We start from the raw sequence: 64805 nt of genomic DNA on the forward strand, positions 1-64805 counted from the left end.
TGCGTAAAAGGTCTTAAGAGCTGTTGTACGAGGTATGTACATTTGCCGATACATTAAATTACCTGATTTTTGAATCGTGTTTGGCGTGACTAACTCTCCATACAAGACAGAACGGACTTACTGGCAGTAGCGGAGCTGTTCCTGCAGGGTCATAAATCTGGAATAAATTGTTGAGAACTGAGAGGCATCTGTCCTTCTCCCTGCAGAGGAAGAAGTCACCTCGCCTGGCCGTTTTCCTTCTCAGACCACAGAGTGTCTGGAGCCGCAGCAGAAGCAGCAGCAGTCATGGTGCTGAAGATCTTCTTCCCTCAGTGCTGTAACCGGGCAGACAGCGGGCTGCTGGTGGGCCGCTGGATCGCCGGCCACGACTCGGCCGTGGTGCTGGCCGTCATCCACTACCCCTTCATCCCCGGACAGGTCAAGCAGTACATCCAGCAGGTCGGTGGAGCACAGACAGGAGAGGTGCTGTCCTCTCTGTGTGTCTGGACCAGGGTTCCACTGATACAGGGGTTTACCAATATATCTGGCCGAAATTGGTCTTTTATTAAAAATTGGATATCAGTCGATCAGTGTGGTCCACCTCTGAAAATATATACAGTATATGATTACATATTTTTGTGTATTCAAACACAGGGTGTCCCCGTGACCTAAACTGATTATAATGCAGCATCAATCAGATTCCACACAGGCATACATGAATATGTCTTCTTCTTCGTCTTTTTTTTCTTTCTTCTTTTCCTTCTTTTTCTTTTTCTTTTTCTACTTCTTCTTCTTCTTCTTTTTTCTTTCTTCTTCTTTTTTTTCTTCTTCTTTTTATTAATATTATTATTATTATGGAGAGTTTTAGTCACCATGGTGTGTTTTCAAGGCTTTTCCAGCCTGACAAGAATACAATTCTGGCAGAGACACAAGATACTTTTTTTTTTGTTTTTTAATTTCTGGCATGAAAATGTTTGAATTTTAATATATTGAATATCGGCACAAAATATCAGCAATCTAAAAATATCAATATTGGTAATGGCCTTCAAAAACCCATATTGGTCGAACCCTAGTGTCAGTGTCTGTCTATGTAGCTGTGCATTCTTGTGCATGTATTCCTACAACATATCAAATGTTTCATTTCAAAAACACTGCAGTACTTTAGTTAGTTGGACCTCAACTCGCAGCCTGTTTCAACGGATCTGTCTCACCCCCCCCCTCTCACCCTCCCCTCCCCTGACCCAGATGCAGGCCCAGAGCCGGGTGGAGCTGTCGGTGCTGGGATCGTGGAGTTTACCCAAAGAGGGCCAGGAGGGCATGGAGAGCTTCCTCAGGGACCTCAGCACCATCTTCCCCCAGGGACGCTGGCTCCAGATCAGCCGCCAGATCGGCAAGACGGGCTTCACCTGCCAAGTCCTCAACCGGGACCAGAGTAAGGCGCTGGCACTGGGGAGAGCAGCTCAAATGTTCTTCTTTGACTAGTTGGGTTTATGGTAATGAGGTTTTCAGGTGGGGGAGTGTAGGGCCGGACAAGAATAACATTCTGGGAGAAACACTGAATACTTATCATTTTTAAAAATATTTTGGTATGAAACTGGTCAAATTTAAAACTCAAACCCAAATCTGTGTAAAGCCTTTTTACCATTACATGTTAGGCTTTAGGTGGGTTTGGGTGTTCGTTACTAGATACTAGATATTGAATATTGGCACAAAATCACAGTTTCAATCCAAAAATAACGGTTGCAGAATTCAAAAACCGGTATCGGTCGAACCCTAGAGGAGACTAATGTGTTTTCCTGGTTCCTCTTTGTATGGTTTTTATACACAGTAGTGTTACCACCAGCTGCACCACAACCAGTGCTGCCACCACTTCTCCATTTCTCTCCTTTGTCTCATGTTTAATTATGCTGTTTATTATCTGAGATGAATCATTAAGAAAAAACAAGGAAGATGGACTGTTGACTTCTCTTTTTAGTGAAGAAGAAGGTATTGAGTTGATGATGCGTTTTTGTGTCACTGCCAGATGGGAAAGCAGTTCAGAAAGAAGTGAAGAAGAAGGAGGGTGAGGAGGGTGGAGGTGAGAAAGAGGAGGAGGAGGAGGAGGAGGAGAAGGTGATCTTCGTCCACTACGAGCAGAGGAAGGCGATGCTGTCACAGCTTCACCCCGAAGAGAACGGAGTTCCTGACGCCGCGGCCGACCCCCCGTCCGAGCTGAGACAGGTAGAGGAAGACGAAGACTGTCTCCACAATCATATACAGACTTAACTGTGGCATGCACAGTGTTTTTTCTTCTGTTTTTCTATCTAAAAAGAAGCTCGCTTCGTTTCTTCTGTGGTGTTTTGGGTTTAACTGTAGCCTCATGTCATGATAACCCCTGATCCGCTCGCCTCTCCCCCGGTCCAGGTGTTCCAGACGGTGGCCCACAGCGAGCCTCTGTTCTTCCTGGACCGGTACGACGACGGGCCGCTGAAGTCGACCCACTGGCAGTCGGAGGGGCGCGAGGCCAGCATCGTGGTGGAGCTGCTCAAACAAGCCTCCGTCCCGCTCTGCCTGCTGGTCAGCTGGCTGCTCTCTGTGTGGGCCTGGATCTGTAGCATACGGTGAGGGGGAAGACACCTCGGAAATAATGAACAACTAATCCATTCATCTTTTAAAAACAAACAAAATGTAGCTCATGACATAGAAAATGCAACACACCCTTCGTTCCTCACGTTTTCCTAACAGAGTTGGATAAGATAAGATAAGATAAAATATACTTTAATTGTCCCCCTCAGGGAATTTTGTCTTGGACTCTGCTGTAGTTTCACAGTATGAATGCAACATAGCAGCATCATAAACCAGTGATTCTCAACCTTTTTCATATCAAGGACCCCTAAGTTAGTACACATTAGGGCCATGGACCCCTATTTGTCTCTCGGACCCAAATCTGAGAATATTTTTATTGTTAGATATGATTATGTCCAGAATTCCATGACTATCTGTATTGTAGGCAAAGAGATAACAGTGAAACTATGATCAAAACAGTCATTCTTCTACATTCTGTAATTGTGTTAACTTCTTGTAAATGCTATAATGGTGAAGTTTAACAATTCATCAATTTGCTGGGGCCCCCCTGGAACCTCCTTAAGGACCCCTGGTGGTCCCCGGATCCCACGTTGAGAACCACTGTCATAAACAACAACAACATAGTGACAGTAGCATCATCAATGGCACAATGTCAAATACCAACACAGCACAACAACAAATATAGCGTCAAAAACACATCAGCCGGCTTTTTAGGTGGCACATCACTGTTGTTGTACTTGTGTTGTACTTCAGCTGTGTGGCAAAGCTTGCAGTGAACATTATCATCTTTTCAGGTGAAATGGTCCCACACTGGACTGCGTTTCTCCCGCTTCATTTTGCATGTTGCTCTGTGTTGGCCAGGCTGTAGACCTGTGAGCCTGGTCTGTTTCATCACAGTTACTTAGCGCCCCCTTGTGTTGAATTTAAAATAACGATTTTACTAAAAACTCCCGCCGGTGCAGTTTAAGACGAGGCCGCACATCGGTCAGTTTGATCGTTTAATTCAGTGGTTCTCAACCTTTTTGGCTCATGACCCCTTAAAACAAAGTGATGTCTACTCGCAATCCCGGTCACAAGCATATAGAGGTTAAACCAACGAATGATTTTCCCTTTTCAGGTTGTTTCATTTGATTCATTATCAGAGGAGGCACAGAGGCTAAAAACAATTCAGTATTTTACAAGAAAAAAAGCAAAAAATTAAGGAAAAATCAGAAAAAATTGACATGATAAAACATTTGTATAGTAGAAATATGTTTTTTTCCTATTCCATAAATCACCCCGCGACCCCCCCAAAATTATCTTGCGACCCACTGGGGGTTCCCGACCCCCAGGTTGAGAACCGCTGGTTTAATTCATAAGCTTGTTCGATCATTCTGTTCTTGCCAGGAAGGAAAAGCCTCAGAAGCAGCATTTACACCACGATGGGACAGTAAAACTCTCAATTCGACAATTGTCATCAAACTGCATCATGCCCATCATATCAGAGGTGGACGACACTGACTGACCCATATCTGATCTTTAAGAAGTCAAAATTGGACCCATGCATCAGTCTGACCTAAGTCCTGACACTGTAAGCCAGTAATCTTCCTTCTTCTCATCAAACAGTATCATCTGCTCTCTTGTCTCCTCCTGTGATCGTGTGTCCCAGGATCCTCAGTGTTTACCCGGTGCGTTTCCTGTCCAGCAAGCTGTCGACCTGCGTCCAGCTCAGCTACAGGACCGAACACATGAAGACACTCAGCTCACCGAAACCAGCCGCCACACACACACACTTCATGAGGTGAGTGTGGGACCACCGAGCTAGAAGCACTGAGGACCGGTCTGGACTTTGTCTCTACACATTATTCCTACATTGCACTAGAGACAACCTCCTGCATGACTGTTTTTGCAGCTATATGTAGTTGAACTATGGATTATATGTATTATAGATATGTATTTATGTATTATAAAACCATCTCAGGAACAAGTGCATCAGTTGTGTTTATTTATTTGATCAAACTAAGCACTGAATAACAATCCTCAATCAAATAAAAAACAAGATAAGTGATTATAATAAAATGCAAAATAGGCTCCATGACGTATCTTAGAGGATGTAGAGGCTTATTTATTTACACTGGTGAAAAAGTTTATTGACAGACTCTCAGAAACAGCTAATACAGAATAGGTTAACAGATAAAAACATCTTATTCAGAACATATTAACAGATAAAGAACAGTAGGTTTGGCCTAATAAAACAGAATGGTATTTACAGTAGCTGCATAACCAAGGTTCCTCTTCTAAACAATAGCTGCTCTGCTTATGAACTTCACAAACAGCAACATTTCAGCATTTTCACGTCAGGAAAGCTAGAAAAGTTTTATATTGTACCAAATCTTTCATTAATTTTTAAGTCTTTCTTAAGTATTTGGCAGATGGATTAGCGCTGGTACAGATACTATTGATAGTAGACTCGTTATCAGTGCTCCTCTATTTGTTCTTTTCCCCTCTGTCTGTCTCTCCGTCTGACAGGAAAGCCAACATCCTGGTGTCCTTCATGGTGGATGTGGCGCTCGGCCTGCTGCTCATCTCCTGGCTCTACAGAGAGAACCGCATCACTGTTCTAGCCAATACACTGGTGCCTGCTGCTGATGTAAGTGTGTGTGTGTGTGTGTGTGTGACAATTAAGTATACACACAAGCACATTCTACCATCTTTTTCAAATTGTACCCAAACGTCACATAGACAGAAATAAAACACCGTCTTTTTCATCTCTGTAAATTGAAGTATTGAAGTATCATAGGTTCAGATGTCAGTTGAAACCCTCAGATTCAGAGTTTATATCTATAAACTCAGCAGAAATGCGATGGATTTATTCTTGAAAGATTTACATATGGCTGGTGTCCCGTGAATTTAATGATCTTTGCGAGAAGTTAAGGTTTAGGAATTAATTTGACAACAAGAATCAAGTCAATTTTATTTATTACTCTTAACATATATAATTTGGAGGCCATTACGGTGGCTAATACGTCTACTTTTACTTAGATAAACCTTTGAATGCAGAACTTTTACTTTTAATAAAGTATTTTCCATTGCTATATTTCTATTGCTACTTTTCCTTAAGTAAAGGATTTGAGGACTTTTTCCACTGCTGGTCCTGACCTTGTCTCATGTGGTTTTTCCGCAGCATGTGGCTAAAGAGCTGGAGGAGCTGCTGCAGTGGCTGATGGGAGCTCCGGCAGGGCTGAAGATGAACCGGGCTCTGGACCAGGTCCTGGGCCGCTTCTTCCTCTACCACATCCACCTCTGGATCAGTGAGAGACACACACACACACACACACACACACACACACTCAACCCGTCTAAACCCTATCAAAACACATACAGCATAACATATCTATCTTTTTTTGAAGTCCAATACCAATATTTTTGGATTGAAGCTGCCAACTGAATGTTCAATATCTTTAAATTTGACCATTTTCATGCCCAGAAAATGATAAAAACATTCCATGTATTCAGTGTTTCCCCCAGAATTGTATTCTTGTCAGGGTGGAAAAGCCGCTGAATCAGCATTCAGCAGGTTCCTGCACAGGTCTGGAAAGATGTATGTATGGAAAAAGAATTTGGAAATTTCCAGGTCTTGGAAAGTTTATAAATTGCGCAAAAACCTAGGAAAACTATGGAAAAATAATGTTGTACTCTCCCAGTATACATACAGCTACACATCTTCTGTGGTTTTAGTCTCCCATCATCACACATATTGTTTTGTATGAAGAGTCATCTTCATGGTGTAGAAATGGCGTAGTCAGTAGGAGCAAGATGACTGAAAAATTCAAGTCTGGAAAAAGTATGGGATTTTGAAATTGAGAGGAGCGTAGGAGTGTAGGAGCCCTGATTTAGACCGTCATGGAACACAAAGGGTGTTTTCTAACTTATAGTCTGTTTGGCAAGGCAAGTTTACAGTATTAATATAGCACATTTCATACACATCGGCAATTCAAAGTGCTTTACATAAATAAAAGAAAAATAAAGACATAGGTGTAGAAAGTGAAAGTGCATTAAAATCACATTTAAAAAGATAAAAAAGAAAATATAAAAGATAAAAGAATGAATATTCCAGTGCAGATGAGTGTTGCCCTAAATTTCTTAAAAAGTTTTAAGCCCTGATTTAAAAGATTGTAAAGTGGAGGCAGACCTCAGATGTTCTGGAAGTTTGTTCCAGGCATGAGGAGCATACAAACTAAAAGCTGCTCCTCCATGCTTTGTTCTGACTCTGGGAACAGTAAGCAGACCAGCACCTGAAGACCTGAGGGGTCTGGCGGCTTCGTAACACTGAAGGAGATCAGAAATGTATTTTGGTCCGAAACCATTTAGTTCTTCAGTACAGAAATATTGATCTCGGCATCTGCCTTCTCAAACTCATTCCCCCTCTTGACACACACTGTCCCGTTCTCCAGGCTACATCCACCTGATGTCTCCCTTCATCGAGCGGATCCTGTGGTACGGAGGCCTGTCCGCCTGCCTGGGCCTGACCTTTGCCCTCTCCCTGCTGTCTGACATGGTGGCCCTGCTCACCTTCCACATCTACTGCTTCTACGTCTACGGAGCCAGGTGAGGCCTCGGCACCTCACACCATGTACAGTGTTCCCACCACCAGAAACAAAGAACCGGAGCTTTTCCCTGGCTTGTGTCTCCCTTACAATAATGTAGCTACTGCTGAAACGATTAGTCGATTCATTGATTAGTCAGTTAGAAAATTAATCGACTATTATTTTCATAATCGATTAATCGTTTTAGTCATGTATCAAGTAAAAATACCAAACATTTTCTGGTTACAGCTTCACAAATGCTAAGATTTGCTGCTTTTCTTCGTTTCATATCATTATGAATACTTGGGTTATTTTAGCTGCTGGTCAGGCATTTGCCTTATAGACTAAATGATTAATCGATTAATTGAAAATATAATCAGTAGATTAATCGATAGAGAAAATAACCGTTAGTTTGCAGCCCTAAGTGTAGCGGTGGGAGTGAAGGGATGGGACTCCACCTCTAACCCTCGGCCCTGTCCCATCTCCAGTCCTGGTTGCTGTGTTCTGGGAGCCTGTCAACCCAGCAGGTTGCAGATTTTGGGGGAGTCAAAACTAATCTGATTCCCGTCCCGGTGACTTTAGCTGGGCATGATCTCTTCTGAGATCTGTGCTGTAATTTATCTTCTGTGGCGTTCCTACCAGCTAAGAACACATGGAGAAACAGCTGAATATGAGCATCAGTCCAGACTTCATTTTGTTCTGCGAGGCTTTCCATGCATGAGGAGCTGCTGGCTATCAGATGTCAACATCTGCCTCCTTCTACCCATAATCCCTTGTGTTTTGGGGTCGTTTCCAGCAGTTGGTGCAGAATACGCTCTCACTTCTAACAAACCGCATTGCAGTTCTCTTGTTAGAGGACTGAGACTCGCATTTCAAGGCCGTTATTTGGTGCCTACCGAGTTTGAATGACATTATTCTGACCTGGCAAACAAATCGAACTAAAGGAGGAAACGCAGAGTTCAAATAAACTGCTCCAAACATGCTTGGTGTGAACGCGCCCTAAAACTCTCCATTGAAAGCCATACTAATGTAGTCTTTATACATCAGCACTATATAGAGGTACATTAAGATCTGGGTTGGATGTGTTTGATAGTTTGAAATGGCTTCATCTAACTAGATAAAATGAATCATGGATGTCATTTTCCAAGTTTGTTTTTCAGAATTTGTGTGCCCGGTGTATTTGGGTTGTTTCATTTTGTCTTGTCCTGACCACACACCTGAGGAAAGACTTACAGATCGTGATATTAAGTTCACAGCACATGGTCTGGATGGGAAAAGGCTTGAACAGTCTGTAAAGGCTGCTGCTGGGCACTTTCTGTGGTTAAGAGATGTTAGTTTTTATTACCATGTCTTACCTCCAGGGGGCAGTCTGTCCCAACTGTTTGCTTCCTCAACTGCTCTTTTGAAGACACTTTATTTAACTATTTACAGAGTTCATCATTCGCTCCTATTTTAGCATCTAAGTTTAACCTTTCTGAATATCATTTAAAAGGTTTTTACAACTGATTTCATTTTCTCTGTCTGAAAGAAATACATTTGTATGGTGTTATTTTTTTAATGACCAGGACGATGGCCTCATTTGGGCCAGAAAAATACACAGTCTTTGTTTTCTACCAAGACAGATGTTAAAGGAAAATATCAGTGTTACTGAATCTTATTTCTCACCCACTTAGATCATTTTTCAGTTCAGTTCAGCTGTCAGTAATTCAGTCGCATTCAATTCCACTGCTTCTAGACTTTGTTCAGTATGATATTCTAATATCCTGTTGACACATACAGTATCTTCATCAATATGAAGTCAAAATCCAAACTGACAGGGAGCCATTTTTATCAATGCTGGTGTTATTACTTTCGGGCAATAACTTTGACAACTGGCAGCGGGTTTCCGGATAAGTTGTAGACTTGAAACAGGATGTTGGGGCGGCACGTAACGCAGGGAGGGATCATTCAAAAGTCTAAACCAATGGAATATCAGTCAGGGAGAGTTTTATTTGATGGGAGGGGCGGGACTTTTCAAAAATCTGTGATGTTTTTATTGGTTGGAGTTTTTATTTACGCCTCCTGGTGCAGCATGATGTCACCGTTAAAGATACTCTGATTTCCATTAAGTAAAAGTAATGGGAGTATATTTCATGGGGACTTTAACTCAAAATAACTGATGTAGCCAGTTCCCAGTTCGGCCATCTGCTAAACTCAGAAACTTCCCAGTCCCCGGAGGTGTCACTGAACACAGCATCTCTAAACCTCTGACCTGAACAGGAACTGACATTTAAGATAAGATGAAACTTTAATGATCCCTGTGGGGAGACTGGGACAACGCAGCAGCACACAGTAATAGACACAGCAAAAAAATTGAATATAAAGAAGAATAGAGCAAACGGGGTTAAGTAGAAATACAAGAATGAAAAGTAAGTAGTTATATGATGAATAGTTTCAAACTATGTCCATCAATTTTCACCCTAAAATATACAGTGTTTCCATGTATTGGGAAATGGAGAGTGATAGAAAATAGAGGTGTGATTTAAGGAATGAGGCAAAAAATAAACACCAGTAATTTCCAGCACTGCAGCCATTGTGATTCAAATGCGTAAGACATCCATATAATAAGTAGCCTTGTTGTGTGTTTTCACCACAGAGTAGAAGGCATTAGATTACAGCACACAGTTATTATCAGGCCTGTAGGTAGAACAACGTACAGATCACCTGCATCAGCCTCCATTTACTTCACTGTTCCATAACTGGGTCAGATGGCTGTGGAAAAATAGTTTAGTGCTTTGATTGTTTATTCTAGTCTGTCTGAAGTGACGGGCCTGATGCTCTTCTGTTTATCTGTGTTAATCCAGGGAAGGCTTCCTGAACACACTTGCTCTTCTGGTCTTTTTAACTGTTTTATCCAGAGAAAGTTCACCAGACACTTTAGCGCTTTCTGGGCTCTTTGGGGTCTCAGGTGGAAAAAATGATATTACTATTATTAATATTACTATTATTTTATATATTGCACTTTTCAAAACACAGCAAAGTGATTTACAGTGGCGTTAAAAAATGATAAAAATAAAGAGCAAAAACAATGAAAGCAAAGCAAGAAAAATAAAAGCAAGGAAAGGAACACATAAGAAAACCATACAGGTGAGGTGAAAAACAAGTAAAGATCATTACATTAAAGCAAGTCTATAAAATGGGTTTTAATAAATGATTTAACAGATGATACAGATTTAGCAGCCTGAACCCCTCAGGCAGGTCGATCCAAAGTCCAGGAGCGCTGATGACAAAGAACTGAACACCTCTTGTTTTAATCTAGACTGTGGAACAGCCAATAGGAGCCTCTTGTTTTAATATGGACCATCGAACAGCCAATAGGAACCTCTTGTTTTAATCTGGACCATCGAACAGCCAATAGGAGCCTCTTGTTTTAATATGGACCATCGAACAGCCAATAGGAACCTCTTGTTTTAATCTGGACCATCGAACAGCCAATAGGAACCTCTTGTTTTAATCTGGACCATCGAACAGCCAATAGGAACCTCTTGTTTTTAATCTGGACCTTCGAACAGCCAATAGGAACCTCTTGTTTTTAATCTGGACCTTCAAACAGCCAATCTGAACCTCTTGTTTTAATCTAGATTTTCGAACAGCCAATTGGAAACTCTTGTTTTTAGACTAGACTTTGGAGCAGCCAATAGGAACTTCTGTTTTTTAATCTAGACCTTGGAACAGCCAATAGGAACCTATCTAGACTTTGGAACAGCCAATATGAACCTTTTGTTTTTAATCTAGACTGTGGAACAGCCAATAGGAACCTCTTGTATTTAAAAGCACGGTGAGTTAGATGTGTTACTGGGAGAACCCAAGGTTGGTGTGCAAGCTATCTATGTTCAGCTGGTCCAGACGGTATAATGAGCTGCCTCAGTGTGTTGATTATTTCCATAAATATTCCTGACAATAAGGGAGTTTACAAACCATGGAGGAGTTTACATCTCGTGAACTGTTGACGTGTGCAGTTTACGTGCTTCCAAAATAGAAATACAAACATTTCCACGGGTTGATAATGCTGCTACATGCATCTTGTTTTGGTTTTCTTTTCAGTCGGTTCCATTGAACAGGGTGCGTAATGCATTTAGACTTCTCTGTAAGCCTAAACACTGTGAAGCTGGCTCTGATAATAGTCCTGGATGTTGGAGAGAGGATTGACTAAATTATGTAGTTGCTCTAAAGATAGCTTAGCTCCCTCGCCCATGGTACATAATGAAATATTACCCACTCTCCCTGTTACATATTTATGCTCGAACAGCTCTTTGGAATATGGGCGTGTGTGTGTGTGTGTGTGTGTGTGTGTGTGTGTGTGTGTGTGTGTGCTGCTCTTTCTGTCTGCATTTGTGTGAATTCATGTGTGTTCAAGAACCTGTTTCAGAGTGACTTATTAAATCTGCATGCCTGTGCCTAAAAATATCTCACGGTAGGTACTATTATAATATTGAGTCTCTCTCTGCTGTCACCATTCTCTTAAGTTTGAGAAGACGCACTATAAGCACAAGTTGTACGTTTTCCCAAATTAGCTTATTACCTCCTTATCAGTGAATTGTATCGTATTGTCAGGGTGGAAAAGCATCTAGACCATGGGACACTAAGGACGTTTTCAAATCTATAGTGTGTTTTCTTTGGTCCGAATCGGAGACTGAGTTGTTTCTTTGTTGCCTTTGCTTTGTTTATCCCTTTTCAATCATCCTTCCCTCTCTTGGTGTTTTCCCACTTCTTCGGCCTCTTCCCCTTTTCCTCTTCCCTCTCTTCCTTCTTTCCCTGAATTTCCCCCCAGGGGATCAATAAAGTGCAATCTCATCTTTCCGTTTACATCTATCCTGAAGCTGGTAAATTGGTAAATCTCTGCGTCTCTCTCCATCAGGCTGTACTGTCTGAAGATCTATGGGCTGTCGTCCCTCTGGAGGCTCTTCAGAGGGAAGAAGTGGAACGTTCTGAGGCAGAGGGTGGACTCCTGCTCCTACGACCTGGACCAGGTAACGCACACACACACACACACACACACACACACACACACACGTCAGCCAGAAACAACAGACATGCCTCTTAGGACTTTTCCCTAGGGTTTGACCGATATGGGTTTTTGAAGATCGATACAGATATATTTGGATTGTTAAATTTGACCATTTTCATGCCAAACATTTCCATAAAATTACATGTATTCAGTTCTTCCCCCCCATTCTTGTCAGGGTGGAAAAGCCTCTGAAACAACATGTAGACCATGGGACACTAAAACTCTCCATTGAAACCCATGCTAGTGGTACACCTGCTTGGTCTGATAGTACGCTGACTCAGTGTCTCTTTATCAGCGTGTGTTCTTGTGTCCTCCATGGCTCGTTTTACATAATATCTAAATGCTGAAGCACGATTCCAAAACAACAGAAGGAAACGATGGTGGACGGATAAAGATCCAGGAAGTTTACTTTCCAGCTGAGGAAACATTGGATGGAGACTTGACTGGCGAGAATGAATTGAAAACCCCAAGATTCATTAGGAGAAGGACGCATCACATCCAAGCAGTGTTGTAGTTTACAGAGCCATTTGAAATAGCTAGGAAAATGAGCAGCTGTGTGTCTTAATTAATCAAACACGCTACATCAAGCACACAGTCCATCTCAAGCTGTAAGGAAGCGTCTCTGTTCACTTTCATGAGAAGATCGTTCTCCTCAAGACGACTTGGGAAGAACTTTCTCCATAAGGACACAAGCATCGACTTGGCCTTCTTTGATAATCGGCTAGTGAGTAAAAACCACAAGAGCACAATGAGCTGATCCAGGTACAGACATGTCCAGACATGCAGCGGCAAGGTGGCAGGTGTAGTCGTGAGGCAACAGTTTGCCAGAGATTTGCTAAACAACGTGCCAGACTAGAGAGATCTGTTAGCCGCCTGAGGCAAAACACCAGCAGAGCAGGAACCTGCTGCCTGTGCCGTGACAGGTGACGTCTCACTAGGGCCGGGAGTCGACTCCAAAAAGAATCGGATTCGATCCCAGGCATTTGGGAATCAAGAGCCGACTCAAAAGCTGTGGAGTCGATTCCACACAGTACAGAAAATGTAGATTCCTCGCAACAAAGAGAGGAATCTACTTTTTTTTTGCATACGAGTGAATGCCAGAGACAAATTCCTCTCTGCCGATTCTGATTCTGAAGTATACAGGTGGCTCAAGTTTGCCCGGCAACAGAGTGAGAGAGCGGGAGAGGGAGAGATTAGACCAGGTATTAGACACTGTCACTGATGGTTGAAAATGGCAAATTCTACACCACACACACATCCGTATTGTGGCGATATTTTGTCTGAAATCGACTCTTGGAAACTCCATCGATTCCCAATACTTGGTTTCAGAATAGGAGTCGATTCCAAAAATTTCTGGAATTGAACAGCCCTACTTCTCACTCTGTCAGTTTAATATTTCTGCTGTGTGGAATGTGTGCAATAGAATCAATTCAGGTTAAAGGTTTCCCATAGGCAACCAGTGCAGTCTACTCTACAGTAAATATGTAATCAGACTAACTGCATGATTGCCATCGTATCAGAGGTGGACGACACTGACTGGCTCATATCTGATTTTTGCATTAAAATAAAGAGGAGAGTTTTTTTTATTCCATGCTCTTGATGTTTGCAAGGAATCATGGGTAGTGCTACGAAGAGAAACTCCTTGGGACTGGACTCTCGCATTCCTGTTCCTAGCAGTAGTTGTAGTTGAGACAGTGAGAATGTGTTTTGGATTTTGGATTTTTGTGTATTTTCTGGATTGTACATTTGGTTGACTGTCGGAGTAGCTAAGCACTTGGATATGGGAGCCATGTTGTGTTTATTTTCTGTTTCTTCAATAGGTAGCAATAGCCATTAGTCAAAAATAGTAAATAAAAAGGCCTAAGTATAAAATAAGTAACTAATGACATATAACATAATTTCTGCTCCAAACCCTTTGTCGTTTTGATAAAACGTGTTGCTGCAGTTGTCTCTAACCATGATACAGACAATACTGATACTGACTTAGTTTTAATTTGTTTGACTAGGAATAATAACAGTAGTATCAGTGGTGTTACATTCTATTGAGAATTCATAGGGATTGACTGGCAGTGTGTTGTCTGGTGTTTCAGCTCTTCATAGGAACGCTGCTGTTCACCATCCTGCTGTTCCTGCTGCCCACCACAGCGCTCTACTACCTGGTCTTCACTCTGGTAAGAGCATCCATCAGGTGGAGAAACCAACACCAGCCACATGCTAGAAAATCTCCACTGTCACTTGTATATTTCTCTGCTCCACCTGTCACTTCTGTGATTACCAGACTATTATTTAGGGATGGGACGATATATCGAAATTCAACATATCGCAATACAAACATGTGACCATGCGTATTGTTGGGCAGAGAAATGTATCTATTTATTTATTTATAGTTTACATTCTGGCAATTCTGTGCACTAAGCAGAATAAATCAAGTGCACCCCGTAGTAATCCCTGGATATCGATTAGGGTTTGACCGATATGGGTTTTTGAAGGCTGATAACTGATACCTTTTTTTGGTTTCTTTGTTTTTTATTGAAGCTGCTGATAGCCAATATTTTATGCCAGTATTCAGTATCTTTAAATTTGACCATTTCCATGCCAATTTTTTTTTAATGGCAAGTATTCAGTGTTTCCCCTAGAATTGTATTCTTGTCAGGGTGGAAAAGCCTCTGAAATAGACTATGGGACACTAAAACTCTTTGAAACTAAAACTCACTGAAAACCAGGATAATACAACTACTATTACTCCTAATAACAATAATAATAACAATCATATTCATACATACCTGTGTTGAAACACCTCATTAGAATCAATTCAGGTTAAGGTCTTCCCATAGACATCCAGTGTAGTATTGATCAATTCTACAATAAATATGTAATCAATCAAGCTGCATCATATCCATCATATCAGAGGTGGACCACAACTGACTGGACCAGATCCAAGTTTTAATAAAGGTCAATGCCCGCCCGATATATCAGTTTAATTCTAATCTAGATAATATCAGTAGGATAGGTTTGTTTTTCACCCCTGTGTGTCCCTGTGTTGTCCAGTTGCGGCTGGTGGTGGTGCTGTTCCAAGGCATTCTCCACCTCAGCGTGGATTTCATCAACTCCTTCCCGCTGTTCGCCATGGGCCTCCGCATCTGCCGGCCCTACAGACTGGCAGGTATACACTTCATTATGCATCGACGTCTGTCTGTGTGTGTGTGTGTGTGTGTGTGTGTGTGTGTGTGTGTGTGTGTAGAAACATCCTTGTGAACACAGTAACTCCAGAACAATACATGATAGAAACTGATAGAAACCCCTCTGTGGAGTAGATGATCTGATTAGATTTTGGAGCACCTTGCTGCATAAAAATCTGCATATTAAAAAAAATCTGCATATTAATGAGCAAAAACTTGGAACTACTTTAACTCTTTAAAATATATACATATACTCCATAATATTTTAAATATCACACTATTCACAAAATATCGCAGTATTCCACGTTATCGAATATCGGCCCAAGCCTAGTTAGTAGTACAGTCTGCATCCTATCTGCTTTTAAACACAGTTGGACTTCGTGTCCATTAACAATTCATTTCCTGGTGTCTTTTTTCTTATTCTGTACATGTATAATTTTAAAACTTTTATCAGCTATGTTCAGTCAGAAATATGCTGGTTTTCCAGCTTTGCTTCTTTATTTTGGCTTTTAAATTGGCCTTACATTGGCTTTGGAAATCTGCAGAAAGGAAGTGTTTCTGAATGAGAGGCAAGAGGGAAGAGCTGGTAGGATGGATGGATGAAAGGATGAAAGATCAGCTTTGGTATGAGCATTGACTCATCCTGTAATGTGTGTGTGTGTGTGTCATGCTTCCTGCAGAGGGGGTGAAGTTCAGGGTGCTGTGTGAGGAGCCTGGGACGGCCCTTCATCTGCTGATGGAGGTAAGAAGTGACACTTTCTCTCTGTTTAGCACACACACTTGGGATGGATGATATATTAGTCTAATACACAAACCACTGAACATTTCAGGTTTTTAAAGGATTTCGGGTTTCTGGATGAAACACTCTTACTTCATTTCTGCCTGCTTTTCTACCCATTTTTATGTTACTTCAAGCTCTTTTTGTGTTGTTCTCATCATGTCCCTGACACACACACACACACACACACACACACACACACACACACACACACACACAGTCACACACACACGTTCACACACTCACCACCTCTCCCTCCTCCTCCACAGATTAACCCTCTGAAGTGCAGCACGGTGGTTCAGACCTACCGCACCCCGACTTACAGCTGCTACCCCAAAGACTCGTGGGCCGCGCTGGTCAAGAAGCTGTTTGTTGGGGAGCTGATTTACCCCTGGAGACACAAAACCTCCAAGATTGACTGAGAGACACAGGCCAGCAATATGAGAGAGAGAGTGAGAGTGTAAGAGAGAGTGAGTGAGTGTTCAGGGGACTGAGGAAAGGGAAGAGACAGAATAATAAAAAGAGAGGGAAACGGACAGATGCAGGGAAAGAAGAAATGGAAAATCAAAGGGGGAAACGAGTACAAAGAGTTCATGTCATATGGGAATAACATCAGAACGACTTGACGGTTCAAAGTAACAACTTGTGATGGAAATAATTCATTTTGTTGGTTTTATTGGCTGCAGGTATTTCCTGGTTGGTGACATGAGAATTCAGGAAGTCAGACAAATCAGGGTTCATTGCCAAACCCCGAGTTCCCAAGTAGTATTGACCACCTGAAAGTAGAGGTGAACAGTATTTTCATAAGCGGGAAGCTCACATCTACTGTCTTTCCCATAGGACATGGAGAGTGAGAGAGAGAGAGAGCGAGAGAGAGAGAGAGAGAGAGAGAGAATGAGTTGACTTTGTAAGCGTTTCAAATCAGCGGATAAGATTTGGAGATGAAGTTACGCCTCAGAGGGATTCTTAAAGGAACAGTTCACCACAAAATGAAAATTCTGTCAATATCAACTCACCTCATGTCAGTAGAAACTCCATTCTGAAGTTCTGATTGTGTTTGCAACTGGCGAGCCAGCAGAGGAGGTTGGGAGCGGTGCGCTTTGGGACTCGGTGCAATCGTTCGGCGATAAAACACTTGGATTATGCTGCTGTTTAGAGGAATTTGATGGTAATTTTATGCCCTTTTTGAATTTTAAACAACCAGAAAAACCCCATTCACTTCAATTGGTTTGGAGAAGGCTGAGATGGAGCTGTAGTGGCTAACTCACTGTGTGTTTGGCAGAGGTGTGACCGAAAGTCAACTTTGCTCGAGTCCCAAGTCAGTCTCAAGTCTTGAGGCGCAAGTCTCAAATCAAGTCCCAAGTCTAAATATAGATTACCAAGTCAGGTCAGAACAAATCAAGAGTCCAGTATCAATTTAATATCTTAAAGAAAACTAAATATCTAGGACTTTTCAATGCAATATGGTTTTAATAGGATAAAAACTTGGTAAGAGCATCATGAGTTTGATTTCTATAATCAGTTTCAACTTCAATAAATTCAATCATTCCATACAAATTCAGAAAACAGAATTTAAATTCAGTCGTCTGCTGGAACAAATCTCATCACTTTCAATCTAAGTCATTTACACATGCAGAAGATCTCAAGTCGAAACCTTTTCAAGTCATCAGAGTACAAGTCAAGTCAAGTCTCAAGTCTTCTCTTCATGCATCAAGTCAAGTCTCAAGCAATTGAAGTTGTGACTTGAGTCCAAGTCATGTGACTCGAGTCCCAACCTCTGGTATTTGGTGGTCACAGTTTCAGCTGACATGGGGGTGAGTAGTCAGTGACAGTATTTCCATTTTGGGGTGAACTGTTCCTTTAAAGCTTGTGTCCGCGTACTAAGGGACAGAAGTCCACTTTGAAATCAGGTATTTATGCATTAACTGCACTGACCATAGGTAGTCTTACTCATGTTGATTTTATATTTAATTATTATAGTATTAACTTTAGACTAGTTCTAAATGACGCTAACTGGAAAAATTGATTGTTTTCAAATGTTACGTTTTTATATAATCTTTAGAAAATTAAAGTTAAGATTAAAAAAATTATTTGTATTTTAGTTTTAGGTATATTTTTTTCTTGTGTCACATGACGTATTTTGTGAAAGCTTGTTTGTTCCCACTGATTGTCCCTCAACAGAGAAATTGGATGTATAGAATGTAAATGACTGGATGGAGAACCCAGTCTAAGTTGTGTGTCCTGTTCCTGTTTGTAGTAGGAATCCACTGTTGATCCATGGTCATGCTGTCCCACTATATGTTCTGAAACAAAGCCACGACTCTTTGATTCTGCTCAGTGTCAGCTCACCCATGTCAATTTGTCCAATCCCATGCCAGTTTTCTGAGTCATGTGCCTAATCGTGTTTCAAGTCATTCCAAGTTATCCTCGAGTTCATTATAACGATAGGCGACCTGGACCCGCCTATGTTAAGGTGAATGATTGCTGTTGTGTTACTTTCACTCTGTGTTTTGTCCTCTTTGGTGCCAATTTAGATGAAGTGATTTTTAAAGAGCAAGTGAACCCCAAACCAAATCTGTGTAAAGCCAGATGTCTAACGGTAAAAAGCATGCTACTGAAATAGCCATCTGCTATTGGCTGAGCTTTGGCGCCAGGTGACATCTCCTGCTGGTTTGGGGTTTAGTTCCTCTTTAATGGGGAAACTGGGGAAATTTTGGGGGGGATTTTTTAAATTGTTTTTTTCTTATCATCTATTGAACCCGAAAAGCTGGAAATGTTCCGTTGCCCTTTAATAAAATTCATTGATATTTAACACTCTGATATCTCTTCTTGTCAAATGAGGCTCATCAGTTCATAAATTGCAATTCAGCATCAGAGGAGAAGTCCAACCTGAAACAGAATTTATTCATGATGATGATCTTAAACAGTTACAACAGGAACCGCATTCACCTAAAGCGAGACACCAGAGAACCAAAATAATCTAATTTAAATCTAATCTGTAATGTCAACAAGAAACCAAACCCGAAGCTGCTCCATTAACAGAGTTTCAGACAGAATTTACTCACAGAAACGAGATAATGTGCAACCATAAAATCACTCTCGGCACAAACCTGGTCACCTATTATCAATGGAGTAATCCCAGGATTTATCTCTTATGTTCACAATATATATTCACTCATTTTTATCCAGCTCTTTTTTTTGTTACAAAATGAAAGTCCCTCCATTATATAATAATAGTATTTGTTAAAACATGATCATGTGTTACAATAAGTATTCAAATGTATCTCAGATGACAATGCATCTGAGATATCTCCCACAAATATTAAATGTACCGCAAGCAGAGGTGTGACCAAGTCAACTTTGCTCGAGTCCCAAGTCAGTCTCACGTCTTGAGGCACAAGTCTCAAGTCAAGTCTCAAGTCAAGTCCCAACTCTAAATGTAGATTACCAAGTCCAGTGTAGAGTGCAAGTCAAAGTCTCAAGTCTTCTCTTCAAGTATCAAGTCAGGTCTCACAGTAAAATTGTGACTCGAGTCTGACTTGAGTCCCAAGTCATGTGACTCGAGCCCCCACCTCTGACCACAAGTATACAATACCTCACCAGACACTTGGTCACATGGTGGGGAAAAGGTTTCTCCACTTGTCCTTCAGGTTTTCTTTATTTAGACCAAAGGGTTTGAATGAAGCTGCAGCTGCAGTCTGCTGAGGGAGAACGAACACAATTCAGAGCCTTTAACATGCTTGCTTGTCTCAGATCAGCTCTCCTACTCTTTATTAAAATGGCTCCTATCTTCAAACTATCCCTTTGACCAGGACCAGGGTGCAGTAGTAGAAGTAACATACATTTTTTAATACTTGGAAATAAACACAGGGTGCGCTTGATCTATAGGCGATGTCCTCTTTGAGCTTTTTTGAGTTCTTGGCGAGATAAATCGGGTAACTTGGTCTGTATGTAGGGCTTACCATATTTTTAGGCCGATATAATTCTTTATGACATATGGTATATTCATAGTATATATCATACATAGTGCTGACAAACTGAGGTCAGCTATATGAAGTGATTTTAGTTTAAATTTGGTGGGTATTTGCCTTATGAGGTCATAGTTTATCCACCTTTTGATTTATTTATTTTGTTTATTGTAGATGCTGACAATGCAGACAAAGACAGATACAAGACAACATCCACCAACAGCCAAGACGATATCCACCTATTTATTTACCGCTACATCACTGATGTGTGTGTGATGTGAAGCCACATTCAAATCTGTTTCCACCCCATTTGACAGACTGTGCATTATGCTGGAGTTACTGGCTTGGTGCCAACCGTCTGCTGTACAACTCTCCACAACAGGCCTGTTCAGTATCAAACTGTCTCTTTTCGGCTCATCTGTCATCACTCTCAATGTGTTTCACTGAACATACATTAGCTTTTATTAGCTCATTCAAGCAGTTGCTGCCAAAGACCGTTCTGCGTCGTTCATTCATTATGCGTGTGTGTAGGTGTTTATCCTCCGGAGAATGTTCTGGCAAAGCTAATGGGAGGTGAGTCATGATGTTTGACACAGATAGCTCACACACACACACACTCAGCCTACTGTACATTCACATTAAGGTATTGTTCCTCACATAACTCAGCAGTTTTCAAACATTTTCAGGTCACGGACCCTCAGATAGTCTCACATCAGGGCCACAGACCCCCTTTAGATAAGATTTAGTCCCAGGGACACATATAGGAAGACTGTTATTGATTTAGTATTGAGTTGTAGAACTGTCTACACTGTAAACTGGTGAGAGTGAAACATCTGATTACAATAGTCATTCTTTTCCATTCTCTCACTGGGATCATTTCTAGTTACTTAAATTCTAGTGAAACTAATCCTCATTTGCTTAAGGCCCTCTGAGGGTCCTCGGACCTCACTTTGAGAACCGCTGACATAACCTATATTTTAATCAGATACTATATTGTTCTCATTTGAAGGATTTATTTTGCCGCTGCACTGTGTGTGTGTGTTTTCATTCAGAACTGAACCATCTTTGTTGCCCACATCTCACCACCATCTGGAAGTGTTGTTGACAGCACATTTTGAAGGGCGTTACTCGCGGCCTATCGTGTGTCACCGTGGAATTGCTGTCCAATCAGACGAGTGGAGAGGCGGGGCTTGGAGCGGGGGGCGGGAACACGGAGAGCAGACAGCGCAGTGTGTCGATCTGTCAGCAGCAGTGTTGTTGTAGTGCGGCGGTTACTGCGATTATGATTGAACATAATGGAGAAAAATGGAAAGATCACGGACTGAGATTGCCCAGTACACTTACAAAGACTTGGACTGGACTTAACGCGTCAGCCTTTTGAATCCACGGGAGATTTCAGCCAACAACTTCTGTCCGTAACGGGGATATAACGCCGTGAAGTTAGGGAATCTTTGTTGTCCGGACTAAAGAAAGACAAGGGGGCCTGAAATTAGACGTCGCTTGAAGTTAAGCTACTGCGTTAGCTGTTAGCTCGCTGTGGAATACTAACAGTTTTATTAACCGAGAAGTCAGCTCATAGAGAGTAACGCAATGCTGCTTTGTGTAGCGCGACATGCCAGTGACGGTGTCTTTAAATAATAGTCATAATACTTGTCAGTTGACTGCGTTGCTAGCACCAGCAGTAATAGCGAGTGCAGTGGGCTAACTAACCGATGCTAAGCTAGCTGGCGAGCTCTCCGGCAGGGCTAGCTTGTTGTTCCACTGCTAGCCAACAGCTTCTCTTATGTGGACAAGAGGAAAGACCTTTGAGCTACTCGGACCCTTCAGGTTTGGCAGTCGCTTGCTAGTTAGGTGATTTAACTCAGCGGGGTTATCTGGTTATTCATTTTGAAAGATGATCATTGCAAATTAGCTAAATATAAATTCTAGGCATTAAGCATGTTTTCTCCCCCAGACAGACTCTTGCCACCAAGCCCGCAAGAGTCATCCCGTCTGTTGATACAGCTTGGGCTACCGAGCATATTTTTAAATGTCAGTGGATTTAACTTGTAATAGATCTTATCCTGTCAGTAGCGGTTTCTTGTTTCACACAGGAAGAGGGATCTCAAATTGTGGTTATACCTTTTAAGCTGTCAGTTATCAGTTGGAAAGACAATACCAACTGTTTACTTTAGGTAAAGGTCGTGTTTTTCCACTGAGCACCACCTGTAACCAGACCATTATTTTTATCTTTTTTCTTTGGCTGTGTGGATGTTTTGCTTTTCAGCATCCCATTTTTGGCATTGACCCTGCACATTCTTGTGAGACTGTTTGGTTTGGCAACAGTCTTTTTTTAACCTTTAGCTTATCTGTTTTTCACACAAAGGTGGGAACACTTTGAAAGTGGCGCAGCATTATTAAGGCAAAACAAGGACACAGGCCGGTGGACCCCTATTCTGCAAGTTCATGACATAACAAGCTCTTTGTTTTGGATCAAGCGGGACAGGATAACACAGGGAGTTGGCTACCCATCTTTGTGTTTTTGCGTCCACGGGGAAGTGGGCACCCATCCCCAGCCTCCATTTGTTTTCCCCATTGCTTGTGGGTTCAGATGTGAGGTGCGATGGGCAGCCAGGGCAGCCCGGTGAAAAGCTATGACTACTTGCTCAAGTTCCTGCTGGTGGGAGACAGCGATGTGGGCAAAGGAGAGATCCTGGACAGCCTGCAGGACGGCTCCGCTGAGTCCCCGTACGCTTACAGTAGCGGTGAGTCACACTTGTCTGAGCTTATCTGGACCTGTTGGTTTAGTTTTGCCCTCTGTGACGAGCTCCTTGTGTTGTGTTGTGCTGTGTTGTGTCATGCTTGCTCATCACAAAGTCCTAAACATGCTGGCTGTGCATTTCAGTATGTGGACTGGAGAATACACAATGAACTCTCTTCACTGCCTGACTCTGACAACACACTCACATACACTCACGCTCACACACACACACACACCGCTCACATGGAAGTATGAGACATGCTAGAATGTATGTGAATGATGGTTGAGTGAGTGGACAATTTCACTAGCCAAACCCTGGTTTTCATGACCTCACAGTCCAATAACAAGGGACTAGATTTAGATCAAAATATAGGGCTGATATTGGCCTTTTATTAAACGTCAGATATCGTCCAGTCAACATCATCCACCTCCAATACGATGGCGGTTCCTCCTTTTTTTTTACTCAACAGCTTCAGAGGTGTCAGTCTGTAAAACCTGCCGTGAAACCTGCCTTAAGGAGCTGCTGACCAACCTTAAATAATTTCATTAGTCTGGCTTTCACTGGAGAGTTTTAGTGTCCTATGATGGTGTAAATGCTGTTTCAGATGCTTTTCCATCCTGAATGGATTTCTGGGGGAAACATTAAATACTTGTAATTTTTTGGCATGAAAATGGTCCAGTTGCAAGATATTCAACAGCGGCACAAAATATCAACAGCTTGAAATGGCAACTTCGGTACAAAAATATCAGTATGGGCCTTGTGATGCACACAAAACACACACACAGCGCGTAAATCTACATGTCCATGACTAGGCGGCGTGGGTAATAACAGCAGATCCATTATATTCTGGTTTGTAAGGGTTTACTGCTTGTGTATGCATGCATATGGGCTGAGTGGAGGCTGCTCAACTATGGCTGTTCTTCTGCTGCTCATTACTGAATGAAAACCTTTCAGGAATTTTCTCTGGGTTTGATGTGAACATTACTGAAGCAGATTAAATTAGATCAAAGCTATTAATTAATCTGCATTCCTCACTTTAGAGCAGGTACATTTAGGAGCAGCATCATCAGTTTTTAGCTGCAAGGGCATACTGTGTATAGGATAGCATGGTGTTTGCCAGCCAATTTGCCAAGTCCCACGGGGCTCGATCTAACATGGGGTGAAATACTGTGTGGGTGCTGGAGGGTCCGTGTCAGGAGGGGAAGGTTGACGGAGTCCTGCCCGGTCAGATGAGCCCTCCCTGGGTGTAGGAGCTCAGATCTCCTGGCTCTCTCACTGCTGTTGCTCTGGAGCTGACAGCCTGTATCTGATCACTGCCTTGCTGCTGCAGTAAGCTGGTGGTCCGTGGCTTCAAAAAAAGCTGCTACACACACACACACACACACACACACACACACACACCCACCCCCAACCCCATCAAAGGGAAGCCCTAGAAAACGAGGATAAAGAGAGGATAGGGCAGAGGAGAGGAATAGAGAATAAGTAATGCCTTCACAGTGCAAGGTTACTCCCTCTATGCTAATAGATATATTGTATGAATCCTGCAGCAGAGGGAGCTGAGCAGCATCTTGGGTCTTGGGGTCACTCTCTGACAGTGCTAGCCAGGCTGGTATGAGTTTGTGAAGGAAGAGAAGAGGGGGAGGACAGCAGGGAGAAGGGAAGTACGTCCATCACATCCATGCAGCCTAATTAGAGCCAGTTCTCCACTTACAGTGACTGGACTTGGAGTATCAGCTGCTTGCTTACTTCTGCCCCAAAGGTAAAATGTGCAAATCTACATAGGAGAAGATGTTTGCTTGCAGCACAGTCCTCACCAGAGATGATTCCCCAAGCATCCATTTCATTATTGAGATGAAGAAAATCTCCATCTCCCCCTTTCAGAATGACAGCAACTGTTAATGAAAAATACATCAGTTAGTAGCATGACCCGTTTTTGCCAGTGCTAATCTAATAGATTCTGCCAAAGGGTGGCGATGCCTGTCGGCATTTGGCAGCAGTGTGAAGTTCATGTGTGTTTGTAGATGTAAGGGACTCTCCTGCTCTCCCAGTAGGAGGCCAGACTGTTTCACTGCAGAAATTGAGGCTGATTTAGAGAGAGAGTTCTTCTTCGTTACAACATTTTGAGATGTAGCAGTAGAGTTCCTTGTGTTCACACTGCAAACAACTTGGTTGATGGTTCTGTCTATTCTGACTAATTGTGGACAGGGTCAGAGCACTGTTTGCATCCATGTAGGGCCTGCAGCTACACAGTAGTGATGGCGCAGAGAAGCTTTCTGAAGCATTGCAGTTTTCCGACACACTGGGTCGAAAATGGGTTCAGTACTCTAAGCTTCATATGAGATGAGACATATCGCCTCTACTGGTGAACAGAGTGTAGCACAGTAAACCAGACGAATACTAACTGCTTTACAGCTGCTTGTCTGTATAGCGAATAGAGTAAGCTTTTGCCCGGTAGACCCGGGTTCAGTTCCACATACGTGAAAATGTGTGTGCATGAATTTGTGTTTTTCAGTGGTTCAAACTTGATAATAAAATATTGAGCGTGAGAGTGAATATTTTTTCACAATAAATGCAAGGACAGAAGAACAAAAGGGATAAATAAAGACAACAACTTCCTGATAAAGTGGAAGAATAGGGAGAAAGTGCTTAAGGACAGACTGTCATTGGGCACTTGGGCAGAGGTAATTCAGTGATACGTTTTGAAATAGCCTGTATTTTGCTATTATATGGAATGTGCTGCACAAGCACATTGATTTGGTTGGGCATTTATATATCTGTTTCAAACAGAAATCAAGTGAAAGTGTTATTTAGGCAAAGGTATTTGTGTAATATGACAACCATATTAGGATAAATTCAAAATATTCCCACACTGGGGAACGGCAGCTCTTTCTTTCCAGCTCCATCATGATACAGAAATAAACGCAATCTATTTGACTGTCCACAATGACGGCGCTATACTAATACTACCACCCATGATTTGTTCATTCTTACAGTTCATTGTAAAGGGAAAGCCGCCAATACGTTTCAAATCTGACAAACCCGGTACTCGGCAAATCGAAGCAGTCATGTGATTCACTGCGGGAATGAAGCGGTCGCTGCTTCGAACGTCATCATTCACGTGACATTTTCCGTAACAAAGCAAGCTCCGAAGCTGTGGTTCACTGGAAAGTACTTCAGAGTTTGAATCACGCTTCGGAGCTTCGGTGTCAGACGTAACATCACTACTACACAGTTTTGAACAGTAAAATCGTAGAGTTCTTGCTGCTTTGGTATTACCTTTCATATCATTACATCGGTTTGATGAGTTAACGTAGCTAGCTAGTGAGGCCTAATTATCTAGGATTCATCGAAAATGAACAGACAGTTTTCATTAAAATGACTTCAGAGCACTTACCACCCGACCCCAACGATGGATGCAAGTATTCTCCAAGCCTCGTTTTTGAGACCTTCATTCCTCTAGTCTTTCAAATAAAAGTTGTACAGAAGTGGAAAGTTTTGAATGACTGTAATCAACTTCTCATCCATTTTGCACTTACCAGGCAGAACCATGGTATTGTTGATGATCACATTGGTAGGGAAACAAGGATGTGCAGCAATCTGATTGGCTGTTGACAGTCGATGAAAGTTCAGTCTCTGCCAACTGCCAACACATTTTCCACAGTTTCCCTGGTCTCCGCCCTGTAGGAAATGAGTGGGCCTCCAGTTGATCGTGTTGCTCGCAGTGCGAATGTACGGTTTGCATATTTATCACTCAGAACTCATCTAGAGACCCTCTTTTCATCAGCCTTTCTTTCCCTTTATTTACCTCTTTATTTCCCTCTTTTATTTCTAGCTTGCCTGTGCTGTTTTTATGCTGTTCTAAACTGTGCCATGATAGCTGTGTAAAATGCACTTAAACACCTGAAAACCACACATTGAGGCAGTTGACAGGCAGTTTGTCTTCAGTCGGTGCAGATGCATTAGGTCTAAGGACCAGTGGACGTCACCTCAGGTAAATCGTCCCCATGATTCTTAACACCAAGCCCACGGAGAACCGGCCGGCCTTGTAAAGACGAGCTCTTTGCCAAAACGTCACCCGGGCCAGCTTCTGAGAAGTCTTTAAAACAGGAAGCCGTCCTAATTGATGCTAGCAAGATCAAAAGCCTTCAAACGGCTTCATTAAATATGGAGGGCAGAGTGGAGCACGGCTGAATGCGCTTCATCAGGGAAGTTTGTGCAGACAGAAGCGCTGCTATTGATTTCCATCCCTCCAGTAGAGAGAAAGTAGCAGGGAGGGAAGGGGAATGCTTGTGAGGAAGCTAAATATTTCAGGAGGAGCAAATCGGGGAGAAAGAGCAGATTTTGATTGGACAGAGCTGCCCTCAGGCTATGCGATTGGCTCCCTGCCTGATTTCTGGCGGCCAATTGGAGAGGCCGCTCTGTCTCATTTCCTCCTCAGTGATCAATGCTTATGTGCATCATTGATCTTTAGTTTGGTATTTTCAAAGCAAAGCCAGTCAGCCTAGTTTGGTTAGTTATCTGTGACGACCGCAGTTGATTTGTTGATTTGTTGATTTATTTATGTAGGTTATGACTAGAGCTGCATAATATGGACAAAAAACACCCACTGTGCCTCTTTTTTTTAATTGGCTGGGCTTGTCTTATTTATGTATAGATTATGTCATACTTGAATGCCAATTTCTGCTTGTTACAGATATATAATATTCAGATTATAATGTTGTTTTTTTGCTGTGATGCTGTTGGACATTTATTATTTATAAATGTGCCAATTAGGCATTGGCTTCTTAGATCTTGTGTCACCATTGTGTTTGTTAATATGACTTATTTAAACAGGTTATCTGGTAATCCTACTCTGCAACTGTAGTTAAAGTGCAACACAATGAACCAAAAAGACCATGTTATCACTCTGTAAACATTTGGAAGGCCAGAAGAGTTTTGTAGAAGACCAGTTTTTGAATACTGGCCTGTTCAGTATCCTTCCATTAATATACAAGCTTAAACCAAGAGTTGGGCTACAGGCCTACCTAAGTACGTAGTGTTGTCATGCCCTATACACTAACTTTATTTACTTTTTTACAAGAGACTTTGCTCTTATTGTTATTCAGATCAAGCTACATTAGACAGATTATCGACAAAGCGCTCCCACTGTGGGTAAATCTAAATCTATCGGGAAACACTGCCAAAAAACACTCCTAAAGCACAGAGTGGGACGGAGTGCACACTCACTGCTGGTTTGGTTAAGTTTCAATTTGTTACTTCCTGTCCACCAGAATTTGATTTGGGCAAATAGAGCGAATCTAAAGGGAAGCGTTTCAGTTAGCGGGGATGGGACGCTATTCTCTATTGCAGCTCCATTTTTTGATGTAGGATGACAACATAAAAGTTTTCTGTATTTGAAGTAGGCTATAAATAGCTAGCAGCAGGAGTGACAACATGGAAGATAAATTTGTCCTTTGCTATAGTTGGATCTTTTTTACACACCTAACTATTGAGAACTGTGAATAGAAAATCCATTGTCAAAATAATCTTACTTCGAGATCTGTAATTTGATTTTGCTCTTCTTTCAAATTAGCAGTGACACTTGTGTTCCTACATGCCGTGTTTTACTGCGGCGATACACAGTGTGCCGTCAGCAGGTGAAGTGCTGTCAGACCAGTCTACCTGCCACTTCTCTCTTTGTCCCAAGGCTTGAATATTAATGCAGCCTTTGTAATGTACTGTTCAATCGCTCACAAGTCCAGAGTTGCAGAATGATCAGACCTCGCCTAGCTTCCTGCCTCATGCTGTTCTTGTTGTTGTCGACATTTAGTTAAATTGTGTGCAAGTTAAATTGATAGACAAACTCGTTTAAGCAGCACTACCAGTCAGGCCTACCTGGGTTTCATTCTGATAAATGAATTTGTCTCATCATTATTTTGACTTATCATTTGGCAGATTTAACAGTTTGACGGTTGGAAGAACACTCTCAAGTTTGTTGACAGACAATACATGACAACATACATGTAATTCAGTACCGACAAGGCTGTTGGTTTGCCTGAGGCAGGCAGCTTGCACACCCCACCGTCATGTTATATCACAGGATTTTCAAATCTTAAAGAGCTTGGCCTTATAAAAAAAAAAGACTGCCAGCCCACCCGCTAGCATTTGAAATGCCTCTCACTGTCCAGTAACACTCTTTCACCCGCTCTCATCCCCAATTCAGCCTCTCTCTTTTGACTGGGATTTGTACTGAAAAAAAGGACCGTTGGTCTTTGACGTCTGAAAGTACCGGTCTAGAACCAATCTGCATCGTTTCCTCAAAGCTATCGTCTCAGTGAATCGTGCATGCCGTGATTTGTGTCCATAAACTCGTAATTTCTCCACCCCATTCTTTTGCTATTGTTTTTTTTTCATTGTGCAGTTGTTGTCAAGGGAAATAGTTTCTAAATGTATTCTTCAGCCTACTGAAAATGACTCGTTTCTTGTTGGCCCTCCTCATTGAAATCGCAGGACACAGCTTGCCGAGCCTCTTGGTTTCTGACACAGAAATCAAGTAGCCATCATTTCCTTTCTTCTATTTGACTAATTTCTATAAAAAAAACAACAACCTATAACAACCTAACCCCACACGTTTCCCCATCATCCATCACCTCCGCCTTCATCTGTCCCTCAGGGGGGAAATCAGATTTTGATAGTTGGAGTTGGACGATTGTACAAATAATCAGGTGCCTAAGAGCAACCATATTTACAGAGACGGTAGTGTCTACACTATGTAAACATATCAAACATGTTTTATAAAACAATGTGATAATTGTTCAGTTATGTTATTACTTCATATCTATTCACATTCAGTAGCTGCAAACAAATATTGAAATACTTTACCGATAGTAACATCAACAATAGACCTACGTTAGTACTTTTAACCTAGTACTTTTAGCTAAACAGACAAGTTTGCCATCATTTTAATTTTCTGTGAAATGTTTACCTGATGCTTGACTACCAAAAAAATGCCAGTTCTCTTTCAAAAGTTGGTTAACTTGCAACTCAGTGTCGGCACTGGGCCAACATAAGACACTGGACTGTGGCTGATGACGGCCAAACCGAAAAAAAAAAAGCCACATCTGAATCGCTCCTTCTCATCGTCCCTTCTCATCTTGGAGTGCTTTTCTGTCTTTGGAAGGCAGTGCCAATGTTCACTCCAGTTTTGGCTTGGAGACGGTCGCTTTCCTTTTTAGCATGCTTGCCTATCTCCAAGCGATTAATCAGTTTCTTTGTCCTTTTGATTTTTCCTGCTGTTGCTGCTTCTGTAATCATGAAACCCATCACTTTCTGTGTGGCAGAGGATGTGTTTTCTGGGGAAAGTACCTACCTGGTACTGGGTGTTTACAACAGCAAATGTAAAAGCTGTCATGAACTGGGTATATGTTGAATCACTGTTGTATGGTATCAATTGACGATAGAGAGCAAAACTGACATTTATTTATGTAAAAAAGTAGCAAATTATTACTTTAAATGTGCCTTTTATATTTAGGTTAGTCAGCCAATACCACCTTGAATAAAACATTCACTGTGGTAAACAATGACACTGAAATGGGGAAACACATGCAGGGACACGTTGATTTAAAATTTTATTCTTATTCATAGATTTGTTTTACTTGACTGCGTGGACTTACACTATAATTTAAAATGTTAAAATGCTATTCCTTGCACATTTAAAAGCAATGTTTCAGTACACCGCACGCACTGCATGGATGAACACATAGGTGAACAGTGATATATATGATGACAATTGGGGGGGGGGGGGGGGGGGGTTACAAATTATTTTAGAGGGGGTTTCAAGATTATTTTTTCACGTTGCGATAAAAGGTTTTGAATTTCACAGTCAGCTGACATTGGCCATCAGATAAAGCCAGCCTTGGAAAAGCGAAGCCTATTAAAATGCAAAAGCGGGTTGAAAAGACACTTTTCAGAGCAGCTGCTAGACAAGGAGAGGCCAGAAGTGAGACTCTTAAATCTTCTTGTTTCATTCAGCAGCCTAACAATGGAAAATCCCCCAGTTACTACCAAGCATAGCAGTCTATTGTTTCACTACTACAGCAATGGGCTATTTATTTTGACGGTGCACCATCCATAGCCAGCAGTTATCTCACTGGATGCAGTTCAGCTCAGAGAAAACCCCCTACAGTGCCTTCCTGAGAGAGGGAGAGGGGGAGAAAGAGAGAGAGAGAGAGAGAGGGAGTGAGTATATTTGTAGGTAGAGGAAAAGCTGAAACCGGCCTAATCCTCTTGAAAGATGCACAGACTGACACACCGCCGGTTGACTATTACCATGAAGCTCGGCAATAAAAGCTCGTCTCCACGCTGTCAAATCAGATTTTATGCACTTTCTTTTCATTCGTTTTTTCTTCCTTCAGCTGCCTTTTATTTCTTTCTTTCTTCACCTTTCTTCACATTCTGTACATACAATATGTTATCTGCATCTGTAAATTTAATATATTTGATATGGTAGAGTAGTTTTTTTTACTATGCACGTCTGCATGTTAGACACTTTCTCTACATATGTATGACCTTTTGTGGCCTTTGTAGCGTGGACATGGCACATTCTGCACATCATAAACTGTAAATTCACATTGTTTTTTCATATCTCTATATTCTCTCTCATGTCTATATTGCAATATTCACATATTTTCTCACAGTATATTTTTATATCCATTTTTTCATTCTTTTTCTCTTTGTCTCAATATGTTCTGCTGATATGTTGCACACCCTTATAATGCTGCAGCTCATATTTTTCATACTTTTTTCATTCCTACGTTTCTTTCTTGTATCCTGTTATTGTTTTGCTGCTGCACTAACCTAGTTCCCCATTATTCATCATTAGTTTCATCTGTCTTACACTCTCTCTCTCTCTCTCTCGCTCCTCCAGCTTGTGTTCCTACCAGTGTTATGCTCTCCTCACTAATTTGTCTCCTTCCCACCCTTACGCTTGTCATGATGGTGGCATTTCTTTGCTCTGACAACCATCAGCTCACGTTTGTACATTTCCACAGCAGCGTATGCCTCTGAGGTTGAAAAAAAACTACCAATTCTCATATTCTTGCACTGTTGTGTATGCTTGGGATTTTTTTCAAAAGCAACGAATAGGCTACACACCCACAACACACACACACACACACACACACATACATACTCTCCCTCCAGCGTTGAGAATGTCCTGAGAAGAAGCAAAGTCACCCGACTCCCAGAATAGAAGCAACAGCGTCCAGCTTAGGGAATCAGACATCAGAGAAGCTATTGATTATCTTGGCTGTCTGAATGAGCCCTGGCAACAAGAGGAGAGGAAGCACTTGGTATGATGCCCTGCACTCACTCCAATTCAATTAGGCTAGCCTGAGCTCAGCACTTTAGCTCAGCAGTCTTTATGTTGCCTGGAAAATTGGAAGATATTGGTAATGTTGTTAGCCAGCAGCTGCTACCTGCCAAAGCGCTTTGGTCACTAACAAAAGCTGATGCAGTCGTGTGTAAAGGTTGGAGAACTGGGATGACTTGCTCTTATCCTTCAGTGCTAATTAAATATTACTGTATCGTATTATGGTAATGGGAAAATCAGCTTTCTTTTTTTTCTAGGAGTCTAGCTACATTTTCACTTTTAACAGATGAAAAAATGACAGTTATCAGTTAATGCTGGTGTATCCCAACATACATATACTAACACTTGTTACTGCAAATGCACAGGCCAACTGTTTTTGGATGGTGATTGTACAAAGGTTTGACGAATAAGGGTTTTGTCGGCTGAAACCGATTTTTGACTGAAGCTGCCAATAGTAAATGTTTTGTTTTGTTACCTAATATCTTTAAATTTGGCCTGTTTTCTGCTAACTATTCCAAGGATTCAGTGTTTCCCCCCGGATTTCATTCTGGCCAGGATGGAAACATGGGACACTAAAACTCTCCACTAAAAGCCATAATTGAAATTCTGGCAGGGTGAGGCAGGTTTCATGGAAGGTTTTACATAATCACACCCCTGAAGCTGTTGAGGGGTGAAAAAGGGAAGGACCTCCATCATATCACAGGTGGACAACACTGACTGTCCGATATCAGAATTTCAATATAAGGTGATACACCTGTTTGGTCCGAAAGTACGCTGACTCAGTGGGTAAAAACCAGAAGAACATGGTGAGCAGATCCAGGTACAGACATGTCCAGACATGCAGCAGCAGGGTGGCAGGTGTAGCAGTGAGACTGCAGTCTGCCAGAATAGAAAGATGTGTTGGCTGCCTGGAGGCAAAACACTATCAGAGCAGGAAGCTACCGTGACAGGTGACTTATCACTCTGTGTAACACTTGTCAGAATTCAAAACTGAAAGTAGAAAGATGGAGAATTTAGTACAGGGTGCCTTGGATGAATACAAAATTGTGATTTTAGATGCTATTTTCACATTTTTTTTGTTTGTTTGAATAGTTTATTTTTATTTCTGTGTTATGCCAAGCATCTGGCCCATCCCACATGGGATTACAGGACACCACCATTTTACAAAATAATAATAATAAAATAAATTACCACATTATAAAGTACTACTATATTCTTTCAAATAACATATTTGAAATGATAGGTTTCAAATGAACAATACACTGAAAAGAACTGCTACAAACTTACAGTTTATCTTGATAAAGAGCTTTTTTTTCCTCATCTCCCAGGCTTTCTCCAGGTAACTAGCTAATCTAAATGTTTCATAAGTGAACAGCCAACTCAATCTTTGTGCATCATCCATATTTACAAAATCAATATCTGTTTTTATCTTACTAAACAAGGTATTGCGCAGTTCCCAGTAAAAAGGGCAATAGAAAACAAAGTGAAACTCATTTTCTATATCAGTTAAACAGCACATTGAACAAATCCGCTTGAATGACTGAAAATAAAAAAATATTGATGTGGACATTAAACAGGGTTTTTTTTCTCATTTCAACAGCCATGGGTTGATTGGCATAGGGGAGATTGAAGAGATGGCGAGTCTTGCTTCTTATTGGTCGGCGGGGCCCAGCATCCCACCCATCGCCCCTGTTTAGTGTCAGTTTTCAGTTTCAAATGAAAAAAATATAAGAGTTAGAATATCAGAATAGGACATGCAATTTGAACAAAACTAATCTAGACCTTTTGACGAAAGGGGAGTCTTGTCATAAAGTGAAGGTCTAAGAAGATGAGTTTGTCTCATGTTACACACAATGGGAAACATGCAGCACTTCAGACAGTGCGCTCTAGAACGAGTGGCACCCTTGATAAACATAAGTCAAATAGGTTGTAAAAGACAAATATTGAGCTGTATTTTATGTGTGGTAAACTTCCTAAGCAAGCTTGAAAGACTTCCACTGTGATAGCTTTTATTTTCTTGTGCTACAGTTCACGGTTGTCATATTTTGTAAAGCTAATTGCAGTCCTCCTTAGCCTGTTGTTGGGTAAAACTACACTTAGGTTCAGTATAAGTGCCTCAAATAGGTCGTGAGTCATTTTGTCAAGCCTCGGCTCAGCTTCTCTCTGAAACCAAGGTATTGTAATCTTGATTGATGTTGGCCTTCCTGATGCATCCATTTGCCTAATGCCTTCCTCTCTCTGCCCTCTCTCCATCCAGGTATTGACTATAAAACCACGACCATTCTTCTAGATGGGAGGAGAGTGAAGCTGGAGCTTTGGTAAGCACCCATCACCGCTGAACGGACCTGCTGTTGTCTGTACAGTGTCGAGCGTCCCTCCTCAGTATTGCACCTCTCTGCACTTACAATCACAAAGTGCTTCACATTTCAAAATGAATAAAACAGATGAATACACAGAACAACATGCACCCACTAAATAAGACATCCAACAAGACACACAACGTCAGAGTAAGAGAATGACTGACAGAAAAGGTGGATCTTTAGCAATTTCGTAAAAACAGGGACCAAGTTGGCTAGTCCAACATCTACAAGGGGTCTAGTCCAGAGTCTAATGCACCTCTTAACCTTTTATTTTAATATCGGACCTTGGAAGAGGCATCAGGCCCTGCTCAGAGGACCTGAGTGAAGACACAACTCGGTAGTATAAGTCAGAACCTGACCACACAACGCCTTGTTGGTCATCAGAAGAATTTTAAAATCAATTCTGTACTTGACTGGATGCCAATAAAGGGAGGAGGCCAGTATTGGTGTAATGCACGTTTGGTGCTGAGCTACCGATTGGCTAAAGCTACTGCTACTGCTGTTGGCTTGCCGACTGGTTGGGAGGCTGTTCAGACTACGTGGCGGGACAAAGATGGCCGTCATACATGAAGACGAGGGATCACATTACCCGATTCTGCCATTCAAAAACGTTTGCCCGTTAGTTCAGAGCTGTAAATAAACTTACAAAATACCTGTTCTATTGCTGATGAGGAATTTTGTATGAAACTTATGTGGACTACGTGATTATGGGTTAGATATAAATATAAACCAATATAAAATAGGGCTGGGCGATATATCGTATAATATCGATATCATGATATGAGACTAGATAATGCACTTCTTCCTGGTCTTAAAGGCTGTGCTGCAGTAAAGTGATACCATTTTCTGAACTTATTAGCTGGCTGAGAAAAATGAACAGTGATTGGCTTTACCTGCACATCATATCCACACTTATTACTGATTACACATATGATTACTAATGATCATTACTAATTTTCAAAATTTTCTCTCAAATTATCTTATGAAAGCACGAATGCTCATCCCCAAAATATCGTCACATTATTGCTATTGAGGTATTCGGTCTAAAATATTGCGGTATTTGATTTTGTCAATATCGCCGAACCCTAATATAAAGAGATGCGTCAGAGGCATCTAAGTGTTAGAAGACTACAGCACACTGCAGTGCTAGTGCTGTTTTGTGGAAGTGGGCCAAGGAATTTGACTCCTCAGGGGAGAACCAACGCCTCGTCTTCCCTGTAGAGAGAAAACTTTAAAGGCAGGCGTATGCAGAAGACTCTTATTATTTCTGCTTCCTCGGTCTTTCTCTTTCTCATCACTGTCTCTGATCTCATCATTCCTGCTCTCTGACATTCTTTACCTCTTCCTCAGCTTCCCCTCTCTCTCTCTCTTTCTCTCTCTCTCTCTCTCATGACTCAGACTCCTCTCGGTCTCTCTCTGAGGTGACAGAGAAGGGAAATTGCAGGTAAAAAGAAAAGCAGGAGCCTAAATACCCAACATCCATCGCTGTCCACCCCTACCACCCAATCAGCCGTCATCAGCCTCACCAGCCACTCAGCGTCGTTGTTTTCAACCTGACGGCCAATTACCACACAGTCGCTTAGCAAGATGATTCCTCTCTCTCCAAGATTGTATCTGACCGATGGGTGGCATAGAATTGATTACTATCAATTCAAGAAGCTATAATCAGTTAGACCAATACATAATGCTGGACAGTGGCTGACCTCTAGTCAGTGATTTCCCCTCTCAGCACTCGGTGGCATGGACACACACACACACACATACACATACACATTTAAACCAAACATAATTCTATGGACAAAGGTCTGTAGAGTTTGTGAAGCTTGGTGCCTAGTGTGAATGTGTTTGACATTGTGTGTACCCCCGCCGTCTCTACAAACAGACCTCCATGCCTCTGTAGATACTCAGCTAGTCTTCCAGCGTTACGCTAAGCTAACAAAACCCAGAACAAGACAATAGCCAGGGAGCTCTAAGCTAGCATATCCTCTCTGATATTTATTACACTAGTAGTCATCGTAGCTAGGATGGCCTGGAAATTGGTAACTGTTGCTGAGTGGTCAAATCAAGTGAACAAATGAAAAGAAATGGGCTTTGTAATAGAGCTGGGTGATATATCACAATACTTTGATATCGATGATGTGATGATATTTTGTGGATGACTATTGGTGCTTCCAGATGATATTTACTGGTGGAAGAGAGCAGGCCCCTGATAGCCTATAATCTGTGTATTGCTGTGCAAACACACACATGGGTGTTTGCATAGAATTCAGCAATTCATTCATGACATTGTCATTCAGGACATGTATTCATGTCCTGCCAGAAAGATGGTAGTTGCAAGCTCCCTATAGTATTTGAAAATACTTCAGGAGGTAAATACTACATGGAAACACAGAGTTTGGTGATGTTCCCTGATTTCTTCAACTTGCTGAATTCTGATGTCACCAAGGGAGTACCTATGGTCAAGTATAGGAAATGATATATTAATTTCAAATAAAACTAGAAGGGCACTCGGAGAGCGCAGACCGGCAAGGTTTGTGCTATTATTGCTTGTTCGTGAGTCAGATCCGGATCCGCTCCAAAATTTAATGGGTTCTTCCTTGGCCCATGCTACACCCTTCCACGAAGTTTCATGAAAATCGGGCCAGTAGTTTTTCCGTAATCCTGCAGACAAACAAACAGACAAACAAACAAACAAACGGCACCAAAAACATAACCTCCTTGGCGGAGGTAACTAGCAAAATGAAGGTGTTTCATCACACAAGTCATCTTGCGATCACAACTCTTGAAAAGCCATGGCATGACACAACTACTTGCTAGATTTCTTTTGATGGTGGTGTTAAAGATGAACTCAAATGCATCACCCACCAAGTATTACTAACTAGTAAGTGCGTGTGTGTTAAATGGGAAAAAAAACGAATCAGGAGAAACTAAAGTTTACAGAAAATGTCAGTCATGGCGTCTTTACAGCTTGACTGCGTGAACACTTATTCATCGTCTGTTTAACCGTCAAGTCGAACAAGGGATCTTGGGTGAAAGTCAGTCCGGTTTTCCTATGTATTGTCCTGGATTCTGAGACGTGCCACCGTTTATAGCTCGCTCATCCGTTGGCTGCCAAAAAAAAGACAGGTTTATTGGTTTCCTGGCAGTTGTACAAATCTGTATTGACTGTAAATCTCTCCTTCAACCTCTTCCTCTCCTCCTGCCTCCAGGGACACCTCGGGACAAGGGAGGTTCTGCACCATCTTTCGCTCCTATTCCCGCGGGGCTCAGGTGAGGAAACGACCACTTAAACAGACTCAAGTAGGAAACCGCTCCGGTGCTCTGTGAGTTCTCTGCTTGTTACTGCAGGGTGTGCCATCGTATCAGAGGTGGACGGCAATGAGTAGCCGATATCTGTTTTATTTTTGACTATCTAATAAACAGAATAAGGCAGATTAAAACAATAACATCAAGAATATATACATTCAGTTGTACCCTTCTTGATCACCTTTCTGACTATTTACTGACGTCTTTCCCATAGATCTAAATGCAGATGTCACTTTAGTCACTGTTCCTACCTAATAATGAACCCTCTGTCAAAGTCACTTAGATCTTTTCCTCTTGCCATCTTGAGCCAAAATTGAGGTCAGCTGGGCCAGCTCGGCATTTTTATACAAGCCGCAGAGCATGAGAGGATGTTAATTGCTTAATTGTATCATGCAGTACACCTCTATGGAAGCATCTGCATTTGTTATGTTTCTCCACTCGTTTATTCCTTTTATTTGTCACCTGTCTGTATATAACAATACACATACAGAACTGTAATAGGAGTAATACGACCTGCCGTTGATTCTGTGTGTGTGTGTGTGTGTATGTGTGTGTGTTCTCTCCAGGGGATCCTGCTGGTGTACGACATCACCAACCGGTGGTCCTTCGACGGCATCGACCGGTGGATCAGAGAGATTGATGAGGTGAGTCGGAGACGGGGATGGATGGATGATGGATGGATGGATGGATGGATGGATGAGAGGTTTGATGAGGGCCTGATGGATGCTGGCAGTGTTGAATGTTTGGGGGTTTAGGAGCCCAGACAGATCTGACTTTGGGAAAAAGAAGTGGGAAGATCAGACCCGGTGAAGTCCAACTGTCAACTCTCATGAAGGTTTAGTAGAAGAAACAACCTTTCATTCCAGTTGTGGATGAGTTTGGATCTTAAACTAACTCTATATTTGCCTCTGTCAAAATTTGCCACGAGGACAAATTCCTGTTATTGTACTTGGAGTGCAGTTCCTGTTATTCTACTGTCATTTATTGTACTTGGTGATTACAGTGATTCTGTGTCTGATCAAATTTATTTCTCATCATGACTCCTGTGGTCTCTGGTGGCAGCAACAACATCACGTCACATTCCTTGTACTCTTGTGCTGTCATTCCTTGTGAATTAATGTTACATGCTTGTTTGTAACAACGTCTGTCTGTATCTGTATGTCTTTTACAATTAAAAGAGTGATATAGAAGCTGCCCTATAGAGCATGATCATGAGAAGGCAGAAATATGCGATACAGAAAAAATATGAGAATTGGAAAAATCCTCTTCAACAGTGCCAGGCAATTATGCATGGCTCACACAATTACTTTTCTCCAGCCAAAGTGACTCCCATCCAGAAATCAGGCAGTACTACTCAAGGCTGTGATTTAGGAGATTCTTGCATTTGTATGTTTGTGCTGAAATCCCTGAGTCCTGGTCTGAGATGATGTTCACTTCTCGGATGTCCGGTCATGGTCTCTCTCTCTCTCTCTCTCTGACTCGCTGTCTGGAAGACTTGTGTCCGTTTCCTCACAGGAAACCACTGGTCGTTACTGAGGAGGACCTGGGGCTGCGTATTCGTTTTACAATTTTCAACATTGAAACAATTTTCAAAACATACCAGTGTCTTGAATTCGACACCGGTAACAAAATGCTACTTTTTTGTTTCTTATGTTGAATAAAAACGTATTATGCAATACAATAGCCTAATATTTTTTGACGATTATAATTTTTGCTCCTAGTTTTCCCAACTAAAAGAAATTATATTTAAACTTATAAGTGTGAAATTGAATATGTATTTTTTTTTCTTCTTCACTTTAACAGTATAAAACAATCAGAATTATTGGATTTGAAGACCTTATTATAACTATTAAAAATAATTAATAGCTTAAATTTTAAAGATTTAGAACTATAGCCCTCTCTACACTGCATTTTTGGTTGATTTTTGATTGAAAGTTTGTTTTTCCTGCCTGTGGCACATCACTTTAGTCAAAGAACAGGTGTGGTGATTCAATGAAAGATAATATTAGATTAATCATGAAACTACCAAACTTTATCACAGAATGTGATAAAACATTTTCCGTTAGTCACTAGTATCAATGTGATTCACACCGGTGCCAAGAAAGTGCCAACCGAATCACAGTCTATTTTTATAGTGTTTTGTTTAATTTGTCTATACTGCTGTTATTTTGCACACCCCCATAATGCTGTAACTCATATTATTTCATACTTTCCATTCATACTTTTCCACTGAACTGGTGGTTGCATTATGTCTAATAGCCCCCTTTTGCTATATTCTTATTATTCTATGATTTCCTATTTTATCTGCAGCGACCCAGTTTCCCCGCAGGCATCACTAAAGTTTCATCTTATCTTTTGCTTTCAGCCTTTAGCAGTTTGCTACCAACTTAGAGAGGCCAGTGTCCCATTTACAAGGTGGGACGAGTAGTCAGAATCACTTAAGACAGTGTGTGTGTGTGTGTGTGTGTGTGTGTGTGTGTGTGTGTTGGGGGTGAGGCCTTTGGCTTTTACTCCTTACTCTCATCATGTCCTTCCTGCTGGCTTAGAAACAAAGAGGATGTCCTCTGTGTGTGTGTGTGTGTGTGTGTGTGTGTGTGTGTGTACAGCCGGGGCTGAGGTGGTATTTTTGGTCTCTGGTATGTGTGTTTGAGATTTGCCTTTCCTGCTCCTCCTCCACAGACTTGTGTGGCTGGCCAGTGAAGGACAGACAAAAAATAGAGATGGAGCGAGGAAAAGTCTCTGGGTAGCGAAAGTCAAGAGATTTGTAAAGAGCGTGAAAAGAGATAGAAAATATTGCAGATGCTTTCTTGTGTTGTCTGGAGACATTTAATTCCCAGCTCTTGCCATCAGCTCTGTCTCCACTCTCTCCTCTCTCCACTGATCACTCTGTACTGCATGTTGTCATGTATTCTGTCTTGATTGTGCTCTGTTCTATGTATTGTTTTACTTGCAGTGTTTCAGTGATATGGGAATTTTATAGTAGGATCAATAAAGCACGACTATAACCACCTCCACTGTTACTATTACAACTACTACCTCCACCTCTACTACTACTGCTGCTGCTGCTGCTGCTACTGAAGTAACTTATTACATGTACTCACGCTACTGTAATTGAGTAGCTTTTTTGTGTACTTCACTTCAGTCAGTAACTTTTACTCAAGTACATTTTTAGTGAAGTACAGTGTCGCTACATTTTAAATCACGTCAGTGACAGAGGACAGATTTTGTCTCTCCATAAGCAAGAGAAACTGAACAATCGAAAATTGACAAACTGTGGAGCCATTCACAGTGAGAAGAGGAATCTGGCTTTACTTTGGTTGTGCACTTTATTTTGTAATTTCCAATTTTTCCATTTAAAATAATCTAGTTTGAACTTTGTCCTCTTAGAGTCACATGGAAAACATCACAGCTAACAACGTTCTCTTTTCTAAAAAGGAACTCAGTAACTTTTACTCTTGAGTTCATTTTAAATTAAGCACTTTTTACTTTTACTTCAGTAGAGCTTTACGCCAGTACTTTTACTTCTACTTAAGTAAAAGATCAGCGAAGTAACAGTACTAATACTTGAGAAGGACATTCTAGTACTCTTTCTACCACTGGCTACTACTTCTACTACTGCTTCTACTTCTACTGCTGCTGATGCTACTACTACTACTTCTACTGCTACCACTACTGCTGCTACTGCTACTGCTACTAGTCCTACTACTTCTACTGCTGCTACTACTACTGCTACTACGTCTACTTCTACTACTGCTTCTAATGTTACTGCTACTGCTACTGCTACTGCTACTACTACTACTACTACTGCTGCTCCTGCTACTGCTGCTACTACTACTACTACTACTACTTCTACTTCTTCTTCTACTACTGCTTCTACTGCTACTGCTGCTACTACTACTACTACTACTTCTACTTCTTCTACTGTTACTGCTGCTGCTACTACTACAACTGCTGCTACTACTGCTAGTACTAGTACTATTTCCACCTGTACTACTGCTGCCAGTACTACCTGGAAAAGAGTTGAGATTGGAGGAGAGATACTGGGCGAGAAAAGGCAGCAGGGAGGAAACGGTGAGGAGAGGCTGATGTATCGTGACGGACAGGAAGAGTGAAGGAGATGGAGGAGGAGAGAGGTCACACTCTCACTGCCATCTTCTATCTTCTATTCATTTAGTCAGAACAGATGGGCATGAATCAGACAGACCAGAGCCGGAGTGGCAGGACAAGCTATGTGCTGCCCCGGGCATGTTGAATAAGTAACAAGCCAGCACCAGTCACTTTGTATGTATGTAATAGCTCTCTCTCTCTCTCTCTCTCTCCATGTCTCTCTCCATCTCTCTCTCTGTCTCTCTCTCTGTCTCTCTCTCTCTCTGTCCATCTCTCTCTCTCTCTCTCTCTCTCTCTCTGTCTCTGTCTCTCTCTCCGTCTCTCTCTCTCTCTCTCTCTCTCTCTCTCTCTCTCTCTCTCTCTCTCTCTCTCTCTCTCTCTCTCTCTCTCCCCCTCCCTCTCTCTCTCTCTCTCACTCTGTCTCCCTCTTATACTGGGACTGGTACAAATCATATCAACTGCAGCTATATGTGAGATTTGACTCCAGTCAGTTTTACAAGAGGTATTCGTGTGTGAGTTTACCTATTGTTTTCTTGGCATTCTTTTCTTTTTTTTTTTACTTTAATAAACACCTGTACATTTTGGCAGATTGAGAGACATTAATTACCCTTAGGGTAGACCGATATACAGTATCACTCTGTCAATATATGGGGCCGATATTGGCCATTTTGATCAGATTCCACACAAGTACTCAGTATTATTATTTAATTATTTTTACGACTATCCTGGGAGTCACTGGAGAGTTTTAGTGCCCTGTTGTATAAATGTTGTTTCCGAGGTTTTTCCACCCGTACAAGAATAAATATTATGGGGGAAACACCAAGTGCTTGTATTTTTTGGCATGAAAAATATAGAATATTGACACAAAATATCGTCTCAGCTGCTTCATTTGAAAGATATCGATATGAAACTTCAAAAAACACTTGCCCAGTGCACGGCTAACTCTGTCCTCTTCTCTCTCCCGCTTCACTTTTTCCCTCCCAGCATGCACCGGGCGTGCCTCGGATCCTCGTGGGTAACCGGCTGCACCTGGCCTTCAAGCGGCAGGTGCCCACGGAGCAGGCGAGGGCCTACGCCGAGAAGAACGGCATGACCTTCTTCGAGGTCAGCCCGCTGTGCAACTTCAACGTCATCGAGTCCTTCACCGAGCTGTCGCGCATCGTCCTGATGAGGCACGGCATGGAGAAGTTCTGGAGGCCCAACCGAGGTGAGCGGAGAGGGAGCTGACCTGTGTGTCTTTTACCACAAGTCGTTTTGTGGTCAGAACTCTTAAAGGATAAGTTCAGCAATTTTGAACCGATATATAATTTCTCTTCCACACCTCTAGTAGTACTTGGACCCACAGACAATACTGTCTCCAGAGTCAGCTGTCAGTTGAAACAGCGAGCTCCGCTGCCTCTTGCTGCTAACAATGAGTCCAAATGGGATTTATCAAAATATTACCAAAAAAGACAGTCTGTGAAAACGATGGAAATCGACCGACGTGTTTCTCTCCACGGCCCGGAAAGCAGCAGCACCGCACCGTTTGTCTGTGCTGCGGCAGAGAAAAATTAGTTCTGTGATTTCCTGATTAGTGAAAGTGTGAGTAATAGCACAACTGTGACATGAAATCAAAACTAATTTAATGTATGTATTTTGCAATTTTTACTCTCAACTCGCCTGTGGAGCCTTCTCCTTTTTTGGAGATATTTTGACAAACCCTGTTTGGACTCATTGTTAGCAGCAAGAGGCAATGGGGCTCACGGTTTCAACTAAGAGCTGACTCTGGAGTCGATATTGTCTGTGGTCCAAGTACTACAGGTATGTAAGAGAGGAATTATATATAGAGCCAAAATCGCCAAACTTATCCTTTACAATTGTGTGGCAGGACATAATTATTCTCTGGATTTTTCATTTGTGGTTCACATTGCATTGTTTGTTCAAGTTCAGGTTGTTTTCATCAAGTGCATGTGTGTTAAGTGTGAAAAAGCTGATCAGGAGCAACCAAAGTTTACAGAAAACTTCAGTCATGGCGTCTTGACAACTTCAGTTCAGGTTCAAATGCGGGTGCATTACCAGTTTGACCAGTCATGTCCGTTTCTCCTTCTCTCCTTCTGTTTCTCTGGCTGTTTGTTTCTGTTCTTCTCAACATGTACGGGTTACTCATAAAACTCACCAGCCGGATTTCCGTGATGTAATGGCCTGAGACCGTCACGCTGGTGTTTTCTTATTCATAAACATGAATTACTGGGACAGTTTTACCGTTTGCATTTTTACAGCGTCACCACCCCCTTCTGATCATTTGCATGTCTGGTAAAAGTACAAAACACCACCTGCTCTAGTCAGACAGTATATTTTTTAAAATGAATGTGATATGTGACAATAAGGTTAAATCTTAAAAGTTACATTGTGTCATACGGCATCATTGTCTTTGGAATCAAGTGACAGCTTTAAATAACTGATTTACACACTGAATTTAGAGCTATTACTGAACTTTATGAACTTTCAGTTTCAGAAGGTTTCCATCTAATTCGATTAGGCTCATGATACACATTGTGACTGCAGCAGTCAGAGTCTGTTGGGAAGGATTTTGTCTTTCTCTGTCGTTCTGACAGATCTAGTCCACGGTCCACTGGATAATCAGGGTGGCTGTTAAATATGTAAAGCCTAATTTTTCACTGGCCGTCACCGGAACTATCACTGAGAATAAAGCAGCGGTAATGTGGCTCCTTTGCGGTAATCACAGCCCTGCTAAATTTAGGAATAATTTCAAATAAAAAATTGCAGTTACCAACAGCCATACTGTCACTGTTGAGTTTTATGAGAAGTCTTTGAGCTAAATTCTGCTGCTATCTCAAAAAAGAAGGTACACAGCCAGTGGACGGAGCTATTCACAGTAGAAAGCAAAGACGGGACCTGTAGCACTCACAGCTCTTTGATGAATTTAGTGGGGATGATATGAAGGTGGAAGGGGTGGAGGAAGGTCTAAACGTTCTGCAGCATAATCAGCTAAAAGTGGCTCAACAAGCCCAGACTGGGACGAGGTGTACTAGCAAGAGAAACAGGAGGAGGGATCTTCCATCTGATACCATCAATCTTCCCAACAAAAATAGGTTAAAACTTGTCACAGTCAGCAGAAGCATGAATACCAGCAGTGTCCGGATTCACAAGGCGATCAGCGGTGTTGAATCAAAACCTACAATTATGCTGATTAGCACTTTCGGAGGTTCTTCATCTGTCCTTCAACTCAGGTTTTGGTGTCAGTCCCTCAGAAACTTCACAAAATGGCTCCCGCACTGCATTGAACATCACAGACTGATGATGTGTAACAGTGGAAGAGGATCTGAGGGAGGGATTGCTTGATGACCGACTTCTGATTGGTCAACAACTGGCCAGAGAGGCTTCTGATTGGTCAATAGCTCAGCATCTACTGTGCATACAGAATGAACGTTTTCACACTTTGTGGAGCGAATCTTGCAGTATAAAATAATTCGTTGATTTACTGGAAGAGTTTTAACTTTATTAAACCTACGCCTACACCTCAGCCTTCTTCAGGGTTATTTACAAAATGAATGAAAGCACATCTTATATACTTCACTACATGGTTGACCATCTATCAGTTATCCAATAGGAAGAAGACCCATGGATGAGTCATCTCAAAATATTAAGTTGTAAATCCTACCTATCAATTTCAAAATAAAAGCTCTAAACCACAGAATAAAACAAAAACCAAACAACAACCAAAAACATTTTAAAATACTTGGCAACATTGTCTGATATAGAATGTTTATCCTTTAAAAATGTCCTGCTACTGGAAGCGAATCTTGACAAAAGAGGTCTGTGTAGCGAGTTTGCTTCGCTTCCTTAATGTAATGCTGTAAAGGGGAAACTGTTTTAAAAATTGGCAGCCGTCCTGTTTAGATTGCAGTTTAATTTTAATTTGATTAATGGTGCAGCCCTAGTTCCTTCATTTCCTCTAATCCCTTCCCCTTAATGCTGTCTGCTGCAGGACGCAGTAATGAGTCTGTGCGTGAGCGACGTTCTGCATTCATGCAACCAGGACGCATTAATGAGCGCTAATGTTCCTCGGTTGTCTTCAGACGGACGCCACACTCCTGGACTCCTCTCTCTCTCTCTCTCTCGCTTATTAATTCTCCTTCGTTCCTGTCATCGTTCCCTCTTCTTCCTGGTCTGTAATTAGAGAGAAAAGCAGATGGAGGCGATGTCCCTGCGTGCCCCCGGTGAATGAATTTTTGCGAAAGACTCACTAAGACTCTTTAAGTGTGCCAACGCCGGGTTCCCTTGGCCTGAACTTCATCTGATGTCTTGTGTGACTCGAGCGTCGGCAGGGAAAGCTTTGCAGACGCAGATTAAGTCTTAGCTGTTCTCCGGGAAGCGTTTTCAAGAGTCGGCCTCCGTCTTAAAGCTTTATTAATCCTCACAGTTTTGTTTTTTTTTCCTTAAAATTGATTAAGGTTTTTGTTCTGATGCTTTGAGTTGTGGGTTCTCAACATCAAGGAAAAGCTGAATCGCATTGCTTCAGATGATTGAAAGAAGACTATTGATTGGCGACTGACTACTACTATTGATTACAAATTTGTTGTCATCTCAGGCAGTGCAATTAGATGTCGTTTCTTGAGTGCAACCTGTAAATCAAAGCGATAAAACAACAGAAAAAAATAATAAAACACCGCAAAAAATTTGAAATGTTTAGTAAAATGTCTGTATAAAATGTATAATATCACTCTAAAATATTGGTGGAATTTCCCCTGAAGTGATTTGGTAGTTAAGAAAGTTTTCATAACATTCAGAAATGTCTTAAGTTGAGAAAAGTTCAACTTGGAGAAGTGCACTGATGTCTTTTTTGTGCGAGCCAACCAAGCAGAACAAAAGGAGAGGCGAGGTTTGACTGTTGTTTGGCAGCTGACAGTTTAGGACGACAACAACAACAACAACCAGAGGGAAAATGGAGAAGGTAGTAGTAGAAAAGTTGGCATGCTAAGAGTCTGTATGGAGCACATTGGCTCTGTGGTTTCTGGTAAGAATTTCACGATTGGATGTGAGCTCTGTTTGCTCATAGTGACAGCTGGTGGTTATAGAAACAAAGTGTGCGTCCCTCTTTGTTTTTTTTATCAGCACAAATTGTGGCTCTTCTTCTTCAAAGAAAGCCGAACAGTATGAACACTCCCTTATTGTTTACCTCTTCTCTCTCTCTCTCTCCCTCCCTGCAGTGTTCAGCCTGCAGGACCTGTGCTGCCGGGCCATCGTGTCGTGCACGCCGGTCCACCTCATCGACAAGCTCCCGCTGCCCGTCGCCATCAAGTCCCACCTCAAGTCCTTCTCCATGGCCAACGGCATGAACGCCGTCATGATGCACGGACGCTCCTATTCGCTGGCCAACCCGGCCGGCGGCTCCAAGGGCAACAGCCTGAAGCGCTCCAAATCCATCCGTCCGCCGCAGAGCCCGCCCCAGAACTGCACCCGGAACAACTGCAAGATCTCTTAGTCTCTGGCCCCCCTGGGTGCAGGGTGGCGGGTCGGAGAGGGAGAGACGACGGTGGGCGAGGCGGGATCGGGAGACAGATGCGCAGGAAGGTGTTTGTCGGAGGAAGGGGCGGCGGAACACACCTTTACCTGGAGAGTTGCGTTCAAAGCAGAAGTGGGTCGATGTAGGGGCGGATAAAGGTGTGGTGGGAGTAACGGCGTGACAAAATAAAAGCCCTCCCCTTGCTTTGAGAACCAAGTGCTACCTCCCACCCTCGCTTTGAGATCCAGTCGGGGGGGGGGGGGACAGGACTACAGCGGTGCCTCGGCCCGACACATTCAGCACAGAACGACTACAAACTTTGGTCTCCACAGACTTGATGCTCGCTACCACCAACCACTGACGTGAGAGAAAGAGACTCTCCCAGTTCACTCCTGTTACTACATGTACAAAACAGACACACACATGTACAGAAGCCCGTAACAAACACTTGCAACCGTATTTAGTTACTCTACATTGGCACCGCTCAGTTTGTGTCATAGATCTCACCTCAAGATCCATTCTGCACTCTTTTTGAGCTGTTTATGTGTCACCTTACATTTCTTTCTTTTTTCTCGCTTTCTAGGTGTAATTCCTCCTACACTGCAAAACAGTCTCCATCTTAACAAGCCATTTAGTCTATTATTGAATCCTAACATTGTCATTTTCTTAAAATAAGTGAACAAATCTGCCAGTGTCGTTAGATAATTTCACTTGTTTCCAATGCAAATCAAATTGTTTCTATAATTTTATAAAAATCAAGTGTTCGTTTCAAGATATTGACACTCGTTTCTAGAAAATTCCTGAAACAGGTGAAACTGCAATGGAAACAAGAGCAGTTCATTGGCAGAATTGTTCTCTTGGTTTAAGAAAAATAAGATTTGAAGACTACAAATATGAGAAAACTAAATGTCTCGTTAAGATGGACATAAGTGTTTTCATCATTATTCCTTCCTTTTTCTGTCCACACTCAAGTTTGTGTTGCTATTTGAATGACCAATAAGCTAATGATCAAGACACTAGTAACCAGATATTGCCCGTATTGATCGTTCACTTATCTTCAGCTGGCCATAACAATTATGTTTGGTTTGAACACTCATTGTGCTTTGGAAGTTAATACGTATTATTGTGTTTACATGTAACTCGTTGTAGCTGAAGCAGTCTTTAGGTTCTGCCCGACTTTATTGCCCTTGCTAGGAAGCCGTCTTTCTTTTCGACCCCAGAGCTCCTGGGGGGGTTGTAGTCGGAGACGAGGTCGAGGAGGACAGCTTTGCATTCGCATCACGTCTAGACGTCACCCAGGGGAGCTGTTGGGGTCCAGGCAGAGATTAATTTTACTGTCACTCCCTCCTCCTCTTCCCTCGTTCCCTCTCTCTCTCCTTTTCCTCCCTCTCTCCCTCACTGCCGGGCGTTCAGGGACTCCTACATGTTATAGATTTCACAGATTGTGTGTCATGCCTGTTACATGCAGCAGAAATCTGTCTGCTCTGTCTTTGTTCAGTGTGTTTTTTCTCAAAACACGTACACACCACCAGTCCAAGCAGTATTTGATATGAACACACACACAAAACGCACACACCTGCCCCGTAGTTTACCCTCATTCCCCTGTTGTGTCTCGCTTAACCCTCCTGTGCCAAATGTTGAAACTAGTCAACAGTCCACACACGCACAGACACACACACACACACACACACAGTTGCCAAACTTGTCTGATCACCAGATTCGTAGCACCGTCCTCTTTTTCCATAGTTCTTGGTCTCAAAGATGTTTCTTCCCATATTCAGCCCCCCATCCATTGCATGCACTAATGTGTTTTCCATACTCTCATTTCAGTGTTAGACACACAGCAAGCATAAAAGCCCCGGGATGGGAAGCACAGATATTCAAGGTTGTCTGAGAAGCGCACATTGAACAAAGCATGGCTTCCAGCGTTGGGTTGTACTCAGATGACGATGTTGAGTGCCAAAGTGAAAAGTCTGATCAGGAAAAAAAACAAAAAAAGAGTGCAAAAAGAAAAAGCACAAGCTCTCTGAGTGATGGGCTCGATGTGAAGCTGAGGCGGAGATATTCAGGTAGTGCAAGGTGGGATATTCTGTGTGTTTTTAGTAAACAATGGCCTGTAATTGTCAGTTCTCTGTGAATTTCACAAACCGGCACCGCGTTCATGATGACCAACTGATTTCACACAGCGCTGTGGTGATGAACTGTTCTCTTCCTGCTACAACAGTCGACAAAAGCATTTTCTGGCCACATAACTGAGTTCGGCCCTTCGCATTGGATCGAAATTGAAAAAATGCATTATTGACTACTGCAATTTTCAAATCACAAGAGGGTGTAATTTTTGTCTTGTATTCAGATGCCCTCCAAAACAAATTAACGCCGGTCTTTCATTACATTCACACGCAGCAAATTGTTGAAGACCCCATGAAATGACGTCTTTGCTTCCTGGATTTGACGCACTGGAGGGGGAGAAAGGCAGTTTTATTTGACGGGAGGGGTGCGGAGGGGCGGGACTGTTCAAAAATCGGATGGTTATCGGATGTATATTTACGGCTGCTGGTGCAGCATGAGGTCACCATGAAAGATTCTGTGTTTTCCAGGAGGTAAACGTAATGGGAGGGAGTTCATTTCATGGGGACTTTAACAAGTTTTCACATTTCTTTCTTTCTTTTTTCCCCAAAAACATTTTAAAACTTAAATCCCCCAAGCTCTGCAAAAAAAAATAATGTAGACATAGCTGTTTTTGCAGTTCATAATCTCGATATTGTCCCTCAGCATAGCGCAGCTGAACGGTTTATGATACTTTATTGATCCCTGAGAGAGAAATCCTCCAGGCTCCACTACAGAACAGCTCCTCTGGTAGCTGGTAGTGATTCGGTGTCTTGCTCAAGGACACTTCAGCAGCATCAGTGGGGCAGCAGGCTCCTGGTGCCACCGTGCTGTCTGAATGCTCTAAACTGATCTCAGCGGTGAAGTGGTTTTACGAAAACCGCAGGCCCGAACATTTTGATTCATTCACCTCCAGTTCTGCTGAGAAGTCTTCCTCTCCTCTCCTCTCCCGTGACACTAACCCTTCCTTCCTCCGTTACTCTCCTTTTCCTCCTCTCGTTCCTCCTCCGTTCTTTTTCCTCCTCGTGTTTTTTCACGCTGCGTTCACGTCCTACGGGAAAGACGGGAGATAAGAGCGTCCTACTTGTAAATACTTGCTTGGGAAATCGGAGTTTGGCAATGGGGCTTTCTCCGACTTCCTGAATGCTGACGTCACCAAGAAAATACGTCTAGTCAAGTGTAGGGAATGATGCATTAGTTTCAAATAAATCCAACAAAATGAACTGTTTTATGAGATGAGTTGTCGTATGATCGCAACTCTTAAAATGCCATGACAGGACGACTGGCTGGATTTTGGGTTTCTGGTTGCCATTACAATCTGTATTTCACTGTAAAACATGAACTCAAATTGCATCGCTCGCTTTGTGCGTCTGTGCCGAGCGCGAGGAAGCTGATCAGGAGCGACCCAAAGTCTACAGAAAACTTCAATGGCGTCGTCTTGACGGCTTCAAACGAGTCGGAGCACGTGAACGCTGCTTTTAACCGCCGAGCCGCTCCGACTGTTTCCTCCCATAGGACACGACTGCAGCGCGTCTCTCTCTCTCTCTCCCTCTGATCTGCACGCCGCCTCCACATGCTATCCCATGATTCACAGCTGCTGAATAATAGATGCTCTTTTCATAGATCTCCGGAGGGCTTTATCAGTACGCCCCAACTCCGTCTCTCCCCTCCACTCTTTTCATCTTCCGCTCCGTGTGGAAGCTCCGCTCCGCTTCTCGATTCGTTCCTCAGTTTCCGCTCGTCCTCCTCGGTATCCGTCTGTGGGTTTTCCTTCGGTGTCTGCACCTTGCCTTTCTCTGCCTCTCTCCTCCTCTATATAATGTACAGAACCAGCAAAGCCGGGAGGTTTTCCATTTGAGCCCGTTCACACCAGACTCCACAGTGTCTTTCCGAGCTGTTAACGGGGCGGAGAAACGGGAATCCCACTCCTGATCGTTTTCTCCTGCTTCTCCTCAGTTGTGTAGTGTCAATCTAAATCAATCAGGTCCATTCAGTTTAAAGGATAAATTCAGCGATTTGGGACCTATATATAATTTTCCACTTCCATACCTGTAGTACTTTGACCCACTGACAATACTGACTGTTTGTCAAAATATCTCTTAAAAAAGCCAGTCTGTGAAAACGATATGGAGACCAATCGACGTGTTTCCATCAACGGCCCGGAATTACATTCTGACCTGACCGTCCAAAAGTAGATCACTCCGCCAGTAACGACCTTTCACCCCACAGCAGTCTGTGCTGCAGCAGAGAAAAATAGTTCTGTGATTTCCTGATGAGTAAAAGTGTGAGTAATGGAGGAACTGAGTTGTGTTTCCTCTCAACTCCTCTGTGGAGCCACAAATGGCTTCTTTTTTTTTTTTTTTAGATATTTTGACAAACAGTTTGGACTCATTGTTAGGAGAAGAGGCAGTGGAGCTCGCTGCTTCAACTGACAGCTGACTCTGGAGTCAATATTGTCTGTGGGTCCAAGTACTACAGGTACGGAAGAGACAAATTATATATAGGTCCAAAATCGCTGAACTTTTCATTTAATGGTCCTGCTGGTCTAGCATGGAGTCCTTACTGTGCAGTATGGTGTGAACGGGGGAAATCTCAGCAGGACTCCCTCCATCTCTCCCTCCTCTCCCTCTCCCTCTCCCTCCTCTTATCTCAGGGAGTTGTCCTTGCCTCCAGACTTGAAGATGTCTTGAGTCACCCAATGAAGCCTCCCTGCTTCGGGCAGATTTCTCTCCCACTTCCACAGATCTGGAGTCAGATGACTTCAGCATGTAGGAGAATAGAGATGAACTGAGCGTCAGTTCATGACCAGAGGGAGACTCTCTGTGTAAAGCAGCATGTGGCTGAGTGGTGCTCCTGACCAGAAGGCCATTTTGTTTTGTTTAGTTTTTTGACCCTGTGTCCCACAGAGTGTATGTGACGAGCTGTGGTGCTTTAGTGGTAGAAGGAAAGGCTGACACACACTCAGCTAGCTAGTGTGTTCTGTCTGTGTGTGTGTTGTGAGAATGAACGAGTGTAAAGTGAGGAGAAGAAGGACTTTGACCGGACTGTCGCCAATATTTTCAGAAGAGGTCTCCCTCTCTGCGATAAATAGGAGGCTTTTTTTGTTGTTGCTTGCCCAGACAGCATAACCTTCGTTGGATAGGATACTTTTTATGTTGTGCATTGTACATCCAGCCTCTAAGTGTATGTGATGTAGAGAAGATCGCTTTCAGCCACGTCTCGGTTCTACATTTTAAATTGTTTTTGTATTGTGTTAAAAAAAAAAAAAAAAAAAGACATCTTCCTCAGTGTTGACCCTTGCAACATTGCCTGACATTGTTTCTTTTCCTGAGTTGAGTTTCCATATTGGATTGCCATGGACATTTTTAAAAGATAGAGACGTTTGAAGAGGATGATGGGAGAATGTGACGTGACCTCATTGTGGATTCAGGACCCGTCCGGGACGACTTCTGATGTGTGTCTGTGCAAGGGAACAGAGTGATGTGAAAGTGATGATGATGATGATGATGATGATGATGTAGAAAACATGTGTAAACACTATTTTTCTTTTTGGTTAAAGCTGCTGAGTAATCTAAGCGAGGGTTTGTGTGTGTGAATGTTCCTCAAACACCAAGCTGAACTCTTTTTCTTTTTTAAATTATTGATTGTACAGTTCCAAGGCTAGGGTATGAAGAGACTTTTTCACAATAAAACTATTAAATGTTATTGACTCAAGATGTCTTTGCTGATTATTTTTGCACTCATGACTGTTTTTTTTTCTCAGAGTGGAACAGCTGCTTGAAGTGAGTCCTATCAAAGCACTTAGGTGTGGTTTCCTTTGGAAAGGCCGCCATCTACTGGATTTTATACACACACACACACACTGTCACACTACATCTAGACCAGCGGTTTTAGGCGACGCACCCCCTTCTACATCCCGACCGGGTTGATGCACCCCCAATCCCCCGCACCTTAAAAAAAAAACCCCAAAAAAACGCAACATATCCTATTTATAGCCGCATTAAAGACATCAAATTTAATCATGCACAAATAATCAGAACACACGGAACAAAATGTTCAAGAGATCGCAACAATGCGCTCTCACATTCAAATGAAACTGAAACTGCACAAAGTTTCAATAAATTGCAACAAAGTTACGCACAAGCGTCACTTTTAAAGAGCAAAGAGGATGGGTGAGGGCGAGGACACACACACAGGCTCAGAGGCAGATAGAAGAGAGACCATCATGAGAGAAGATGGGGAAAATGCTGTCATATTTTCAGCTGCATTAAAGAAAAATACACACACATAATAATATTAAAAATAAAAAGGCTGTAAAATTACAAAGTAATTAGATGAAAGGAAGCTGAAATGTAAATGTAAAAGTCAACACAGTTGGGGTCAGGGGTTGTGGCAGGTTTAGGGTTTCTCACAGATCCTTTTGAATTGTTACTGATCAACTGTATTGATCATTCAGGGGCTGACCGGCTGTGTGCTGCTGTGATGATGTGCTTCCTTTTCAAACTGTGCTGGCGTCACTTCACCTCTGATCTGCCTGCTGAGTTAAGCAGCTGCTGGATGGATGGATGGACAGATGGATCATTTGTATTAGTTTGGTGCTATCAATCACTAAGTAATAGTGGCTGTCATGATTTTCAGATGGTGAATATCTCATCTCAGAACAAATCTCTCTTGTTATGATTTGGATCCACTGCCTGTTACTGTTCTACAACCAAAGAAATGAAAAGGAGACAGCTTGTATGAGATTTTGAAATGATTGCTTTATTTGCCCATTGGTTTTCATTTTGTTGTTAATGTAAATGATCTCTCCCTTTCTGGCTTCCTTAACCCTCTTCATTCTGGGCTGCCAACCCCTGAGGTCCAATAAGGAAATTGATGAGAATTGCATTGCTGAATTTCATGGTATTTTTTAGGACCTGTTAATGACTAACGCCCTTTGAAAATCTCTTCCTCTTGTTCCAACAGATTTAATCTACTTCCTAAATGATGTCACCTACACCCAGGTTTTTAATAAATGCTCTGATTGGTCAACAGTACGCATAGTTAATGAGGTGCCCCATAGCCTGTCAGACAGTTACCAGTCAGCTACTTGCCAAACTAGACAAAATCTCTGTTGTTGCTGGGTGCAGACGTTCCAACTCTGGATATTTGTTCACAAAAATAGAAATATTTAAGGTTCAGCTCTCACTCAGTCCTACAGGCTTTGTACCATCTAACATCAAAAACTGAACAAAATGATGCTCATTGTGTTAGAAATCAAACTTGTCCTGACTGAATTAAAATCATTTCACTGGATCTTTAATAAACTATATGAAGGATTTTGTCCCAAAACAGTAGCTATAAATCATTTCCATGAAAAAATACTTTACTCTTGCTACCTTTTTTTTTTTAAAAATTACAGTTTTTCTCAGTCGCTTTGGTACATTTCTCAAATCATCCTTAACATTTGCAAAACAGTAAGTGCATTTCTCAAAACAATTCGTACAAACAGCACCACACAATGGATTACCTGCAAAAGCCAGTAACTCAAAATCCTTAGTCTATCTCTCAAAAGTAAATATTTATGTTAATGAACATGTCAGTGCCATCAGAATGACAAGTCCTTGTGTCATTGTTTACAAACAAGATAGTGAAAATGCTTAGCCATGTTGTCAATATAACAGTGTACTCTGTAAGTATTTTCTGATGTAAACTATGGCTAAGGTTTTCATGACAATGATTGAAAATGCACAAGGCTGCACTTTTTCTGTATGGCAGATATCAATTTAAACAGTACAAAGTTACACATTACTGTATGTGGGAGATTGATTGCGAGAGATTGGACAGGATTCACATTTACGCTTTTACTGTTTCTACTGTAATTTGTTGACAGACCATGTCATTGCGTTACAGAAAAGAAAAAGACAAGACTGTTTTACAGCACTGCATAGCACAAAGGAAAAAAATACAAAATTAGAAACGTAAACATAGGAAACACCCTTAGGCAGAACTGTACATGCAGCACTGTATGGGGAATTACAGTGCAGTCTACTCCTCCTGACGTTCCTGTCTTGTAACACTGTGTTGTGCTCTGTCTATATACAGTATGCTCGCCAACTGAAGGTTCATGAGATGCACCTCTGAGCTATTTTAGAGAACTGGTTGATCATAGGTTGATCTAACGCTTCACACATTCCCCTTCATTAGTGAAAGTCAAGATTCACCTGAGAGCAATTCATCAATTCAGGACACATTTACAAAAAAAAGTCTAATAGAAATGTATAGAAAATATGCTTGACAGATTATGACAACTGGTTCAACCATTTTACATGCTTGTCTACAAATCACTCTGTGGCTCTGGGCCCAAGTACATCTCTGACATGCTTGTGCCATATGAACCTTCTAGGACCCTTAGGACATCTGGGGCCTACTGGCTGTCCCAAGAGTTAGAACAAAACACGGTGAAGCAGCGTTTTGTTATCATGCAACACAGACCTGGAATCACCTCCCAGATGATATTAGACAAGCCCCCACTCTGACCACTTTTAAGTCAAAGCTAAAAACTTTCTTATTTTACATTGCCTACTCTACCCTGTAATGGCTAAAAACGTATCTTTTCAGCTCAGCTTTTAAATAACCTTAATTTTAACTCTTTCTGTTCAGGATCCCAACAGAGCTGACACGGGCAAGTACGAATTTTCATTCGTCTTGTCCAGGTAATGCTTACTTGCACGAGTGAACACTATATGTGGGGGGACAGAGCTTTACCCTGTATGATTCTCATCCATCTGTGGATGGTGAGGTTTTTGACCAAGAGGAGAATCTATGATTCTCGTCTGCCTTAGGCAGTGAGATCTGATGAAAATATCAGATCAAGAGTAGAATCAGGAAGGACAGGGGGAAAGAAAATTACAGAAAAACATATGGGTTCACTCACAATGTGCATCTAAAAGTGGGAGTATTTGTTGTATTTGTTGTGTTCTTTCATCTTTCTATCTCATTTGATTTGAACTGCACTAGTTTACTTTTTAAGTCTTTTATCTTTTGTATCTCTTGTCTGTACTTTTGCACTTTTTAATTGTAAATCTTTTACCTTTACTGTATTTTTATCACCCTGTAAAGCACTTTGAATTGCCTCAGTGTTGAAATGTGCTATACAAATAAAGCTGCCTTGCCTTGCCTTGCCTACAAATAATGACTTATGCAAAGAACTAATGCCTAGATGTTTTGGGGAGTAAGACTATTCAACAGTAGCCTGGTATCCAGCCCCTATGAATCGCAGGTTTCAGCACTCTTCGAATTTGCATGGCGATTCATAAGGAATGAATTATGAATCGCCATGCAAATGGTGCTGAAACCTGCGATTCATAGGGGCTGGATACCAGGCTAATTCAACAGAGAACCAATATAATACATTTTGATCAACATGACATAAGCAATTGATAACGTAGGAAACAACAGACAATTGTACGTAATAATTTGCATGAAAGTGCCAAAGCATTTGCACTTTGTTCAAAAGAATGAGAAATTGCTTTTATGATGTGCACAAGATGATGTGGAGGTTGAACAAGTAGTTTTGATAATTTCAATTCTGATCTGAGAAATGTACCAAAGCGACTGAGAAAAACTTTAATAGCATTCCATAATGTGCTTTACTGACATGCCATCCGCCATTTTGAAGAGTAGGTGTTGAAACAGAACACTTCATATCACGTCTTCATCAGCGGTGTCTCTCATCTCATCGTACCTCGTACAGGCTGCAGTCAGGACAGAGACAGACACAGTGGGGACACAAGCCCAGTGAGACCCAGCCAAGCACACAGTCCATCTGAAACTGTAAGGAAGCTTCTCTGTTCTATTCTTGGTGGTTTCCAGGACAAAAGTATCAAAGAGGCATTCTGTGATTTGATCCAAATCTGCTTGGATACTCTGAGTTTCAGAAGTCAGAATGTTTCAAATAAGGACTTTCAAGCCGCTAAATCACAATTACAAAGGCAATTTCACAGACATGCACATGTGTGTGTGTGTGTGTGTGTGTGTGGGAGTTCCCCGCCCAGCCTGTTACAGTTGGTTCAGGTCACACATCATGCTTTCTACCTGTGTCTCAGTTTGTACCGACTTATTTAATTGTTACAAGTTATCTCTGCTTCAAGACCCTTGTTTGTTTCAGTGTATAAATCCAGCTGTACTTGTGGGGGTTTTTTTTTACATGTGCCAAAGACTTTTGCCGAGTACTGTATGTGTTGGACCTCCTACCTAAGAACCATTGTGGACCCCTACACTTCTAAGGTGTAGCTCCAACCTGTTTCAGTCAAATGGCAAACATATAGGAGTCAAACAAAGACTCTATACAACTGACTGTCGCCTGCAGACATCAGCATAGGGAGAAGAGAGCAGGCTGTCAGGTGACTGCTGACTGATTGGTGAAGTGAGGGAGAAACAAGAGAAATGGAGACTAAAGTAGAGAGGAGAGATCAGTGGAGGAACAAACGGGAGTATATTTTGGCTATGGCGGGTAATGTGGTGGGCCTGGGGAACGTGTGGAGGTTCCCCTACCTCTGCTATAAGAACGGTGGAGGTGAGTTCGAAACTACTTTTTAGATGTTAAGTGCTCGTTTAACTCGTTTCAAATCTTTTTCGGTACGCACCTTTATCCATGTAGTGTAGATAGTTGACTACAAACTGCATTTTTCCTTTAGGGAGTTCTTACGAGACTTGAATGTATTTTGAATCTCTAGTTTTAGTTTTAGCAATTCATTGGCCTCATTCTTTCCTGTGGACTTGTTTGAAGTCTTACTGTCCAGTTAAATTAGTTAAAAAAGGTAAATACAACCAAATCTATACTAATGAATGGATTTCCAAATACATTGTGTTTACCTTTAAAGGATACTACCAATGTTTTTTATGATCATTTCTCTCAGGTCTCACTCCTTGTATGCAGGTGTGTTCCTGGTACCCTGCTTTTGCTGTGTATCAGAGGCGGGGACTCGAGTCACAGTTTTAATTGCTTGAGACTTGACTTGATGCATGAAAAGAAGACTTGACTTGGGTTCTGGTGACTTGGGACTTGACTCTGACTTGTACTCTGATGACTTGAAAAGGTTTCTAAAGTCTTGACTTGAGATCTTGTGTTTGTGTAAATGACTTAGATTGAAAGTGATGAGATTTATTCCAGCAGACGACTGAATATAAATTCTGTTTTCTGAATTTGTATGGAATGATTGAATTTATTGAAGTTGAAACTGATTATAGAAATCAAACTCATGATGCTCTTACCAAGTTTTTATCCTATTAAAACCATATTGCATTGAAAAGTCCTAGATATTTAGTTTTCTTTAAGATATTAAATTGATACTTGATTTGTTCTGACTTGACTTGCTGTTCTACATTTAGACTTGAGACTTGACATTAATGACATGGACTTGACTTGGTAATCTACATTTAGACTTGGGACTTGACTTGTGACTTGCGCCTCAAGACTTGAGACTGACTTGGGACTCCAGCAAAGCGGACTTGGTCACACCTCTGCTGTGTAGTGTAACTTAATGCAAAAGGAAGCTTAATTTTAACAAAAGAAATTCAAACGAGGCAACAGAAATGCTTCAAATTCTCCAAAAGCAATTCCAGTTTGAACCCTTCTCCCTGGTCAGATGTATTCGGCGTGTCTCCCTGTCTGCAGGTGTGTTCCTGCTGCCCTACTGTGTGTTCGCTGTGCTGTGCGGCGCTCCGCTGTTCCTGCTGGAGACCGCAGCCGGTCAGCTCACCCAGGAGGGATCGGTCACCTGCTGGAGGAAGCTCTGCCCCCTGGCTCAGGGTAACCACGCTACAAACAGTAATGTACAGATGGATAGGAGGGAAGCCCTGGGGACGACATATCTATCTTATCTATATCTATATCTCCCTGTTATAGGCTTGGGCGATATCCAAAATGTAATATTGTGATGCTGTCCCACCCAAATATTGTGATATACGATATTATCGCCGGGGGGGTGGTGTGTTTTTTTTTATTTCCTCTAAATTACATCACATTTCTAGGCTATTATTATTATTAGCCTAGAAATTTGATCTTACTATTCAAGCATTGGAGGAAACAATGGCCATTTGGTGTAACTTGCTCATTCCTGCTATTTCCAGAAAAATGGGCTGACTGTGTAAAAGGGAACCCACTTGAAAAAAAAAAAGACATATTTTTCTAGAATTATTATAATTTTTTTTACTATCTTACCATTAGTCGATTATAGGTTTCTAAGTTTAAAAGTTTGCACAATTGTGATCTGAGCAACACATGGCGTGGCGGGGTCAGGGGGCGTGGGGATGTACGATATTTGATACTGTGGAAAATACTGCAATATTCAAAATTATCGACTATCGGCCCAAACTTACCATGTTATGAGAACAGGGAGATAAAGACACCTGCTGGGACTTGGTTCCCATGGCAACGCCCCCCCCTATCCCACCCTCACCCTGACATGGACATGGCCACAGAGACCGTCACACACATATAGGAACAGCTGTGGACTGTTTAAATTCTCCAACAGCAGAAACCCAAAATATGGATTGTAATAGGTTGAGAAAGACTGAAACAGTCATAACTGGTGATAAGCGTCTGGTATCATGTGATTGACAGTCCAACTATCAAAACATAGATACCACTTTGCAGCTGGATACTTGACTTCCTGACGGGCAGACCCCAGGTGGTGAGAATCAGAAATCACATCTCCTCCCCACTGACTCTCAACACCTGAGCCCCCTCCTCGATTCCCTGTTCACCCACACAAAGCACGGCTCCGACTCCATCATCAAATTTGCTGACGACACTACGATCATGGGTCTCATCATCACTAATGGTGACGAGTCTGCCAGCAGGGATGAGGTCAGCGCCCTGGCAGGATGGTGCCAGGACAAGGTCGCAAGGGAGCGGGCACGCCCCCCATAATGTTACTATTTTACTTTCTGTAATAGTCGAGTTTCAATACCTTTGCTGACTTTTGGACATTTAGTGATCACTTTGTCCGACCTAGCCTGTATATAATCTTCATTTATTTTGTATTTCTCTTTTTACTCTTTTTTAAGTACTGTACTTTTGATTGTTTACGTTGTTTGACCTGAGCCTCTCCCTTAACATTTCATTGTACAGATAACCCTATCTTTCTGCACATTTGACAATAAAGAACTTGACACTTGAAACAAAACAGTTAAGAAAAGGCAATCGTATAAAACATTAATCAACTAATGACATACAGTTTCTTTTCACATTTGTGAAATGGTTAAACTGAACCGACGGCAGCAGGGAATCATTTATCAGCCTGCTCTCTCCTCCAGGTGTCGGCTATTCTGTCATGGTGATCCAGGCGTTTTCCACAGTCTACAAGCTGATCCTGGCCTGGGCGCTCTTCTACCTCCTCTACTCCTTCAGAGCCCAGCTGCCCTGGGCCAGCTGCAGCAACAGCTGGAACACAGGTCAGGGGCGGGGGGGGGGGGGGGGGGGGGGGGGGGGGTTAGTGAAAAGACAGGAGAGGAGAGGAGAGGAGAGGAGAGGGAGGAAAAAGTAAGTAGGGAGGAGTGGGGCAATAATTGGGGGATGGATGGGTGGATAGATTGATGGACGTATAGAATGTTTGACTGATTCATTGAACTAAACATTCAAGAAACATTCAAGATTGTCACTGCATCAGTTTTAGCACAACATTAGTACCTAGGTCATAGCCATTGGTAACCATAGGTATCAGCACAGATGGCCATTGCTAAACCATTGTGGGCTCTTCAATGCCAAAGTTTGGCACACAGTAGCAATTTTTATTCATCTAGGAGCCTTGATGATGGTGGACTCAAGATGGTTTGCCAAATCTGTGTTTTGATGTTTTGATCAAAGAGCACAATCTCCTACAACCATTTTTAATAATAAAAGTAGCTAGGAAAGCTTTGCAGAAGAAGATTCAGAAGAAGATGTGAAAAATATATTTGGGTTCTGAAATTAATCTCAGAATTCAGAATTTAAAGTCAGAATCATGAGTTTAATGAGTTTAAACTCAGAATTCTGACTTTATTCTCAGAATTCTGAGATTAATCTCAGAACTAAATTTTTCACATCAGGCCCTAATCCTGTTCCTACAGTTCAGCTCCAAGCCACCAAATAAGAATCCATTTTGAGCCCTTATTGTCAGTGTGTAGCTCTAACCTGTGTTGATACCAACAGACTCATGCGTGGAGCTCAGCTCTCCGAACCAGACCCAGGAATACTACAACAACCTGACTGCCAACTGGACGTCTGAAACTGTGCCCAGATCAGCGGTCACCGAGTTCTGGGAGTAAGTAAAGGCTGCAATATCAAACATCACAGACAACAATGGCGTCCCGTTGACTTTGTGTGTGGCATATGGTGTGTTGTTTGTGAAACCATTCGTTCAACTGTAACTCACAACCTTTGTCACATGACATGCCCTGTCTCTCTTGTCTGTCTTGTCACTCCTTTTAGCGTAAAATGAAAACTATCTTTAAAAAAATGCACCGACTATCTGTCAAAAGCCATGTAGTTCAAGAAGTTGGTTACATTACACACTTGCTTGAGAACTGTGGAGACGAGTCTGTTGCACAAGTGCTTAGCAAACTGTCCAAACTCAACTGAAAGCTAACCTTAGCAACAAGGCTAACGTAGCTTTATCAAAGACTTCTCTCTCTAGCTCTTCTAGTCAACATTAGCATGTTAGCAATCCATGGCAGCAAGGAGACAGAGAAGCTGCTTTGGTCTTTGGTGCAAAACCTCTCAGTGAAGGACTTCCCTTAAGTTGGTCTGCAGAGGCTAGCCCAACGGTTCACATAAAAATGGCCGCTGCTCCGACAGTCCAGGAACGTTGATTTGAATGGGAATTCAAGCATCTGTGGTTGAACCAAACTTGTGCAAACAGTGAAAACCAAAAGTGAAAGGAGTAAGATGTTTTCATGCCACAGTAACCCATTTAATATAGGAGCAAGCCAGGTTTCTTAGGGTTTCTCATAATCGAAGTACGAGGTTAACGGGTTATTCTGAGATGATGTTTACATGTGTCGACCCAAAACCGGGTTACTTGAATAACTGGGTTGAGACTGTAACTCTCCATGCATGCTAACAACAGTGACTCACAGTGTGGTTTGTTGCCCCTGCAGGAGGCGTGTGCTGTCCATGTCTGGGGGGCTGGAGGAGCTGGGGGAGGTGAGGTGGGAGCTGCTGCTGTGTCTGCTGGCCTGCTGGGCCGCCTGCTACTTCAGCATCTGGAAGGGAGTCCAGTCCACTGGGAAGGTGTGTGGAACAGGCACAGCCATTCACATACACAACATTTATCCGTTTCTTTGGTTTTCAGTTATGTACAAGCACCTTATGGTAATTTCTCTAAACAGCTATTCAGATGACTTTTAGCTCCATTTCTTCATTAACTTTGTATTAACACAGCTGGTATATGGGGTCTTTTCCCCCTCCATCAAATGATCCTACTGCATCATCCTCAGTTTTTTTTTTTGATGAACGTATCGTTTAATATATTATAGTTTTTTTCTCAAATTAAACCTAGTTAGTCTTTAATGGAGTTCAGTTATTGCAAACCGACAAAGAAAACATGCTTATTTATTGAACATTTTCAAAAGCTAGGTGTCCCCAAACTTAAAAAAAAAACAAAAAAAAAACAGAAATGAATCTACATTGTCTCATAATCATATTTGTTGCACCTTTTGTCTGGGTGCCGTGACTCTGACACTTGCACTCCGTTGTGCTGGTTGCACTCATCATAAATTGCTCTGAGCGTCAGGCAAGTAACAAAAACACAAATGGAACCTAAGTGCTTTTGCCACGCCGCAGCCGAGGGAAACAATCTTCAGATGACCTCTAGAGGGCGTTTTTGACTGTGAGATGCAGTGTTTCCCATACAGAGGCACAAAATCAAAAGTTGGTCAGTGTATAGAAATTAATCTAAATCGATCTTTAATGCACCTGATGTCGCATCACGTCATGTCTGTAATTTGGAGGTATACAGTCAGCAGACCAGCAGCATTGAACTCAATCCACAGAATCTCCCGGTGTGAAAACAAAGTTAAACTTAACATTCCACCTGTGTTAGTAAGAGGATTTGTGGACAGTAACTCGTCTTCTGCTGCCCTACGAACTTTAATGGTGGGTAACGTTATTGCCTTGTGGTATTTAAGTAACGTTAGTGGAATTAGGTAATTTAACCGCATCGCAGTGTTTCAGTGCATAGAACTGAACACACGCCGTGGGTCTGTACAGGATCTGTGCTTGTTCATGTATCTTGTTTCCTGTGTGCAGGTGGTGTATTTCACAGCTGTGTTCCCCTATGTGATGCTGCTCATCCTGCTGGTGCGGGGCGTGACGCTGCCTGGAGCCTGGCAGGGCCTGCTCTTCTACCTGTACCCCGACCCTTCACGCCTGGTCGACCTCCAGGTGGGGGAGCTGGGGAAACTACCTGGGCTCACTTGATGTAGTTTGTTTGAGAGGGACAATGCAACATGCTGTGTATGAGAAAAGATAATGATTTGATGTCAAAAATTCTAGCAAACCTTAACTAAGCTTAACTAAACTAACAGGGTTTCAGTTAGTGGGGATGGGACGCTCTTCTCTATTGCAGCCCCACTTTGTGATTTAGGTTTATAAAACTTGCCTAGTTCAGCTTCATCAAGTTCATCAAGTATCATTCATAATTGTGAAATAATGTGTATCCAACCTTGGGTAAACTGTATTTGCAAATAGTATTTTTCTTTTTTTTATACGAAGTATCAGATAGTTGGATTTTTTTGGATCAGGAGAGTTCACATAATTCCTGTGATTGTCCCAATTTTCCCCACAGGGAACATTCATATTCTATTGTATCTTATCTTAAACGTTCAGGTTCTGTTTGTGTTGTTCTATGTAGCAAACCCCGCCCGTCTGGTACTCCGAGGTGGTGAAAACAAACATAGCAGAATTATGCTGAGCTGTTACAAAGGGACAAATAAATTAATGTCTGATTTTAGTTGTACATTTAGAACATTTCACTCAATTGCTCACAGGATCTGGTGTGTGTGTGTGTGTGTGTGTGTGTGTGTGTGTGTGTGTGTGTGTGTGTGTGTGTGTGTGTCTGGCCCACCAGGTGTGGATGGAGGCAGGCTCTCAGGTCTTCTTCTCCTACAGTGTGGCAGCAGGGACGCTGAACACACTGAGCAGCTACAACAAAATCAACAACAACTGTTACAAGTAAGATAAAGGGACAGTTCACAACATTTCTCATTTTCAGTTCAGCTGGTGAG

General features: G+C 42.0%; 2 protein-coding genes across 7 annotated transcripts; both read left to right on the forward strand.

Moving 5' to 3' along the window:
• The first annotated feature begins 213 nt into the window (after nucleotides 1-213).
• pigq (phosphatidylinositol glycan anchor biosynthesis, class Q) lies at nucleotides 214-18896 on the forward strand. Of its 5 annotated transcripts, none has more exons than XM_071527310.1 (13): nucleotides 214-438; nucleotides 1225-1437; nucleotides 2020-2199; nucleotides 2383-2579; nucleotides 4193-4324; nucleotides 5053-5173; nucleotides 5708-5834; nucleotides 6978-7131; nucleotides 12007-12118; nucleotides 14247-14327; nucleotides 15205-15319; nucleotides 16016-16077; nucleotides 16383-18896. In XM_071527310.1, exons 1-13 carry the CDS (start codon nucleotides 286-288, stop codon nucleotides 16533-16535), a joined length of 1800 nt encoding a protein of 599 aa, XP_071383411.1. In that variant the 5' UTR covers nucleotides 214-285; the 3' UTR covers nucleotides 16536-18896. The 5 variants fall into 5 exon arrangements, with proteins under 5 accessions (XP_071383411.1, XP_071383415.1, XP_071383412.1 ...); XM_071527314.1 differs by having other exon boundaries at nucleotides 1225-1422; nucleotides 2032-2199; XM_071527311.1 differs by having other exon boundaries at nucleotides 1225-1413; nucleotides 1999-2199.
• Nucleotides 18897-21351: 2455 nt separating this feature from the next.
• On the forward strand, nucleotides 21352-52859 carry rab40c (RAB40c, member RAS oncogene family). Of its 2 annotated transcripts, none has more exons than XM_071527307.1 (6): nucleotides 21352-22825; nucleotides 34429-34489; nucleotides 37741-37801; nucleotides 38404-38481; nucleotides 42929-43151; nucleotides 47155-52859. In XM_071527307.1, exons 1-6 carry the CDS (start codon nucleotides 22684-22686, stop codon nucleotides 47427-47429), a joined length of 840 nt encoding a protein of 279 aa, XP_071383408.1. In that variant the 5' UTR covers nucleotides 21352-22683; the 3' UTR covers nucleotides 47430-52859. The 2 variants fall into 2 exon arrangements, with proteins under 2 accessions (XP_071383408.1, XP_071383409.1); XM_071527308.1 differs by having other exon boundaries at nucleotides 42986-43151.
• Nucleotides 52860-64805: the final 11946 nt, after the last annotated feature.

This window comes from Centroberyx affinis, unplaced genomic scaffold (genome assembly GCF_046629955.1).
Source record: "Centroberyx affinis isolate AG114_WGS23_722 - 3 ecotype Tasmania unplaced genomic scaffold, CSIRO-AGI_Caff_v1 ptg001520l_1, whole genome shotgun sequence".
In the NCBI taxonomy this organism is placed as follows: Eukaryota; Metazoa; Chordata; class Actinopteri; order Beryciformes; family Berycidae; genus Centroberyx; species Centroberyx affinis.

Excerpts from the sequence above, each read along its gene's own strand:
- rab40c (XM_071527307.1), top strand. The coding sequence starts at position 22,684 with ATGGGCAGCCAGGGCAGCCCGGTGAAAAGCTATGACTACTTGCTCAAG. Across the intron at positions 22,826-34,428 it reads CCCGTACGCTTACAGTAGCG|GTATTGACTATAAAACCACG; the intron begins GTGAGTCACACT and ends CTCTCCATCCAG. Across the intron at positions 37,802-38,403 it reads CCTATTCCCGCGGGGCTCAG|GGGATCCTGCTGGTGTACGA; the intron begins GTGAGGAAACGA and ends TGTTCTCTCCAG.
- pigq (XM_071527310.1), top strand. The coding sequence starts at position 286 with ATGGTGCTGAAGATCTTCTTCCCTCAGTGCTGTAACCGGGCAGACAGC. Across the intron at positions 439-1,224 it reads TCAAGCAGTACATCCAGCAG|ATGCAGGCCCAGAGCCGGGT; the intron begins GTCGGTGGAGCA and ends CCCCTGACCCAG. Across the intron at positions 15,320-16,015 it reads CCGGCCCTACAGACTGGCAG|AGGGGGTGAAGTTCAGGGTG; the intron begins GTATACACTTCA and ends TGCTTCCTGCAG.